At 39.3% G+C, this 72,089-nt stretch overlaps 1 protein-coding gene and 1 long non-coding RNA gene across 5 annotated transcripts in view; both read left to right on the top strand.

The window, feature by feature from the left end:
- The window catches only part of LOC121385283, a 3,904-nt gene extending 3,304 nt beyond the window's left edge, over positions 1-600 (top strand). Inside the window, exons 2-3 of the long non-coding RNA XR_005959519.1 lie at positions 259-398; positions 541-600. This is a non-coding gene — a long non-coding RNA (uncharacterized LOC121385283). The remainder of the gene's footprint in view (positions 1-258; positions 399-540) is intronic.
- Positions 601-33,355: 32,755 nt separating this feature from the next.
- On the top strand, positions 33,356-63,819 carry LOC121385640 (microtubule-associated protein tau-like). 4 transcript variants are annotated; one of them, XM_041516396.1, is made up of 12 exons: positions 33,363-33,446; positions 39,100-39,169; positions 41,945-42,007; positions 47,091-47,180; positions 47,465-47,554; positions 48,807-48,896; positions 54,355-54,444; positions 54,734-54,823; positions 55,105-55,194; positions 56,926-57,015; positions 58,354-58,433; positions 62,156-63,819. In XM_041516396.1, the coding sequence occupies exons 2-11, from the start codon at positions 39,155-39,157 to the stop codon at positions 58,381-58,383; spliced, it is 738 nt and encodes a 245-aa protein (XP_041372330.1). In that variant the 5' UTR covers positions 33,363-33,446; positions 39,100-39,154; the 3' UTR covers positions 58,384-58,433; positions 62,156-63,819. The 4 variants fall into 4 exon arrangements, with proteins under 4 accessions (XP_041372333.1, XP_041372332.1, XP_041372330.1 ...); XM_041516399.1 differs by lacking the exon at positions 54,734-54,823 and having other exon boundaries at positions 33,356-33,446; XM_041516398.1 differs by lacking the exon at positions 55,105-55,194 and having other exon boundaries at positions 33,356-33,446.
- Positions 63,820-72,089: the final 8,270 nt, after the last annotated feature.

Here is a 72,089-nt window from a genome sequence, read left to right as displayed (position 1 = left end):
CCTATATTATATGTATCACTTGAAAGTTTGTGACAAAAATTACTTTGAATAACTGGTCACAGGAGTTGTCTGCTCTTTGACTGTCAATATCTAATAATCCTTTCTTGTAGTCAGCTTGTTGATCTCTGTGCAAATGTTTATATTGTAAGTGATCTCTAATTTTACTTCCTTGCTGGACTAACTTAAGTGCCTTTTAACCACCTGTGGATTGTTTTGATATCTTTTTTGATAATCCGACTCTTTGTCCATCTGACGCAGTGAACGCCTCACCCGAGCTGACAGTTCGATGCCACAGTACTTGCACTTTTCTATCATCGATGTTCCCGGGGTGTTGTTCAGCCTGTGGATGGTGGATGCAGCTCTCCCAGTCATCGTTCGTGAATAGTTCACATTCTTAGGTAAGGAAACACTGAGAGAACGGTTCGCAGCCTCACATTTCTGTGTGTCTGTATACAGTTTCATTTGCTCTACAGCTGAAATACTTAGTTTAATCTTCAGAAGTTCCAGTACTAACATTTTGTCATTTTCATTCATATTCAGCTCTGTGATTCTGTGTGTACCCAGGAACATGGATCGGTGCCACCAGTTGTTCGTTATTCCTCCACTGCAGACGACCGAGTACCGCGAACACTTTGAACAGTCACCACCGTAGCACGAAAGTGTCGATTGCAGGACCTTTGGTAAGTTTCGTTTTAGTACACCGATATTACCAGTGTGTAGTTTCATCAGTTCCTTAAGAATTAAACTGCACCTTGCTTTCATATCCTGGCTGAATACCTTCTGTGCTTCACGCTTTTGTTCACGGGTGGACCCAGTAAACATGTCGTGACTGAAGTTAGCTTTATAACACTTACGAAACTGACTCTGACCTAAGTGGGTTGGATCAGCTAGCCGCTGCACTTTGCACATTTGATCTAGAAGTTTCAAAGCACTATCAACTCCAGCAGATGATCTGGAATCTCCATCTGTTGTGACGTATTTTATGAGAATACCTTGTAGAGCCAAGTCTGTTCCGATATCTTTTCCCATTCGTATTCCGACAGCGGAGCAAATGGCGGCAACTTTGCTGTGCAGTCAGGATGACCACCGGGACACGTCACATGAATACCTTTGTTTCTTAACCAGGCTCCGGTCCAACAAAGTTTATTCTGGAAACAGGCACTTACAATGAATTTTCTTTCAGTCATTGTTTCACACGCAAGTCCTATAGCTTGTGATGCATTCTGGCCCGGTTTCTTCCGACTTGTTATTGTCGTGGAGTTGTATCTCCCATCCATGGCTATGTTAATTTCATCACGTTCATTTCCACGTTTCATGTTAATGTCTTTCAGTAGCTCCACTTTTTGTGCCATATCTTTTTCATTTAGATCTGTTACAGCCGTTGATACCTTGTATGGTGTTCTCTGCATGCTGCTCCGACACGGTGGTGGAATGTCCATGCCTGCCAATAGCACTCTTGCTCGTGTATTGCCGACGGGAGTATCTTGGAGACCGATAGCAAGACCCACATTAGTTTTTGCTGCATTTGGGCCAGGTTTATTTGTCTTCACCTCATTGTACAATTTGCTTTCAGGAGCAGTGAAGTCACATTTCACACAGTGTAGTGTGACTTTCCAACAAAGACCCCACTTAACCTCTTTTAATATTTGCATTTCAGGCTCGTCGCACTCAGCGGAAGCTGTTGAGTGGTATCTGAAAGCTGCATTCCATGCATCTGCCATTCTGTCATTGTCCATTATTCTCATGCCTTCTTTGTCGTTACACTGTTGTTCTTCTTTCATTTCAGACGCAGTACATGTACTCGTAATGGGACGTAGCAGGCGGACTGGCTGTGATGCACCTTCGCAATCTGGAGTGGATATGGTGGCTGAAGTGGAACTCGACTTCGTGACCAAGGCAAACTCGTCTATATTCATCCGGACTACTGGTCGCAACTTCTCAGTGTGAGATTCTGGACTTGCATGTTCATGCAGCAAAGTTTCACCCTTATTCCAAGGTGCATGTCCCTTCTTGAACTGTGTCTTTCGTCTTGTATTGCCTTCCATGGATGTGACTCGTAGTGTATAAAACAGTGAAATACTTATTGTGGTATGCATGTCGACCCTTATATATATCAGTTCATGTGTGATGTCACTTTCAGTTCTGATACATTAAAACATTTCAATGCAGTGGCAAATGACAGCTTTTTTTGTTCACTGTATATTCTGTACTGCATCTTTGCAGGCTGGTTCCATTTCCTCTGCATTCAGGTGTGACCTGTTACGGTGTGCAGACACCTGCTAATTACCCTCACCAGAATGACACTCGAGCAGTCCTAATTTGTAATTGGCATATGTTGACTGTGTGCAGTATCCAAAATGTTACAGTTTTAAAGTTTAAATTTTTCTTAAAAAGAGAACTTTGTGGGATTTTGTTTTTTGAAAATGTATCAATTTAAATTAAATTGAAAAGAAATTTGAAAAAAATCATATTCCTGCCAACTGCTATATTTCAATTGCAGAGAACACAATAAGGAGCAAGTTTCTTTTTGTTGTTCAGAAAAATGTCTGTAACTTTTAAAGTTATCGCATAATTACTAGTCCACTATTTGGAATAATTTGACGCATATTGCCGCCTTTTGCGGCACAGGCAGTCCCCCACTTCACAGGCTCCAATATTAATCATCGGATATTGGATGTCAAACATTTGTTAATTTTGACATATAGTCTTAGAAAGGAAACCCGCTACATTTATTCATAGAAGTAATAGAAGAGGGTGCACTGGTCTTACACCTACCCACTGAGTCGTTAAAACTCGCTCTGGGTGGGAGCCGGTGTCGGGCTTTGAACCAAGTACCTACCAGCATTATGTCTGATGGCTTAACCACGACACCACCGAGGCCGGTGTATATAATATATGAACACAGACACTATAGCGTAGTGCATGAGTGTTCCATCGACTGGTGCCAATCATACACCTAGAAACTGTAACCAATATCCGAACGCCTATGATGCTAACCAAATGCCAGAAATAATAACCAAAGAAAATTCTTTGACCTTTCCTTCTTTAAAACTTGAAATGGAAAAAATAAATGGCTAACTAATCAAAGCTAACAGAACAGGAAAATGCATATGCTGATGCCATGAATGATAATTAAAAAATCAATAATAAAATATATATATATATATATATATATATATCTTTCCCTAAAAACTCAAATGGAAAAAAAGGCTGACTAATGAGCTATAAAACAAGAATTTATAGCCTGCATACGTAGGCAAACAGTCAAATTAATAACCAATGAGAAGCAAAGTAACTGTACTGGGTCGCAATGTTAACCAATCGGAAACAAGCTTTTAGAGAAGACGGAAGTAATGTATAACTCCCCCTCAATGGCACAGTGATTAATTTCTTTTTCTTGGACAGAACTTTATGGCTTGTTTTTGTTTGATAGAAACGTGGCGAAATCATGTCCATAGTAGTTTTGGGGTTTTTTTTAAAGGATCTTCGGGGCGGGGTAGGATAATGTCCAAGTTCTCCATATAACATGTACAATGGTATAGATTTCCTCACAGGTAATAACAATTGTAAAAAACTGATTACATAGTTTTTCTATTAATGACAGAGTTTTGAAACCCTAAATTGCATATAATAGGTCCCTTGCTGCTAAAGAAAAACTGTAACTGGTCAAAGGCCGTGGTACGTGCTGTTCTGTCTGTGGGAAAGTGCATATAAAAGATTCTTTACTGCTAATGGAAAACTGTAACTGGTCAAAGGCCGTGGTACGTGCTGTTCTGTCTGTGGGAAAGTGCATATAAATGATTCTTTACTGCTACTTCTAACTTAAAAGGACATTCCCGTGTGTGCTGCAAGTTTGAAGATGTTATCAACTAACAGAGACTTTTTAAAGATTGTTCCATAATTTACATATCAAATATATTTTTCTCAATAACATATTAGTGGCTGTATATTAAACGTGTTTCTGATCGTTTTAATATTTGTAGATGGTTAAATTTCATTTCCTTTCCTAAAAAAAAAAATTGGTAGGTACGAATTATTTGAAGACAAAATCCAGTTTGGGCTTCTTAAAAATATTAAGACGACCAGAAACACATCGAATATATAGACACTGATATTCTAAACAAGAAAATATATTTAATATATAAGTTTAATCGTAGAAATATTGTATTAGACGAAAACATCTTACAATGCAGCAAAATCAGGTGTCATGGGGATCCTATAATACCCGTAACTGAATAAAACACGATTATCCAAGTATCTCTCCTAACTGTATATCTATTAGATCTCTCTGTATCGGGCAGTCCAATACCCGAGTGGCTCGGCTCTAGGTAATATCAGAGATAAGATCTTATATAACTATGTATAGTATAGCATGTTAGTTCACTAAAAAACACAACAAAACACAATACACTTTGGAATCTGTATTAACCTTAAGCTGACAAATATACTTGCCGCAGTAGTTAATTAACAACAACAAAATAATAACAACCCAGAACTAATCACTTAATTAGTTAATCTCTAGGTGTCTAGTTTACACCATATACTAATCACTTCACCATGGTACAACACCCACACGTGTTATAATTGAGAAATGCTGCCAGGGGAACTTAATTAATAAAGGAATTACAACTCTATTCCTAACTGGTTAATTTTGAATTAACCTTAAACTACTCATTCAGTAACCTTGTAATACAGAAATAATACTGGTACATATCACCATAAAGACAATAACCTAGTTTACCTAGGTCCTCTAGGATCACTGGGTAAGCTTTAATAATTTTAGAACAGTGAAGCCTACAATTTACTTCATCAGATTACCGGAAACAATGTCTAAATAATATTGGTATAATACAGTATTAAAATATTTAAAGTCACATCAATCACATCAAGGTTATACAACAGAGCAGAAATAATATATTTACCAGTCCGGACGGACAACGTTCCCCTAGAGCCTTCCTTTTGTTTCTCCCGATATATCTTTTTTCTTTCTTTTTTTAAAGAGATTTACGTGCACATTCAGAGCAAGCTGTTGTAGCACACGCCTATCCTGGCCACAGGGACCGGCCTTGGCCGGTTCCCTCTGTCCAGGACTGGAAAGGGTTGGGGGAGGGTTGTAGAGAGGGAACGCCTGCACTGGCAAGTGCAAGGGAGCACTGGTCAGCAGTCCAATGTTGGTGGCAGGCGGGGGGTATTTGGTGCTATGGAATTTTGAAAGTCCCGTAGGATTATGTCAAAGAGGAAGAGGTGCACGTTTTACATGAAGGAAATTTGGCGCAATTTTGATGGTCGTTCTAATTGAAATAGTGAAGAAAGCCAATAGGTTTTGCTTTTAGTATTCCGAAAGTGGCTCTTTATTACGACCGTCTTGGTGCTGTAGGGTGTCTCCCTAGGTTGCCCATAGGGCCCTTAGAAAGGGCCTGATCTCTTCTGATCGTGGCATGACAACCCAGGGGAGACCCGATATATCTAAAATCCTATCTATTTATTACAAAAAATCCGAATATCGCCTGGGGGCACATCGTGTGAATTTCCACCACTCCCAGAGTCGATATATTTTCTTAGATGACCAGACATACTGTCGCCAGTTCGCCAGAAATACCCCGGTCATAAACCGTTCTACCGGAGTTATTTCGTAACTACTGGCCACATGGCCTCCACATCTGGTCTGGGTGTGTACTAGCGGGGTACGGTCGCGCGGAGGTATTACGTAACCAAGTGCCCACCTGGTCTTAAGTGCATATTGGAAACAGCTCGACCACCATCGCGCGGGGGTATTACGTAACCAAGCCGCACACGGCCCTCTGAAACAATTAACATCGCCACAGGCGAAAAAGATAAGAGCATGTTCCGTCACATCAGGAATGTCCCTTTAATAACAGTAACACCCAACGGAACCATCAGCAAAGTCCACCAACCGCCCAAACTAATAGCGCAATAGCTACAGATATAAATACAGGGCCGTAGGAACGATATCTGGAGTGGAGGGGGGGGGGGGGGGTGTGTGTGTCACAAACTCTAGTCGAGAGGCCAAAGTGTCGGGGGTGGGTGGGGTCGGGTCGGGTCGGGTCACAAGCCTCATTTTTATCTTTATTTATATAAAGTAGGACAAAACCGTTCATCCTCAATTGGGGCCTCCAGTCTTCTTCCCCCATCCCCTCCATCCTCCCCATCCTGTCGGTTCCTACAAGCCTGAAATAGCTGTAGCAACAACAACATCCAACAAACGTAAGCAGACAACAACAAAAGACAAACTATATATAAAAAAAAGAACAAGCAGACGAAAAAATTAAATCTGATATCGAAAAATGAGAATCGTGACGTTATTTTAAGAACGACACTTTGAAGAAGAAAAAAAATACACCTACATTTACTTTATTTTTACGAAATATTTGTAACTTTCTACATTATCTAGCTTCGTATTTCCAAGATAAAATACTTTTTTTTTACAATCTTTCTTATTGCCATTAAAAACATAGCTTTTGTATTTTTACAATTTACTGTTAGTGATTTGTGCATATCTTGGTAATAAGCTGCAAGGAGTACCGTGTCATCTGCATAGAGTTAAACAGAACAATTGACGTACATTATTAAGGAATCACTGAACATTTCATTCATACCGATGCCATGAGAGACATTCATTTTAAATGTATCTTCAATGTCGTTAAGAAGCAAGGAGAATAGCAGGGGAGATAAATGTCCACCTTGTCTTACACCAAAACCGCAGGAAAAATAATCTGTTAGTGAATTATGTGCGCTGACAAAAGACTTAATGTTCTGATACATATTATAGATTACTTGAAAACAATTCCCATTTATACCATTTTGAATTAATTTACCCCAGTCCAGTCCTTCAAACTGAATTAAATGCTTTGCTAAAATCTATAAATGTACAAAAACAGTTTCTCTTTCGTGCTTTCACTAGTTCGATCAGTCCACAGAGTGTGAAGATATGGTCATTTGTAGAATAGTCTTTCCTGAATCCTGCTTGAATTTCAGATAATATAGTATTTGTTTCAATTAGTGAGCTCCGTGGTCTGGTGGATAATCAGCTGGACAATCAAGCTGACGGCAGTGGCTCAAATCCAGTCAAAGCTGACTCACAGTTTCATTCATCTTTCTCATCTATCACCCTCTGCCTATCATTCTCTTTATCTTAATATATAAAAAGAAACCTTTCCAATTTCTCCCACGATTTCAATCTGTTTCGACCCTTTTTGTCAGTTTCCTCCGACTCTGTCTTCTTATCTGTCCACATCATCGCCTACCTGTCTTAACGTCCTCCACGGGTGCAGTCTCTGTGTATTTCCCTGCACCCACCTGGCATCCTTGTCCTGCGCCGCTAATAAAGTTGGTCTGACCCACGGCACTAACGACGGCCGTGTATAGTAGGTGGTTACAAGTGACTCTTAACAATGCCAGAAGTAACTACTGAACACTCCCCGAAGTGGTCAGACTAAGCCCACAGCTAAAAGCTGATTGGGAATGGCAGGTGAGTGGCACGGATAGCCACAAGAAACAAACACATGTCGCGCTTGGAGAGACAAGGACTGGGATGTGGAGGTGGACAGCGAAAGAAGTTGAAAGACGGGAGGAGTTACCAGATCGGGAAGGAAATGAGACGGAATTCAAAGGAGAGAAAGGAAAGGGGACAGTGATATATATATTTGTTTCAATATACAATATACTACACAGGGTGCACGTGCATCTTGGAGAGTTTTCGTTGACGTCACACCGTGGTCGGAAAGTTTGAAGGGGATGTGGGATACCATGATGATATATAATGTGTTGCAGTATATATGTGGCTATCCTACATTAATCATAGGCGGGGCGTAGCTCAGTGGTACAGCGCTCTCTCGTGCGCGATCAATCTAGGATCGATTCCCGTCGGTGGTCCTATTTGGCTATTTCTCGTTCCAGCCAGTGCTCCACAACTGGTGTAACAAAGACCATGGTGTATAATATTCTGTCTGTGGGATGATGCATATAAAAGACCTCTTGCTGCTCATCCAAAAAGAGTAGCCCATGAACGGGCGACAGCGGGTTTCCTTTCTCAATATGTGGGTGGTCCATAACCATATGTCCGACGCCATATAACCGCAAATTAAATGTGTTGAGTGCGTCGTTAAATAAAACATTTCCTTCCTTCATACATTATTGCATGTCATATGCTATATTAATGCATATCAAATTATCCTACATTAAAGCATTTAGTTCGTTCTTATTCCGTTATATTCCTTTCCACTGTCTTCGCTCTTTTCCGTTCATTTTGTCTCTGTCCGTTTTCTTCGTTCTTTTCCGCTGCTTCATTTTCAGTCGTCTTCGCTCTTTTCCGTTTATTTCGCCTCGTTCCGTTTTCTTCGTTGTTTTCAGCTCTCTTCATTTTCTATTGTCCTCATTCCCAGTCTGGAGCTCCACGCGGTAAGACTTCCAAGCCAACTCTCGATGAAGCTGCACGCTGTCGCCTGTGCTCTCGACTTGCCACACCACCTGGGGGGATTGACTGCAAGCTTTGGATCACTGCTGGAGTTTCGCGTCGCGTACACCGGGTCACGGGCAACCGTGACTTTGGTTTACGGCGACTCGGACTCTCAACGCGCCGATGTGCGAGACGCCCGCAGACGGACCTCCATCTCCCTCTACGCCACCGCCTACACGTAACTGGCCACTGTCACCAGTCTTGCCAGTTCGGAAGGCGGCGGTCCGGGCAGGAGCCGTTGCGAAGAGGAAGGCCGTCGCTCAGCCGAGCGACCAGCCTGACAAGGCAAGACCTCCACCTTCACAGGCACCGTCCCCCTCCGACTCGGAAGCCGTCTGGAAAGTTCAGATCGGGAAAATCAGGTCCGGCTTCCTGAAGTTCGTGCAGGGGGACACCTCGGATCCGGCATCACTGATGGGCGGACTAGTGGAACCAGAGCTGAAAAAACTGCCTGATGGAAGCGCTTACGAGCTACACACCATCAAGTCTACAGCCGGCAAGACGGGGTTGGTACTAACTCAGTGCCGAGAAGGAGTCTACCGACAAGCGGTCCTAGTTAGAGAGATGGATAGCCACACCATCCACAGGATCGTCAAGGCCCTTTTCGGCAACGACTACCGGAGTGTTATAACCATCCTCGCCGACCAGAGATGGAAGCACTTCATCCCCGCCTTTGCCGGTTCTCCGCTCATCAGTTCGCCGTAGGCCAACCTCCACACCCTAACGGCCTTAACGAGGCCACTCACGTGGACATATAGATTGGACTTTAAACATTTAGACCTTCGTTCAAAATTTTATGTCGAAATTACTTTTTTTTTAAATATTATTAAATAGTCCGATCCTCTCTTCTTTCTCTTATTTATTTTTGGACTGTCCTTCTAAAATGCTCCAAATTATATAAATATTCGGCCGAGCAGTCAATTATTTTTATTTTTGGCTTGTAATTTTTTTTTATTGTTATTATTTAAAAAAAAAGTATTCTATTAACCTTTTTACTAATTGCTATTTTCAAAATTCTGCCCATTTTCAACACTAACCCCCCCCCCCCCCCCCCCCCCCACATCCCGAGTCAGGCCACCGATCTTATCGGAGGTCGGACTCGGGATGGGCGTGTTCGAAACCCTACTGGTATATGGGCACGTTAAACTAGTTATCATCATCATCACGCGGTAAGACGTGTTTGTTTCGCTTGTGCACACTGCACGTGCTTTTGTGTGCTCGACTTGGGGGTCCTTCATTTCGTTGTTTTTGTCAGCGAAATGAAGTTTTCTACTGGGATGTATGCGGCCATTGGAACTGATTGAACGCTGGAACGCTTCTCGTTTCGACAGCCTGCACCACCAGGTTGGATTCTTTTTTAGCGAGATTTCTTGCCTCCAAGTCATTTCTCCGTCTGACTGTCGACTTGTTTTTTTCGTGACTTGTATGAGAACGCCACGGTTGTTCGCGTTTAGTCTCTACATGTCCGAGCCTGTCCTAGTAGCACTGGAAGATTGACCGCCCCACTCTATAGGAAGCGGGGTCGACCTCTACTACTCTTTTTCTAGACTTTACCTTGCCTTATAGTGATACCATCTCGTATCCTCCGGAGTCGGGCCCGTCCGCACCACTATACCAACCCATGACGACTGGACTATACCCTAGTCTGATACTCTCTCTCTCGTTCAGACGGATCCGGCTTCTCAAGATCTGTATTTCAGCACAGCACTGCACCTTCAACGTCTATCGACTGTCAATCTAGGGGTTTTCTTGACGGGATGCAACCCATCTCGTCCCTTTAAGCTGTGCACGCAAACGGCCTTAACGAGGCCACTCGCGTGGACATATCGATCGGACTTTAAACTTTTAGATCTGCGTTCAAAATTTTATGTCGAAATTATTTTTTTAAATATTATTAAATAGTACGATCCTCTCTTCTTTCTCTTATTTAATTTTGGACTGTCCTTCTAAAATGCTCCAAATTATATCAATATTCGGCCGAGACGTCAATTCTTCTTTTTTTTGGCTTGTAACCTTTTTTTTTTTTTTTTTTTTTATTCTATTAATTTTTTTTTACTAATTGCTATTTTAAAAATTCTGGCCATTTTCACCCCCCCCCCCCCCCCCCCCCCCCCTCGATCCCGAGTCAGGCCACCGATCTTATCGGAGGTCGGACTCGGGATGGGCGTGTTCGAAACCCTGGTGGTATATGGGCATGTTAAACTAGTTATCATCATCATCATCTATTGTCTTCGCTCTTTTTCGTTCATTTCGTCTCGTTCCGTTTTCTTCGTTCTTTTCCGTTCTCTTCATTTTCTATTGTCTTCGCTCAGTCAGATCCTTTCATTTTGTCCTGTTCCTTAGGGACTTCTTAAAACATCTTAGCAGAGACGTGTCCAGACTACAAACATCCATGCTCCTGACAATCGATCGGGCTTGAGACGTCCTGCCAGACAAAAAAAAAAAAAAACGAAAACGAAAGAAGCCTAAACGTTAATTGAGGAAATTGCAAAAAGAGATTGCAGCAGAAATGTGTTTTTAGGGTCAAATTGTCTATCAGTCTCTTATCATTGGCAGCTGTCTTGGAAGGGATCTTAGTCGTGCATAAAGTGGACCTCATCGCGGGTTTCTTGTTATTGTGGGATAGCTAACGAGTCCAATACTAATGCCAGACAGAGCTGGCTGCAATGCACGAAAGAGAATCAGTTGGTTAAAAGGTTGACATGTATTTTAAAAGACGAAGTATAATGGAGAGAGAGAGAGGGGGAGAGAGGGGGGGAGAGAGAGAGAGCGAGAGACAGAGAGAGAGAGAGAGAGAGAGGGGGAAGAGAGAGAGGGGGGAAGATAGAGAGAGGTAGGGAGGGAGGGAGGGAGGGAGAGAGGGAGGGAGAGAGAGAGAGAGAGAGAGAGAGAGAGAGAGAGAGAGAGAGAGAGAGAAACACAACAATGCTATGTTCCAAAAAGTTAAAAGTTTAAACGTGTTTGTTTAACAACACCACTAGAGCTGGAACGAAAAATAGCCCAATGGGTCCACAGACGAGGATCGATCCCAAATCGGCCGCGCATCAAGTGAGCGCTTTACTACCGGGCTAACAAGATGAATTCAAAGTATAATGGAGGGAAAAAAAGAAACATATCTTTGTTCCCAAAGGTTAAAAGTTAAAGTATGTTTGTTTAACGACACACCTAGAACACATTGATTTTATTAATCATTAGCTATTGGATGTAAAACACGTAGTAATTCTGACCTGTAGTCATCAGAGGAAACCCGCTACATGTTTCCATTAACACCAAGGGATGTTTTATATGCACTTTTCCACAGACAGAAGATGACATGCTGCGGCGTTTGATGTCAGTCGTGGTACTCTGGCTAGAACGAGAAATATCCCAATTGGCCCACCGTCGGGGATTGATCCTAGACCGACCGCGCACCAGGCGAGCAACCTGTTTCCAAATATTTTACATCTAATATATATCTTCTGGGATATCAGTAAACAGTGCCACACTCACAATAGTGTTATCATCCACTACTTTGACAAAGTAAAGTTGTTGTTTTTTTAACCACACCACTAGAACGATTTATAGATCTGTTTATTAATCATCGACTATTGGATGTCAGATAGTTGGTAATTTGGAAACCCGCTATATTTTTTCCATTAGTAAAATTAGCCGAGACAAATACCGATTAACTAAACGAGGTTGATATTTTACATATTAAAAAACGCGAATAGCGAATTCAATTTATCCTATAACACTTCTAAAATAACATTTTTTTTTTTTTTTTTTAGTAAATCACAGTACTAAAGTCGTCGCCATCACGATTAGCACACATTAATTTGACATCACGCATTTTAACTTTGAAAACGTTGCGCTCAGGTACACAGGTCTTGTTGGCTTATAAGCAAATGACACATCCAAAATTTGCATACCATTATTAACCGGGTTAATACACTAAAATTATCACATGGGTTTATGTCATGAATACCATGGGTAAGTTATAGGATATATATATATACTCTTCAAAAAAAGAAACGCAAAAGGATACAAATGGGTTATAACTCCGATTTTATGTTTCCTACCGGTTCATGCTTTGTGAATATAAGGTCACTGCATGTCCCAAACACATTCCCACGGTTACATTCGATAAAACGCAGCTACTGTACAATAAAGTTCCAAAATGTGAATATTCGCAAAAACGCAGCCACGTGCAAACCATGTCACCACTGCACGTGCGTTGTCTGCACGTGCAACATGAACACCGACAGTATAAAAGTGCAGGGTGTTCGCTTGCCTGGCCTCTGTATCTGGCCGACAGTTGACAATCCAGGACATGCTACGTCTCAGTGAACCGCAGAGAAACAATGCCATCGGCCGACTAGACGCAGGCGAATCCAGAACGGCCGTTGCCAGGGCATTCCATGTGTCCCCAAGCACCATCTCCAGACTGTGGGACCGTTACCAGCAACATGGATCAACACGTGACCTCCCTAGATCCGGTCGACCACGGGTCACTACCCCCGGGCAGGACCGCTACATCCGGGTACGCCACCTTCGGGAACGATTGACTACTGCCACCTCCACAGCCGCAGCAATACCAGGTTTGCGCAGGATATCCGACCAGACCGTACGGAACCGCCTACGTGAGGTAGGAATTCGTGCCAGACGTCCAGTTCGAGGTGTCATCTTAACACCACAACACCGTCGACTCCGACTGCAGTGGTGCCAGATTCATCGACAATGGCCTCAACTGCGATGGAGACAGGTGTGGTTCAGTGACGAGTCCCGATTTCTGCTCCGACGTCATGATGGAAGATGTCGCGTGTATAGGCGTCGTGGTGAACGTTATGCGGCAAACTGCGTGCAGGAAGTGGACAGATTCGGCGGGGGTAGTGTCATGGTGTGGGCAGCCATCTCACACACTGGCAGAACTGACCTGGTCCACGTGCAGGGCAACCTGAATGCACAGGGCTACATTGACCAGATCCTCCGGCCACACATCGTTCCAGTTATGGCCAACGCCAACGCAGTGTTCCAAAATGACAACGCCAGGCTTTCCTACAGAACAACAACATTAATGTCCTTCCTTGGCCATCGATATCACCGGATTTGAACCCAATTGAGCATCTATTGGACGAGTTGGACCGACGCCTCCGACAGCGACAACCACAGCCCCAGACCCTGCCCGAGCTGGCAGCAGCCTTGCAGGCCGAGTGGGCCACCATCCCCCGGGACGTCATCCGTACTCTGGTTGCTTCAATGGGCAGGCGGTGCCAGGCAGTTGTCAACACACGCGGAGGCCACACCCGGTATTGACTCCAGATGACCTTGACCTTGGTGGTGTGTCCTATCACTTACTCACAATGGACTAGAGTGAATTGTGAACAATCCTGCAACATTTGGTAATTATCGGACTCACCATTCAATAATTAAATCAATTCTCCAAATGTTACGACAATGTGGTTTTGCGTTTCTTCTTTTGAAGAGTACTCAACACATTTTTATGTTACGGTTATATGGCGTCGGACATATTGTTAAGGACCACACATATATTGAGATTGGAAACCCGCTGTCGCCACTTCATGGGCTACTCTTCTCGTTTAGCAGCAAGCGATCTTTTGTATGCACCATCCCACAGACAGGATAGTACATACCACGAACTTTTTTACACCGGGTGTGGAGCACTGGTTAGAACGAGCTTTTAGTTTGAAGCCTCTGGACTGTTCTTCCACTTGCGATACTCGATCCTATCAACCATCACACCTCAGGTATACTTCTCGCACTACTAAGCCACACCACGACCCTGTTGTGAAAAGGGGGCGGGATGTAACCCAATGGAAAAGCGTTCACCTGATGCTCAGTCGGATTGGGATCGATCCCCGTCGGTTTAGCTATTTTTCATTCCAGCTAACGTTCCATGACTGATATATCAAAGACCGTGGTATGTGCTATCCTGTCTGGGATTGAGCATATAAAAGATCCCTTGCTACTAATGGAAACATGTAACGGGTTTCCTCTCTAAGACTATGTCAAAGTGACCAAATGATTAATAAATAAATGTGCTGTAGTGGCGTTGTAAAACAAAACAAACTAACTGATGGGAAAGGACTGCTCCTGAAAAAGACCACCAACCCAATAAACTCAAAACAACAATAACAAGAAACAAAAAGAAACAAAAAGAAACAAAAAACCACCATCAAACCAAACAAACAAACAAAAAAGAAATATATGAGAAAAAAAACCCGGCAACAAATATTAAAAACAAAATCAGCAACAGCAACATGAAAATAAATAAATAAATAAATGATACTAGTAAATAGCATAGCTAACTAATATAGTACATAGGCGTTGGAGGCGGGTGGTTGGGAGCAGGGATATTCCCCTCCCCCCCCCCCTCCCCTCCACACACACACACACCATCAACTTTGAATAAAATATATTGCGTAACACCCACCACCCCCACCCCCACCCGCAGGTATGGTTCCCGTAGTTTTTAACTTACTTTAAATCGTGTTTTGGTATTTGATTCGATTTTATTGATTAGACATATGATCATAAGCCATCAGAATTTTCTATTTTTGATAGATATGGTATCTACAAATAGTACTGATAAAATCTTTCTCTCTTTTTTTCCTCCTCAACACAATTTTGAAGGATTATCTAAAAATAGCATTGATAGAATATTTCAGTTTATTTACCCTCTTTTCTTACGCTCCAACACAATATGGAAGAATACATGCATCTAAAAATAACAGTGATAGAATATTTCACTCCCCCCTGAGAGAGAAGAGAGAAGCAAGTAGCTTCCATTGCCTCGTGTGTTCCGGAATGTCGGTAATGGAATGTTTGATTACGCTCGACTTGTCGAGATTTTAGACACGCGCTAATCCGGTTCCAGCCATGTCGAGCATGATTCTCGTTTTACTCCAAGTCTCGTTTGCGTTTCCGAGATCTCGTTAAAAGGAAGCCGGATTCTAATTGGTCGTTAGGCGTCATTTTTACGTTCGTGCCTATCTTCTCCTAAGGTTCAAGCACGCTGTTCATGACACATATCTGAACTATATGCGAAGTCCCCTTTAGGTTTCTGAGATCTTGTTAAAGAGGAATCCGGATTCAAATTGGTCGTCAGGTGTCATTTTTACGTTCGTGCTTATCTTTTCCGAAGGTTCAAACCCGTTGTCCATGGCACATATCTGAGCTATATGCGAAGTCTCCTTTAGGTTTCCGAGATCTTGTTAAAGAGGAAGCCGGATTCTAATTGGTCGTCAGGCGTAATTTTTACGTTCGTCCTTATCTTCTCCTAAGGTTCAAACACGCTGTCCATGGCACATATCTTAGCTATATGCGATGTCCCTATTAGGTTTTCAAGATCTCGTTAAAAGGAAGCCGGATTATAATTGGTCGTCAGGCGTCACTTTTACGTTAGTGCTTATCTTCTCTTTCTAAGGTTCAAACACGCTGTACATGGCACATATCTAAGCTATATGCGAAGTCCCTTTTAGGTTTACAATATCTCGTTAAAGTGAAGCCGGATTCTATTTGGTCGTCAGGCGTAATTTTTACGTTCGTGCTTATCTTTTGCTATGGTTCAAACACGCTGTACATGGCACATATCTGAGCTATATGCGATGTCCCTTTTAGGTTTCTGAGATCTTGTTTAGAGGAAGCCGGATTTTTTATGTTTGTGATTATATTCTTCTAGGGTTCAAACACGCTGGGCATGGCACATACCTTAGCTATATTTTACACAAAGTCCCGTTTACGTTTGCGAGATCTCGTTAAAGGAAACCGGATTTTAAAATTACCTTTAACCGGCTTCGCCATTGTACCATTTACAGCACTTAATCAGAAGCTTTAAAGGTGTTCGGGTTCGGGTATACTGTTTACATGCTCATATGACACTAGAGCTACGAGCATGTCTGTCCCGGGGCCGAACTCTGGATAGCCAGAAGTCTGCTCCGGGGAGCTGGTAGGTAGCAAGATCGAATCCCATTTCAAGTATGTATGATTCTCCACTTATGCAAAGTCTCGTTTGTGTTTCCGAGATCTCGTTAATTGAAACTGAATTTATAACTGGTGTCACACGGTGCATTTTATTTTTATGTCCTGGGTAACGAATTAAGTAGATGTGGGATTCCTAGCAAAACGGTAGCATGTTAGACATGTACGCGCCCCATACTAAAGGTGACTCCACACGATACGAGTGTCTGGTACGATAATAGCTGTTTGTATAGCAAAAAGTAAAGTTTGTTTTATTTAAGGACAAGAGCACATTGATATTTTTTTATCTTATCATCGGCTATTGGACGTCAAACATATAGTCATTCTGACACTGTTTTTTAGAGGAAACCCGCTGTCGCCACATATGCTACTCTTTTTACGACAGGCAGCAAGGGATATTTTATTTGCGCTTCCCACAGGCAGGATAGCACAAACCATGGCCTTTGCTGAACCAGTTATGGATCACTGGTCGGTGCAAGTGGTATAGCAACCAATAAAATCATAATGTTGTCTTGTCGTAATCGACTATTCTCGTACGAGGTACTCCTTTGTCATCGCCTTAACATAGAATACTGGTCAATTCGTCCCTAAACCAACTCGCCCCCAACCAACTCGCCCCATCGGGTGGTCGCTCCAAACTGTTTAGTCAGTATCACAACACAAACAAGTTACCAGATCGCCACAAGTGGTTGGTCATCTCGCCTCAAAACCATTTTTCTGTTGATAATTCAGACAATTCATTAAAACGGATGGCTACTACTTTGGTGTGTTATATTTATTAATATTACAGTAGAACTTCGCTATTGCGACCACTTGTGGATCTTTTTAAAAAATGGTTTGATATCGCAGACGTATAATTTATGCAGAAGGGTTTCGAGGGTTGGGTCCACACCTACTTCAAGCGATATTTAGTTTGTTTTAAAATATATTTTCCGGAGGGAGCACAGTCTAGACCAGAAGCGGATGCAAAAAATCCATTTGGGGGTGGGGGTGGGGGGGAGGGGGGCAGTGACATGAGGTGGAATGCCAAGAAAACTTTTGGGGAGGTTTGGAGGGAGATCGTAAAAATGAAAATTAATATATCATAAAATTATAACTTTCGCAAAATTTAGGGCGGGGGGGGGGGGGTCCCGGGCCCCTTCCCACCCTCCTCCACAGATCCGTCGCTGTAGACCCCAACACATAAGTTCCTGCACATGAGCCTGCAACTGGAGTGGTCCTAATATTGGATGGCCAATATAATATATTAATAATGATCATTGTTTGATAGTTTGGTCGCGAATTTTATGTTTTCAGTTTGTCTTGACTCATAAATATATAGAGGCTATTTCATGGGGGTTTTCCAATACGATTTTTATGTCAACGAGTGATTGTGAAAACCATATTTTCTCGAGTTGACATAAAAATCGTATTCGGAAAAAACACCATGAAATGGTCTATTTATTATATACATATTTCCTAATTATTGACAATATATTTGGTTTTTGTTAATATCTTTCGCTTATCCTATCGAAAATACGTAACGTAACCTAAATATTAATATCACTAGTAATAAGGCTTAAATTACATATGTATTTGTTGATTCAGATGTTTGTTCATGTAATTAATGTATATTTATGTTACTGTTACTGCAGATAAATGTATATTATATTGTTATTTTTGCTCTGCCCATATTCGGGTGTTATGCAAATAATTTATTCTTATTCTATTCTTATTCTGATATAGTTCTTCCTATGGAACTTTGCTAGAACATTTACTTGACCATAGACTTTTAAAAAGAAATTTGAATAAAAATTATCTTTGTTAATATTTATTTAATAATACTGCGGTGCAAACATACCTGACAAAGCGATTCTCCAAAAACTCCCAGAAAAACAAAACGAATTGAACGCCGTTAAATTCTTACACTTACACTCGATGACACTACATTGTGTAATCATTATTTAGCTTCGTATTCAATTCATTTTAAATATGTTATCATAATTGCACTTCGTATTCCTTTTTTTTTTTATAGGTACAGTTGTTTAAATTACATTTTTTAATTTTTCAAATACTATCAGATGCATTGGTAATCATCAAATTTAAATACGAAAAAAAGAGACAAAGGGAGATAATTTAATCATGCACAAAAAAGTAAATACGACTTCTATATTTTCATTGTAGGTAAAATACAGTGAAAATATGACTTTTCACCGGATACGACTCTTGTGGTTTCCGTAGATCTATATATTTCATTGCTATATATCATGGGCGGATCCGGGGGGGGGGGGGGGGACCAGGGGGACGCGTCCCCCCCAAAAATTGTTCAAGTGCCCTCAAAATGTCCAAGTGCCCTTTTTGTTTGTAGAATTTTTTTTTTTTTAAGTAAACAATAATTATATTGTAGATAAATGAAATCAAGATGTTCGTGTACATGCGCAAGCTTGCAGATATGTGTCTGTGTTATTGAGTCTCAATGGGGCCCCATTGAGGTTCTAACGCGAGTGACGCCAATTTACTTCATTATTGCTAGTATATTATGACGTAGAACTGTAGGAATTCATATTAATTGTAAATATCAAAAGTTGTAGTAAGGTGCCCTTTTGACGAGTCAATGTGCCCTTCTTTTTTGGTCCCCTCCTAAAAATATTTCCTGGATCCGCCCATGTATATACAATAAATTTTATCATCTACATAGTTCAGTGAAATATAACCAGTATGGCCTAGTCCAGGCCCTTGGGGAGCTACGGTACGGGGGGGGGGGGGGGGGGGGGGGGGGGGGGGGGGTGTGCAGATTTGTCTACAAGCATGAAATTTAGCACAGATGTAGATCAAGACATGCTGAATTCATTTTTTGAGGGCGCCAAGGCCGGCGCTCGTTGTGGCAGCCATATTGGCGAAATCCAAAATGGCCGCCGTTCGTTACTTGATTTGGTCATAACTTCAAAGCTATAAGTTACAGGATCATAAATAATGACTGTTTGTATAGGTTTTCGACCACAAGGAATCCAAATATGAACTCTGTTTTGAGATATAAAAAGTCATATGGCCAGTTTAGCTACTGAAGCTTTCAATTTATGCCAAATTATTCATTATTGTTCACACATCCACTTTCACATTTACAAAGAGATGTGCAGTGGACTCCAGCTTTACTGCATTTACAGTTCCCAGTACATGATTTTTCACAACCACAATGCAAAAGGATGGAGCAGGCTTTATTAGCATCTTCAAGAGTTGTCCAATGTGGCATCCAGACACCGCGGTCATCCTTGTACCACCCCCATTCACTGAAGTCTGGAATTTCCTGCTGAACTGATGTTGCCTGATTCCAGTAAAACCCTGCCTGCAACAATGCCCTCTTGATATGCTCAAACAAAGCAGCCTGTGTGGGTGGTATATTCTCCAGAGTCCTTTTGCCACTTGTAAAAAGATGATGCCTCGCTTCATTCACTTTGGCCAATCCACATGTCTTGCTGTACATGACAACGACAAATCGTTCCAGGTTCTCCATGTGCTGAGACTCTAGGCTGAAGATGTTTGGGTCAGTGGTCAGTGCCACAAGTGTTTCAGTAAGACCAGGTGTGTTGTGCCAAGATGCCCAGGCAGTCTTCTTACCACATCCAAGGAATTGAGATGTCGTGTCACATCCTGTAATCGCGTGGAAAAGTGGCAATGCAGAGACTTAGTAGGCCCAAAACTGGAGGAGATGTCATGGATGGGAATATCACGGATTTTTTTCCCAGTACCGAAGTTCACCCACAGCTCCGAGAGACCAAGTGTGGAGAAGAAGCATATCGCAAGGACAACCACATCACTATCAACTGTACAAATACAGGCTCTTTGGTGTCCATGTGCAACAGCATGCTTCAGGTGCAGAAATATCCTTGTGTCTGCCTCGCTGTGGTTACAGGGTTGCAGACCGGATACATCATATGGCCTATTACAGACAACGCTCTCGTATTTGGTACTGAGAAGGAGTTTTCCACCAAGATCATTCTTGACAATCTCTTCACTGAGGAAAGGGAATAACTCTTTTTTGTTATCCTCATTTTTGAGGAATCCATTGTTCCAGTCATGCTTTGGTATGCACGTGCGGCCATCCCCAATCCTTGTACATGCACCCATGCCACGTCGCTGATGTGTCAGAGACTTCAGGCTGACATCTGTGTAGTTGTCCCATACAGCATCTAAACGTTCAAGGTTTGGGGTTATCTGAGACTTCAAGAATGGTATCATGTGTTTCGTTGCATACTCAGCAAAGGTTTTTGTTGATGTAGGACGCACCATATGCACAACGGCTGCCATATCCAGCACAACAACTGTGGCTGTTTTCGCTCCAACGTGTTGTCTGGTTGGTGCTTTGATGCACTCCACAATGTCAGATTTGCAGCCTGACCGTAGAGATCCATGATCTGCCAAACTTGGTGGTTCTCGTTGATTTTCAAAGTGAAAGAACTCTGCCATGTCTGCATCTGGACGAGACTGTAGTGACAAGAAGAGTTGTGTCATCAAAGTCATATTTCTCTTCTGTACATTGCTGGTTTTGTTTCCTTTCTTAGTGAGATCAGGACGATTGGCAAATGTCAGAATGTTATTCCGTTGGAGAGTGTTTGACACTGGCACTGTTCTTTTGTCAAGTGTTTGTGAAACATATTGCTTATGAATGTCCTCGCCAACTTCATGGACCCGACAGAGGGATCTGACAACTTCTTGTTCCATAACGTCTAGTGTGTCAAGAGCAACAGGTTCCTGACTTGCAGTGAATGGATTGCCCCACTGCTCTACCGTCTAAACAAATGCCAGAACATCCTTTCTAAACTTAACCTGCAAACTGTGTGCTTCTTCTTGATGAGCAGTGTTCGAAGATTTGGTGTCTAGGATGGCTTCAAACTCTTCAACACACCGCGAGCAGTCAGGACCTGCCAGCATGAAAAGTGTGAGTGCTTCAGGATTCTCATATAGCCCAGCTGCCCCGCCGTGTGCCTGCATACTCTTATTGGACTGTTCGTGAGATTGATCCTTTCCAATCAGACTGAACTTGTGTTGTGATTTTTGAACGACGAAGTTTCCTCTGAGAAATTCAGCATATACATCAGGGTGTTTATCTGGCAGCTGGACCATATCCCGCACATGCACTGGCAACCATCGTGCATAATTTGTGTGATCCATCACATGAAATCATGGACAGAGCTCATCACAAACTTGGACATAGAGATTGAAATCTCCTTCACGTAGAGACCGGATAAATCGACACATCAAAAGTTCAAGATCCATGATTGTAGACCAGTACTCGAACTGTGGATTTTCTATTCTGGACACTCGGTGCCATATCTCCTGTGGCTCGGGTGGCCCCTGGATATTAGAACAGTAAGTAGTGTATGCCTTCTGTTTTAGGATGTAAAGAGACATCAGGGACACTTGATGTGCATACCGTGTGCGCTTGATATGATGCTCATTGAGTGCTGACTGTGCCCGACCAGATGTTAGAACCTGTGCCTGAGAAAGTACTGTAGTCCACCCTGAATCACGTAGCAACTTTCCGATCATTAGATGAACTTTGTCTTCAATATGCAAAGCTCCCATCAATAGAACCAACTTATCTTCTCCTATAATATCTGGAAATATCCACTGTAGTTGCTTTGCTATAGCATATATTGGTTGATCAGCTCCAAGGACACCAACCTGCCCAGGATTCAGAAACTCTGTGCCTTGCACAGTGAGTTGCATTGCATGGTTTATCATTGCAAGCGAGGCCGCTTTTTCAGGAAAGAGAGGGAGAACTCCAATAACTGTTTTTGGTTTCAGAGAGTCATCATTCATTTGACGAGAGTTGTACCCTGACCATGTGATGATTTCATCTTCTGGAAGTGTGTCCTGCTGCAAAACTGTAGCGACATGTGCCATCCAGGATTCGTCTTTGATCTTTGCTGTTTGTACCATATTGTGAGAGGGCCGAAGCTGATTGTTGATGGCTGCAGGTGCGAACAAGGCCGTGTTGTTTAGTGGAACTGGGTGTATGATTGTATATGAGTCAGGAAGGTGAGGCACAGATGTATCAGAGAAATCCAGCTGTATCGGATCTCGTAGTACTCCATGGTTATCTGCTGAGAGGTGGTTAGTTGCACTCAACGCAGTGCCATGAAACTCATCCTGTGAAAAATTCCCCTTATTGTCACTGTCCAAGTTGTCTATATCATAGGTGACAAAGACATTGCGTCGCAGATTGGTTGGCACAACAACTCCATCCTCAGCATGGCGCTTACACACTGCTTGTGCAATAGCTCGTTTCACCTCCATAACACGGCCATAGGACACTGATAGTCCAAAATCATGGGCATTTTCGAGCTGTTTCTTCTGTCGTCCATCTCCATATATCTTTAGGCCTTGGTATAGTGGGAATGGTGTTTCACGATCTTTCGTGTGTCGTATGGTACTCGTCTTAGTGGCATGGTGTGTACCACTGAATGTGTTATAAATGAGCAGTTGAGAGATGGCACATGCTATTTTTGTCCGGCCATGTACCTGTTCATACATTTCAATATTGCCTTGTTCTCGTAAAATTGATGAACCTTGGAGAATGATATTGATGAAGCTACAGAGCTCTACTGGTACTGGAGATGTTAAGCAGTTTGGTGCGAAAGAGCCATTGAAGGGTTCTTGCTTCTGGAGACAACGCTTGCGCAAAATCACTGCTGCCCGCAAGTAAATCAGCGACCTTTGCACTATTTGTTAAGTAGACATCCTTCCCCTGTGAAAATTCAACCCATTCAGGAAGAAGACTGAGAAGTTGTTCTTTGAACCGTGTTGAATGAGGATCCCTAGGATCAGGGCACGGACTTCCCTGTTCTTTCATCAATGTTCGATACATCTGCCGAAGTGCTGATAGCTTAAATACTGATTCAGAATCCTCAACTAGAGCAACTATTTGCGCTGTGACAAGTGGATCAAACTGAGGTGGAGCAGAGCCTGTGGCTTCTCGACGGCTGCTGGCACGTGCTGTATCTCGCAGATGCAGGTAACATTGGACATGATAGTAAGTATCACCAGCATGGGCATCAGCAGCTTGTGTTATCAGTTTACCCAATAAGGTAAAATTGTTATTGGACTTTACCCAACATTTTAGGTTTGCATCTACGTTGGCAATTGCGACCTTACGTAAATTGCTTTGGTCATATCCTTCACAGAGAATGCAGCAGTTAATATGACGATCTTTTCCAGCTGATGTCGTAGCTGACCTGAGTTTCTTGGGGGAACTGTTGGCACCGGACTCCTGCTTTTGACGCAGCCTTTTCACACGTGAACTGCTGCAGTAACTCGCAAATGTTTCACATTCAATAGCCGATGATTAACAAATCAATGTGCTTCAGTGGTGTCGTTAACCAAAACAAATATCTTCTCAAGTGCGATATTTTGCCATTTTTACAAGTATTTGTGATAAATAATTACAGATTGATTGTTCCCACATATTTCTAATCTTTGATAATTAAGAATATTAATACTGTAATGTGCTGACACATTAAGTAAACAGTGGCTTAGGAGCGAGACGTAGTCCAGTGGTACAGCGCTCGTCTGATGCGTGATCCATGTAGGACTATATCTCGTTTCAGCCAGTGCTCCACAACTGGTGTAACAAAGGCTGTGGTTTGTGCCATCCTGTCTGTGGAATGGTGCATATAAAAGATCCCTTGCTGCTAATCGAAAAGCGTATGTGACAGCGGATTTCCTCTCTCAATATCTGTGTGGACCTTAACCATATGTTCGACGCCATATAACCGTAAATAGAATGTGTTGAGTGCGTCGTTAAATAAAACATTTCCTCCCTTCCTAAACAGTGACTTCTTTAACATTCCTCTACCGACAATTTAAAGTTGATAGAAAATATAATTCGCGTATCTATTAAAATAACAGCCAGTTTCTTGTCAATTTACAGATGCAATTAAAATTCAGACCGTGTGGCTAGTGGCGGATTTAAAGGGGTGGGTTATTTTAATTTAATTTTTTCATTTCTTTTCTTCTTTTTATTTTAATTTTTAGGTGTTTTTTTTCACATTGGAGAATCAGGGCAAACTGTTCGGGAACGTTTGTAGCATTAAGCCACAGGCCATCCCCCCCCCCCCCCCCCCCCCCCCACGCCCCAATGGATTTGCTGTATCCGCCACTAGTCGCGTGTTCATGTGTCAGTTAGCCTGAGTCCATCAAAGCAAAATTTGTGCCCAGACATTTCGAAGGATTAGCAAATGGTTCAAGTTTCACACTGTTCTCGTGAACGGATTATGATTCATAAAAAAACGGCAATCTAGATAGTGTTATTCTTTGTTGCTGGATACCTAAAACTGGGCCAGTGTCTACAGGGTAAAAAAAACCCCTCAGACACACACTTTCTCCACATTGATTATTTTGTCGGCAGGTTTATATTTTTATAACAATTGGCGATTGTGGCTACTGACAGGCCGAACACTATTCTCGTAACCGGCTTGACGTCACACAGCGCCCAATTACTGTAAGGGGGGAAGCAAGGGGGCATGTAACCACACACACTTTTGTTGATCCACTAGCAGCAGCGATGGTTTACACATACACATACACATACACATGCATTATTATTATTATTATTATTATTAAATAGTCCGATCCTCTTTTCTTTCTCTCATTTACCTTTGGACTGTCATAAATTGCTCCAAATTATATAAATAAGTCGGCCGAGCAGTCAATTCCCTTTTTTATTTTTGGCTAGTAAACTTTTTAATTAAAAACAAAAAGTATAATATCTTCTGCACTAATTGCTATTCCAAAATTCACCCCCCCCCCCCCCCCCCCCACACACACACACACACCCTATTCTATCCCGGACCTAGTCAATGGCGGTGTCAGAGATTGTGCCCGGGAGAGACGTGGTTTGACCTTAATTGGATGCATTGTGCCGGTGTAAAAGGAACGCAGGTCCGTAGGAACAGTAGTCCTATCGGACCTCCATAGCTTAGTAATCCGGACTTTCATACCTGATTTATTTTTAAATTGTTTTTATCCTAGGACTTGTAATCCTACGGACTTGCATTCCGTTTACACCGGCAGTTGGTCAAAACGTATCCTGTTTTTCGTCAAAACGTACCCATATTTTGGTCAAAACATAGTTCATTTTCAACAGGTTTTGAAAAATAAAAACGTATCTAAATCAAAACGTACCCAAACCAAAACTTACCTAAAACAAAATGTACCCTTACCAAAACGTACCCATTTGTGGTGAAAAGGAAAGAAAAGTTTTATTTAACGACACACTCAGCACATTTTATTTACAGTTATATGGCGTCAGACATATGGTTAAGGACCACACAGATATTGAGAGAGGAAACCCGTTGTCGCCACTTCATGGGCTACTCTTTTTGATTAGCAGCAAGGGATCTTTTATATGCACTATCCCACAGACAGGATAGTACATAACACGGCCTTTGTCACACCAGTTGTGGAGCACTGGCTGGAACGAGAAATAGCCCAATGGGCCCACCGACGGGGATCGATCCTAGACCGATCGCGCATCAAGCGAATGCTTTACCACCGGGCTACGTGCCGCCGCTTACAGCCAGAGTACGCAGGCTACGTTGGAGAAAGAGCAGTACAACAGGAGTTGTCCTTTTCAGGGTGTGTTGCTTCCAGGCTGGCAAATGTGCATAAACAAATCCATGAGCCTACTCAGTCTACTGATATTAATAAAAATGCTATAGCCACTAAAACTATATAGAAACATATAGCGTAAATAATTGTGTTCAATGGCCATCTGGCTGAATTCGGTCCAGAATTACGGACTCGGTCTATGAAGATTTATTGAGCTGGTATTGTACTGGATTTCATTTCATTGCCAATTATTTTCGTGCTCATATCCAATTAAGGTTCAAGCATGCTGTCCTGAGCACACACACACATCAGCTAACTGGGCTGTCTGTCCAGGACAATGGTTTAGTTGGTTAGTGGTTAGTGACAATCTAATTAAAATTAGGTCCACTGGTTAAGTAGACCAGTAGAGCTAATTTTAATCAACTTGTGATTAATGTGAGAGAAGAGCAGAGGGTGCAGTGGGCTTACACCTACCCATTGAGCTCTTAAGAAATTACTCTGGGTTGGAGCCAGTATCGGGCTGCGAACCCTGTACCTACCAGCCAGCAGATCGATGGCTTAACCAGTGTGTCGCCGATGCCAGTATATTACTGAATCATAGACTCGGTCTATGAAGATTTGTTGAAATGGTGTTGTACTGGGTCGTGGACTCGGTCTATAATGAGTTGGTAGAAACTGTCGAGTTTTACCAAGGGTTACAGTGCATAAGCGTACAGGCTCCCATGTTTGCATGTGTGTGCGGGGGGAGTGGGGGCTAGTTTTTGCCCGAATGAAATTAAAATGCACGAATCTGTAGTAGTGTTGGTATAAAGTGCTCCTACTGGCAGTAGCTAGTGGGAATTTCCCTATTAGCTCAGTTGGTAGAGCGCTGGACTCTCGTACTGAGAGTCTGTGGTTCGAATCCCCTCAGTGGAGGGTGATTTTTCTGTTACAAATCTGGGCCCATATTTTCGAAGCTATCTTAGCCTACGAAATCGTGAAATCATCGTAAGCTATGACGTCACTATGGCGTGCGCTGTAGTGACGTCACGACCTACGACGGTTTTACGATTTTGTAGCGCTAAGATGGCTTCGAAAATAGGGCCCCTGGATAACAACATTTATTTATATTAGCATTACTGTCAAACATTTACATGAATCATTTCGGACTTACCGTGCTGGGTGTGGGCGAGACGTAGTCCAGTGGTAAAGCGCTCGCTTGATGCGCGGTCGGTGTGGGATCGATCCCCGTCGGTGGGCCCATCGGGCTATTTCTCGTTCCAGCCAATGCACCACGACTGGTATATCAAAGGCCGTGGTATGTGCTATCCTGTCTATGGGAAAGTTTCCTCTAATGATTACGTGTCGGAATTACCAAATATTTGACATCCAATAGACGATGATTAATTAATCAATGTACTCCAGTAGTGTCGTTAACTAAAACAAACTTCTAACACTAAGAGTTACTGAGAGTCCGTGGTTCGAATCCCCGCAGTGGCGGTTGATCTTTCTGTTACAAATCTGGATAACAACATTTATTTATATTAGCATTACTGTCAAACATTTATATAGAGTTACACATGAATCGTTTATCGTGCTGGGGTGTCGTTAAACATCTATTCTAACGACGCACTTAACACATTTTATTTACAGTTATATGGCGTTGGACATATAGTTAAGGACCACACAGATATTGAGGGAGGAAACCCGCTGTCAGCACTTCATGGGCTACTCTTTTTGATTAGCAGCAAGGGATCTTTTATATGCACCATCCCATAGACAGGATAGCACATACCACGGCCTTTGATGCACCAGTCGTGGTGCTCTGGCTGGAGCGAGAAATATCCCAATGGGCCCACTGACGGGGATCGCTCCCAAACCGACCGCGCATCAAGCGAACGCTTTACCACTAGGCTACGTCTCGCCTCCCAAATTTACATGGATTACAACTATTATTGTGGGTAGAAAGATGATAATTGTTTGCCCGAATCTGAGGAGTTTCTCCAACACCTTCGGAGCGGGGAGTCCCCCCCCCCCCCCCCCAATCTAATTAAAATACTCCACTATTATATGTGGATTTAACAGCAGCCAGTTGGAGCTCATGTCCACCAATCAAAACCTTACTTGCAGAATTATGCCAGTGATTTAAAAATAATTTGAAAATATTCCGAATTATCCTGAGGGTATACGACATGTTTCATGTGAATTACGAATGCCTTATTTAGACCAGTAGAACTAATTTTAATCAGATTGCTAACAATACGCGCGTAGTCTCCAATGTCCAGGTAACACTTCGTCTGTAAATAATAATTTAAATATTGACCAATCACACTTTGCCTTTTATAACGTTATTTGGGAGCATACAAATTCTAAAAATATCGGGTGAGTCTATTTTAGTGGCCGCAGTACAGCGAACCATATCAATACGTACGGGGTGGGTTATCAGTCTTCAGTTTTACATTACAAATTATTTATTTTATAAAATAAAACATGTCGTATATCCTCAGAATAATTCGGAATATTTTCAAATTATTTTTAAATCACTGGCATGATTCTGCAAGTAAGGTTTTGATTGGTGGACATGAGCTCCAACTGGCTGATGTTAGATCCACATGTAATAGTGGAGCTAATTTTAATTAGATTGGAGTTCCCCCACGCTTATAAATGCATATGAGGCAGATATTTAATGTAGCAGTTTCCACACATGAAATAAATAGGAATATAAATTTCAAAAATCATTTCATTTGGAACATAAAACAAGAACAAGAAAACCCGAAGTTTGTTTTGTTTTACAACACCACTAGAGCACACAGATTACAAACATTTGGTAATTTGGATATATGATCTTAGAGTGAAAACACGCTACATTTTTCAGTCTGTATGTATCCTCTATCTTCGGCTATTGGATGTCAAACATTTGGTAATTTGGATATATGATCTTAGAGTGAAAACACGCTACATTTTTCAGTCTGTATCTATCCTCTATCATCGGCTATTGGATGTCAAACATTTGGTAATTTGGATATATGATCTTAGAGTGAAAACACACTACTTTTTTCAGTCTGTATGTATCCTCTATCTTCTGCTATTGGATGTCAAACATTTGGTAATTTGGATATATGATCTTAGAGTGAAACACGCTACATTTTTCAGTCTGTATCTATCCTCTATCATCGGCTATTGGATGTCAAACATTTGGTAATTTGGATATATCATCTTAGAGTGAAAACACGCTACATTTTTCAGTCTGTATCTATCCTCTATCTTCTGCTTTTGGATGTCAAACATTTGGTAATTTGGATATATGATCTTAGAGTGAAAACACGCTACATTTTTCAGTCTGTATCTATCCTCTATCATCGGCTATTGGATGTCAAACATTTGGTAATTTGGATATATGATCTTAGAGTGAAAACGCGCTACATTTTCCAGTCTGTATCTATCCTCTATCTTCTGCTATTGGATGTCAAACATTTGGTAATTTGGATATATGATCTTAGAGTGAAAACACGCTACATTTTTCAGTCTGTATCTATCCTCTATCATCGGCTATTGGATGTCAAACATTTGGTAATTTGGATATATGATCTTAGAGTGAAAACGCGCTACATTTTCCAGTCTGTATCTATTCTCTATCTTCGGCTATTGGATGTCAAACATTTGGTAATTTGGATATATGATCTTAGAGTGAAAACACGCTACATTTTTCGGTCTGTATCTATCCTTTATCTTCTGCTATTGGATGTCAAACATTTGGTAATTTGGATATATGATCTTAGTGTGAAAACACGCTACATTTTCCAGTCTGTATCTATCCTCTATCTTCGGCTATTGGATGTCAAACATTTGGTAATTTGGATATATGATCTTAGAGTGAAAACACGCTACTTTTTTCAGTCTGTATGTATCCTCTATCTTCTGCTATTGGATGTCAAACATTTGGTAATTTGGATATATGATCTTAGAGTGAAAACACGCTACATTTTTCAGTCTGTATCTATCCTCTATCATCGGCTATTGGATGTCAAACATTTGGTAATTTGGATATATGATCTTAGAGTGAAAACACGCTACATTTTTCAGTCAGTATCTATCCTCTATCTTCTGCTATTGGATGTCAAACATTTGGTAATTTGGATATATGATCTTAGAGTGAAAACACGCTACATTTTTCAGTCAGTATCTATCCTCTATCATCGGCTATTGGATGTCAAACATTTGGTAATTTGGATATATGATCTTAGAGTGAAAACACGCTACATTTTTCGGTCTGTATCTATCCTCTATCATCGGCTATTGGATGTCAAACATTTGGTAATTTGGATATATGATCTTAGAGTGAAAACACGCTACATTTTCCAGTCTGTATCTATCCTCTATCTTCTGCTATTGGATGTCAAACATTTGGTAATTTGGATATATGGTCTTAGAGTGAAAACACGCTACATTTTTCAGTCTGTATCTATCCTCTATCATCGGCTATTGGATGTCAAACATTTGGTAATTTGGATATATGATCTTAGAGTGAAAACACGCTACATTTTTCAGTCTGTATCTATCCTCTATCATCGGCTATTGGATGTCAAACATTTGGTAATTTGGATATATGATCTTAGAGTGAAAACGCGCTACATTTTCCAGTCTGTATCTATCCTCTATCTTCTGCTATTGGATGTCAAACATTTGGTAATTTGGATATACGTTCTTAGAGTGAAAACACGCTAATTTTTTCGGTCTGTATCTATCCTCTATCTTCGGCTATTGGATGTCAAACATTTGGTAATTTGGATATATGATCTTAGAGTGAAAACACACTACTTTTTTCAGTCTGTATGTATCCTCTATCTTCTGCTATTGGATGTCAAACATTTGGTAATTTGGATATATGATCTTAGAGTGAAAACACGCTACATTTTTCAGTCTGTATCTATCCTCTATCATCGGCTATTGGATGTCAAACATTTGGTAATTTGGATATATGATCTTAGAGTGAAAACACGCTACATTTTTCAGTCTGTATCTATCCTCTATCTTCTGCTATTGGATGTCAAACATTTGGTAATTTGGATATATGATCTTAGAGTGAAAACACGCTACATTTTTCAGTCAGTATCTATCCTCTATCATCGGCTATTGGATGTCAAACATTTGGTAATTTGGATATATGATCTTAGAGTGAAAACACGCTACATTTTTCGGTCTGTATCTATCCTCTATCATCGGCTATTGGATGTCAAACATTTGGTAATTTGGATATATGATCTTAGAGTGAAAACACGCTACATTTTCCAGTCTGTATCTATCCTCTATCTTCTGCTATTGGATGTCAAACATTTGGTAATTTGGATATATGGTCTTAGAGTGAAAACACGCTACATTTTTCAGTCTGTATCTATCCTCTATCATCGGCTATTGGATGTCAAACATTTGGTAATTCAGACATATAGTCTTAGACATGAAACCCGCTACATTTTTCCATTATCTTTTATATGCACCATTCCACAGACAGCATTGCACATACCATTGCCTTTGATATATCAGTCGTAGTGCACTGGTTGGAACGAGAAGTAGCCCATGGGCCCACTGACGGGAGTCGATCCTAGACCGATCGCGCATTAGGCGAGCGCTTTATGACTGAACTACGTCCCGCCCCGCAGTGGTGACACAGTCTCAGTGTTGTCGTCGTCGTACCCGTCGTCCCAGTTTGACTCGGCAACACCGACAGAACCGTTTACAGAGATAGGTGTACGGACTCTCAATTTTGTAGGGGGTGGGGGTGGGGGTGGGGGGTGCAGACTGGCTTTTGCCCGAATTAAACGAAAATCCCCGAATCTGCATAACAACATTTAATCATATCAGCATTACTACCAAACAGCTATATAGGGGTGCAAACGAATCACTAAACATTTTTACATAGATTACAACTAATTTTGAGGGTAGAATGATGGAAATACATGGTAAAAAGGTCTCATGTTAGCATATTTTGCCTGTATAATTTTTTCCCGAATTTGAGGTTTTGCTCCAAGACATGGGGGGGGGGGGGGGGGGGGGGGGGGGGCAGTTGCTTATGTTTGCAGTGGATCATCGGAACAGGCGTTGTCAGCAGTGGAGACATGTGATCTTTACAGATGAAAGCCGGTTTTGCATTTCCCATGCTGATGGAAGAGTTCGAATATGGCGCAGATGTGGACGTCGTTATGATGGTCATTGTGTAATGGGGTGGTCCAAGGGCGAGAATATGGGCTGTAGTTGGCCTGAATCAAAGACTTGGCCCAGTTGTCTTCCGGAATATTGGTCCTGGAAGGGGTACCCCCCCCCCCCCCCGTAATGGTGCGGGCGGGATGTAGCCCAGCTTGATGCGCGGTCGGTCTGGGATCGATCCCCGTCGGTGGGCCTATTGGACTATTTCTCTTTCCAGCCAGTGCACCACGACTGGTGTATCAAAGGATGTGGTATGTGCTACCCTGTCTGTGAGATGATGCATATGAAAGATCCATTGCTACTAATGATATCCCTGTCCCGAGTCAGACCCCCGATCCTATCGGAGGCCGGACTCGGGATAGACGTGTTCGAAACCCTAGTGGTATGTGGACACGTTAAACCAGTTACTAGGCTAAGCTAAGCTACTAATGGAAAAATGTAGCGGGTTTGACATCCAATAACCAATGATTAGTAAATCAATGTGCTATAGTGGCTAGTTAAACAAAACAAGCAAAGGGTAATGGTGGTACAGCTCAGCGTTACATTGAGCAGGCGCTCAGACCCCATATAGTGCTTCTTCTTTGTTTTTGGAGTCATCCGCAATACACAACCAGCATAATAATGCCAGACCACATACAGCTCGGACTACAGTTCATTTCTTGTCAGTCGAGTAGCGTGGGTTAGAAACATAAGGTATATTTAGTCTCAAGGAAATTACAAAAAGGGTTATAATTATAAAGAGGACTTATGTTAAATATTTTGAGTAAAATTGTTACATTCCAAAATGTGTCCCAAAACTGCATGCTTTTGGGTGCGTATCTGACAATGTTCATACCCAAACAAACCACACTCAAGCGGGAGTTGGCGGATAGTACGTATATAATTTTATGGAAACTTTGCTCATTAAACCTTACAAAAATACTCATTTGAAAAAAGGTTCAGCTATTAAATTTTTCACAAAATCAGCTTGTTTGAAAACTAGCCAAAATGATCGCGCCCCACTTTTAAAATTTGTCACAAGTGAAACCCGAGCCTGATTACATCCAAACAGTTTGCACTCCTTGGCTATCACTAAGCTTAAGAATGGATCTATGGAATATAGCCTAACAACATTCCAATTCTTTTCGTATACCCAAGAGGATGACACCGGCAGCGCTTGATGACGTCACATCTTTGTCCGGTAGCCGTTTATTACGTAGAACACAGAGGTGAAACTGTATGATAGGTAAGTTTTGTTTTGTTTATTTAAAGTAAGGGGGAGGGGGAGGGGGGAGTATGTAGTAGTGGTGGTATAAAGTTCTCCTATTAGCAGTAGCTAATGGGAATTTCCCTATTAGCTCAGTTGGTACAGCGCTGGACTCTGATGCTGAGAGTCCGTGGTTCGAATCCTCTCAGTGGATGTAGAATTTTCTGTTACATAAATATGATATGCTATTTTTAAGAGATGAGTAAATATGATATGGATTTTTTAAAAGATGAGTAAATATGATATGCTATTTTTAAGAGATGAGTAAATATGATATGCTATTTTTAAGAGATGAGTAAATATGATATGATATTTTTAAGAGCTAAGTAAATATGATATGATATTTTTAAGAGATGAGTAAATATGATATGCTATTTTTAAGAGATAAGTAAATATGATATGGATTTTTTAAGAGATGAGTAAATATGATATGTGCTAGATGAATGGTGACAGGACCGTGGACGGACCCTTCATCTTGTCTTCGTATTAAACCATCTCTCCGCAGGTGCACCAAGGACTGCGTCACCAGTTTCAGAGAAATATCAATGAATGTTTGAATATATTTTCTATCTGAAATGAGATTTAGATTTATAGTCTGTCCCATCCTACAAAAATGTCAGGTTTTTTTTTTTTTTTTTTTTTTTTTTTTTTGGTGTTTTTGGTTTAACGTAAGAACAAATGTAAAAGTGTTTTGGAAATAACAATTTTTGTCTACTATTTTGGACAAGAATTTAGAAAACAATCGGTTCAGAAATAAATAATTTGTAGTACATTCCATAGCATGAAAAAAGGCTTTGCCTGTAGACTGGAGACTCCTTTTAGGTTTTACCTAGTTAATATTAGGAGATTGGCTGTCACCTGTTGCAACATATGAAAAACATGTTTTAAAATGAAATCGAGTTTACACACTGCATAAATATAAACTAAAACATATACTATATGTGACAGTTACTACCAATATATATATAAAAGCAAAATATAATGGATTTTGGCAGCCATATTTGTAAATGGCGGACATCTTAAAAAAGAATGCATATCCATATTGCCGCTAGCTGAACAACAATATAAAGGCTTACTTGACTGACATTTTATTGACAACAATTCCTGAAAGATGCTGCTTGTAGAAGAAAAGAAATACAAATCAAATAGTTGAGATTTGCACTACGCAAACCCAATCCTCTATTAGACAATAGGCGGTCACCTATTGTTGCTGCAACATTTCAACTCTACACCAGGGCTGGGAATGTTCTAGAGACATCCCCCAAGCAGCCTGAAGTGACAAACCAACTGTGTAGTGAGTGGTGTGCTCAACCATTTCCTCGGCCGCTTTTATAATATATATAAAAGTGTAAAATAAAATGACATTTGTCAGCCATATTGGTAAATTGCGGCCATTTAAAAACAAAATCATATCCTATCGTTTGCTAACTGAAAAACATTATAAAGACTTGCATCACTGACATACTATTAATAACAATAACTGAAGGATATCTGTTGCAGAAGCCGAGAAAATCAAATCAAATCAAATTGTAGATTTTTGCACCTAAGCAGCCACACCCCCTATTAAAAAATAGGCTGTCCTCTATTGTTGCTGCCACAATTCAACTCTACATCAGGGCTAGGCAGGTTCCAGAGACATCCTCCAAGCAGCCTGAAGTAACAAACCAACTGTGTAGTGGGTGTTGTGCTCAACAATTTTCTAAGCCTCTTTTCAAACTTGGTTCTCGGACTATTATCATACCGCTTGAAAATCCCCATTTTAATAAAACGTTAAATTTGTTGTTAGATTTTTGTTTAGAAAATTGGTTCACATAAATATTATCCAAAATGGTCGCACCCTAACAATCTAGTCAGACTTTGGAAGAAGCAAACAACGGAGGGTGGGGTGGGGGGGGGGGGGGGGGTGCAGTTATCTTTTTAGCGTTTCACCCGAGGATGAATGCATAATCTTAAGAGTTAGGGGAAGACAGCAGTGGCGTAGCGTGGGTTGCCAGCGCCCGGGGCAAGACGCCCGGGTCGAGGCAAGTATTGCGCCCCCTGACCAGTGGACCGTTATCACTCCCCGAATCCCTTCCACCCAACCCCGATGGCCCCGGTCACGCTACGCCACTGGAAGACAGTGCCTACATAAAGGCTAGTGCATTACATGTATGAATCTTAAAAACATAAAACTAACATCAACGAATCAATAACGTGGTAGTGAAAAATGTCTGTGATTGCACGCTATTCATGGTACAGTGTGAACTGCAGGACATACAATATTAAAAAGGCCATATCACTTATTGAACATCAATTTCTCTGACATGCTATTTTGGCTTTCAGTGTAGGATCTAGACATGGGTGAGTCTTTCGTTCTCTGTTTCATTTGTTTCCTTTTATGTGCATTGTTTTTCTTTCGCTACTCATTTTAAATGAGTCGATGGTAAAAAAAAAAAAAACCCAGATTTTCTTAGAATAATATCAATTGTCAATTACATATAAGCTGTATTGGGATTGGCAAAGACATAATTAAGACATATTTTGTAGAAGTGTGGAAGGAAGGAAATGGTTTATTTAACGACGCACTCAGCACATTAGGAGATAACCATATGGAGTTTTTAGATTTGCGGGTATTATTGTCTATTTGATACCGCAAATGTCATTTTTGACCGAAGGCGTTAGCCTGAGGTCAAAAATGAAACATTTGCGGGCATCAAATAGACAATAACACCCGCAAATCTAAAAACTCCATCATCCCACAGACAGAATACTACATACCACGGTCTTTTTTACACCAGTTGTGGAGCCCTGGCTGGAACGAGAAATAGCCCAATGTATTTTGTTGTATTTTTAGGTTTTTAGGTGTTTTCTTTCTTCTTTTTTTTTTTTTTTTTTTTGTTTCTAAATCAGTCTACAAACAGGACGTAAAACTAGATAGATTGAACTATATTGTATTGCATATAACATATAAAAAAAAATTGGGCTCAAGTTACCCAACTTGCGGGCATCAAATAGACAATAACACTCGCAAATCTAAAAACTCCATATGGTTATGTCCATTGTAAACTGAATCGTTTTTCTACAGAACTAACTGTATATTTGGCATTTCTTGAAAAAAAATACTGGCTACAATCTAACTGTAGACCCTTGAATCGTCAACTTCGCCTGTTCCAATTGCTAATGACGTCACTTTCTAATGACGTCATTAGCTTTCCTGGCGTTATTGTCTATTTGATCCCGGAAAAAGATTGTAATTAACCAATCACAATACAGAACACACGACAGTCCGTTTACAATTTTATTTACGGTTATATGGCGTCGGACATATGGTTAAGAACTACACCAATCTAATTAAAATTAGCTCCACTATTACATGTGGATCTAACACCAGCCAGTTGGAGTTCATGTCCACCAATCAAAACCTTACTTGCAGAATCATGCCAGTGATTTGAAAATAATTTTAAAACATTCCGAATTATCCTGAGGGTATACGATATGTTTCATGTGAATTACGAGTGCCTTATTTAGAACAGTAGAACTAATTTTAATCGGATTGCTAACAACACTGCGTAGTCTCCAATGTCCAGGTAACATTTCGTCTGTAAATAATAATTTAAATATTGACCAATCACACTTCGCCTTTTATAACGTTATTTGGGAGCATACAAATTCTAAAAATATCGGGCGAGTCTATTTTAGGCAGCTGTACAGCGAACCATACCAATACGAACGGGATAGGTTATCAGTCTTCAATTTTACATTAAAAATTATTTATTTTATAAAATAAAACATGTTTTAAAGCATTCGTAATTCACACGAAACATGTCGTATACCCTCAGGATAATTCGGAATGTTTTCAAATTATTTTTAAATCACTGGCATGATTCTGCAAGTAAGGTTTTGATTGGTGGACATGAGCTCCAACTGGCTGGTGTTAGATCCACATGTAATAGTGGAGCTAATTTTAATTAGATTGGAACTACACAGATATTGAGTGAGGAAACCCACTATCGCTACGCGGTCTCGTTTCATAATACACATGTATTTTAGCGCACTATAAACTCGTGCAATAAATGAAAGTTAAAAGTTTGTTTTGTTTAACGACACCACTAAAGCGCATCCATTTATTAATCATCGGCTATTGGATGTTAAACATTTGGTAATTTTAACATATAGTCTTAGAGAGGAAACCCGCTACATTTTTCCGTTAGTAGCAAGGGATCTTTTATATGCACCATCCCACAGACAAGATACGTGCAATAAATAAAATGACAAAATAATTGATATGTAGTTCTGTCTGTTTATATATTGCTAATTTGTAGTAATGAGCGTTATCGTTCCTGAACCAAAAAATAAAATGCAATCAGCAGATATGTTTTAAAAGGCCCCAAAATATACTCAAAGGTCGACAAATCAACTAGCCCGGCGCCCGGGGCTAGTGCTTTATAACGCAGGGCTGGTGACAAATGCAAACCCAGTAGCCCGGTGGGCTAGTGGGTTTAAACGAACAAAAACTATAAAAAAAAAAAATTAAAAAAAAAAAAAATATATAAACTGAAGAAATACTAAGCCACCGCTAGCTCAAGATATGTTTTTTTCATGTACTGACGTTTGTTTGATAAACATTATCCTGACATATATACTCAACAAACTTAATTATATTTTCAAAATTGTCTTTAAATATGGTGAAAACAAATACGTGTACACATTTTTCCATTGTATGGCATCGACATTGTGGCATAATGAAAAACTTAAAGGGACAGTCCTGAGTTTAAAACCATTGTAAAATGTTTCCGATCAATAGAGCCTTTTCGATGATGTAGCATACACATTAAATACAGTTTCTTATTTAAAATATCAGTGTCTGTATTTACAAGATGTTTGTTGTGGTCCTAATGCTTGTAGCAGCCCAAACCGGATTTTACCTCCCAATAATTTCGTACATACGAAAAAATATATATCATGAATTAAAGTAAAAACTGAGTGCTACAAACATTAGTATACGACCGCAAACATATTCGATATAAACTCGGGACAGTCACTTAAACAATTAAAACGACAGTTTAGAGTGAATAAAATGACAAGTGGCGTTACGAACCAACACATAACACATCCTGGCCGAATTCGCATTTCGGTAGTTTTCGGTAAAGTGGTAAAGCGCTCGCTTGATACGCGGTCGGTTTAGGATCGATCTCCGACGGTGGCCCCATTAGGCTATTTCTCCACAACTGGTGTAACAAAGGCCGTGGTATGCACTATCCTGTCTGTGGGATGGTGCATATAAAAGATCCCTTGCTGCTAATTGAAAAGAGTCCTCTCTATATATCTCTATGGTTCTTAACCATATGTCTGACGCCTTATAACCGTAAATAAAATGTATTGAGTGCGTCGTTAAATAAAACATTTCCTTCCTTCCTTTGGTAGTTTTCGTAAATGCACGAACAACCCACCTTGTGCAAGATTATTGCATGTATCATGGGTCAGATTTTACTGTTTACTGGAACTTAATTATTTTCGTTGAGTATATCAGCTTGTATATACCGTACACACTCAAAATATGGTGAGCAAATGTGGGTCAAGTACATGCATTTTCATCAAGTTTAATTCTTCTAATTTTACTGTATTTAATGGATAATTGTCATTTCTTTTTCAGATTCATGGACAAAAGGTTGGATTTATAAATAGAACAGAGAAATATAGCTTTAACCATGCCGAAACACAAGGTATGTTTATAGACAATATCATATGTATTTAGCGTAAAACATTTAAAACATTTGCATATGTTTATATTCTCGGTCCAGTGTAGGTTTTAGGGGTTGTTTTATCATTTTGGCAGAAGTGACGGAAATTTGACAGGCCCAGATTTCAAAATAAGAACACAATACAGTGACTGTATGGTACCGACTTGTAAAATGATGTTCTTATCTGAATGTGTGGTTAAATTGAAGGGCCTCCACACAATATTAGACTCGGGTACTCGAGGCCCAAACTCGACACGGACTCGAGTACCCGACACTTACACTAGATGATTACGAGACTAAGGAATAAAGGAAAATAGCATTATTCATAATAATTCCAGCGCTGAACATGGATGCCAAATCATGCCATTGTATTGCATTTACAAACCGGTTGATACGTTCAGTATTTTGACGGACGGACGGTCACTGTCAGATTAAAAAAAAACGAAACTAGCGCATGATCATATAATTGTTGTGATTAGTTACTTCTCAAGTTATTGTTCTACATTATCTCACTTGTACGGGTGGTACTCGAGTCCTGTGAACAGACTGGATACTTGCTAGACTCGGCCCGTACTCGAGTACTCGAGTACACGGAGAGACGTTATTAAATGTACAGTTATTAAATGCATATTTATATAAGATCATCTAATGCTTATTTCAGTATATTATATCGTCAATACAAGCTAAAGACCCTGCTACACGATACGAGTGACTCGTACGAGTGACTCGGATTACAACGCCAACAAGCATATGGGGGCATACTTTTAGTACTTACGCATTTTGGGGGTGGGGGGGGGGGGGTGTTATTAGGGTAAAATTAAAAAAAAATATATATAGTTAATTTGATTATTTACTGACGTTGAATTTTTTTGTAATTAAAACAGAGCAGACGTTCCGATTTATAATACATTTAGAAAATTGTTGTTTAATACATTTGTACAATGAGCTGTATTCATTAATTATAGTATACCATGATGACATCGACGGTGGCATTGTCTACATTTACTGGTACTGACTGACGATCTTTTGCGTATGTACGCAGGGGGGGGGGGGGGGGGGGGTATGGGCACTGGCGTACGCATGCGTACGGTGGGGGGGGGGGGGGGGGGGGTGCAAAAAATCGGAAAATTGTGCGTACGTACTAAATGGATGACCCCTATCGTAACGTGTGGCATGTCATACGATTGAATCGGCCCGAGTCACTCGTACGAGTCGAAGTTTAGAACTTGTTCTGTTTTCATACGATTGAATCGGACGTTTGGGGACGTTGACCAATCAGATCGTGGCGCAGATAACGTTGACGTTCTGAGTGTAATGACGGAAAACGTTGTTCGCTTGTCGTCGATACAGACCCAACAGCTCATAGAGTTGTATCAGTGGCACAACTTTTTGTTGGGTGTCAGGCGCGGATCCAGGATTTTTAAATAGGGGAAGGGGGCGAGGGCGCAAAGCGCCCGGGATTTCTAGGGGGGTCCGGGGGCATGCTCCCCCGCGAAATTTTGAAATTTAAGTGGCCTGAAACGCGATTTCCTCGCATCTGAGTAACAAAATAGCTATATTAACGTGTTTTTGGTATTGTCATACTGTTTTTGTTATCTTCAAAATTGGGAAATAAGTGCATTTTTTGTGTAATTCCACTCTAGTGTATGCTTAGTTAAAAAAAAAAAATAACTTGACCCCAAAAATAGGGGGGGGGGGGCCGGGCCCCTTTGGGCCCCCCACTAAATCCGCGCCTGGGTGTGTCCAGTCATTTATATAAATACAGAGACGTTACGACACCGCCTTCTTATCATTACACAACATTGTTTATCATGGTTACAGGAAGGATATTTTTTCAATGACGTCACGTTTCATTCGATTGACAAGTACCGTGTGGCAACACGTCCGATTCAATCGGTCCGATTGACTCGTGCCAGTGACTCAGATTTTCTATGCTATCTTAGCGCCAGGATATCGTAAAACAGACGTTTTTACGATATCGTAGCGCTATAAAATAACTCCAAAAATCAGTAGACTGTCATTTTATCTGCAAGTGCATAACTTCATCATAATACCTTTACTCTGAATGCAACAGCATTTTCACGGTTGTGACATCGAACACATGTTTAAGGGAGTCTTTGATCATACCACTACGAGCCCAGGAACTTTCTGAACCCTTTTCGTCTTGCCTCCAGTGCGACGCCTGGTCTGTTCCTGGGCTAGGTTCTGCCATTCTCTGTGCAGTGCTTCTTTCAGTTACTGTAGATTGGCTGCAGATGGATCCAGCTTCTGTATCGTAAACCCTAGAATGTCCCAAATGTCTTTCAGTGGGTTCACATTCCAACTCACTGCAAGCCAATTGATGGTCGTGATGGCATTCAGCTGGTATATCAAAGTCCGTAGTATGTACTATCCTGTCTGTGGAATGATGCATATAAAAAATCCTTTGCTACTAATGGAAAAAATGTAGCGAATTTCCTTTCTAAGATTTTACGTCAAAATTACCAAATCTTTGACATCCATTAGCTGATGATTAAGAAATCAATGTGCTCTAGTGGTGTCTTTAAGAAAAAAAACTTTAACCGTCCAGGATTTTGTAAGTGAGAACCACTAACATTCCAATCTTAGCCATGGGTATCTGTTCAGTGTTCATGTCTTTACCAAACTGATTTTAATTTACCAATTATATTCGCAGTCGTGCGACAGTGATTAGCTTCTTCTTAGGGTGCTTATATTTTTATATCTGTATATCAATAGTTCCTGGGTTTTTCTTTACAGATTGAATCCAAAGTTGGATCGCTAGACAATGCAAAGCACGTTGCAGGTGGAGGTCAAACGAAGGTAACTCTGCAGCTTTACTTCACTGGACATATAGATCGGACATATAGATCGGACTTTAAAACCTTTTGAGCTTTGTTCAAAAGTTTATGTCGAAATTACTTTCTTTTTTTTAATATTATTAAATAGTCCGATCCTCTCTTCTTTCTCTTATTTATTTTTTGGGCTGTCCTTCTAATATGCTCCAAATTATATAAATATTCGACCGAGCAGTCAATTCTTTTTATTTCTGGCTTGTAACTTCTTCTTTTTTTTTTCTTCTTTTTTTTTAAATTCTATTAACTTTTTTACTAATTGCTAATCTAGCGACCAAATTTAATAGTTGAATTTTCTTTATTAATTATATTAGAGATGCGCATCAAAATTTTAAAGGCCCACAATTTAATTTTTGGATGTGAATTTCAAAATTGTCCGCTAATTTTTCTTCTGTCTCGGGACAAGCCTCTGGCTATCCAGAGACAGGCCCCGGGACGGACATGCTCGAAACTCTAGTGGTATATGAGCATGTAAAAATTATTCGCGCTCGCACTTTACTTTTCATCCACACCTTTTATCACAACTGTTCTCACTGTGTACTAGTCTGGTAATGTTATGGCTGTGGTGCACCCAGTAGAGACAGTATTTCAAAGTCTGCGGTATGTGCTATCCTGTCTGTGGGGCGGTGCATATGAAAACAACAACCTGAGGGTGAAAATCCAAAACATATTTTCTAATTGTGGTTTAGGGGCGGGACGTAGCCCAGTGGTAAAGCGCTCGCTTGATGCGCGGTCGGTTTGGGATCGATCCCCGTCGGTAGGCCCATCGGGCTATTTCTCGCTCTAGCCAGTGCACCACGACTGGTACATCAAAGGTATGTGCTATCCTGTCTATGGGATGGTGCATATAAAAGATTCCTTGCTGCTAATCGAAAAGAGTAGCGCATCAAGTGGCGACAGCGGGTTTCCTCCCTCAATATCTGTGTGGTCTTTAACCATATGTCTGACACCATATACCATAAATAAAATGTGTTGAATGCATCGTTAAATAAAACACCGGCCTCGGTGGCGTCGTGGTTAGGCCATCGGTCTACAGGCTGGTAGGTACTGGGTTCGGATCCCAGTCGAGGCATGGGATTTTTTATCCAGATACCGACTCCAAATCCTGAGTGAGTGCTCCGCAAGGCTCAATGGGTAGGAGTAAACCACTTGCACCGACCAGTGATCCATAACTGGTTCAACAAAGGCCATGGTTTGTGCTGTCCTGCCTGTGGGAAGCGCAAATAAAAGATCCCTTGCTGCTAATCGAAAAGAGTAGCCCATGTAGTGGCGACAGCGGGTTTCCTCTCAAAATATGTGTGGTCCTTAACCATATGTCTGACGCCATATAACCGTAAATAAAATGTGTTGAGTGCGTGCGTGCGAAATACAACATTTCCTCTTTTTTTAAATTGTGGTTTATTGTTATTTTGCAAGGCCAAAGGCCCCAGATAACTAAACCGTACTGCATAATTCATATATGTAACCTGTTACCCACTATTTCAGCTACTTAACATTAGCTTGAGTGGTCGGAGAAAATGCTACACTGCAACAACTATAGCTCTATCAACATACATAATAAGAACTATATATTAGCAGTTAAACCAAATTAGTAATGTTAAACAATATACTAAATATCTTCAAAACTGTATCAACAGCTTTTCTTTTCTTCTCTTCTCTTTTTTTTATAATACAGCCATATTGTGCATTTTTCAGGAATGGTGGTACATACATGTATGTCACGTGTGTTACTTTTACAACAAAAAGGGTTTTTAAATGCACAAAGCTGATACAATTTGCTGCCAAGCTGGATTCTCTGTTAGCATCTAGTGGTCTTCTTGCACACAAGATGAATTAAAAAAGTGATTAACCCATTTCCCACAAACGATGGTAACATACGTGACATCCACGGTAACACATGTGACATAATTGGTAACACACGTAACATCCTGGACAAAATGTATTTGTCTTGTTTAGATTGGTCGCATTCACTCGCCTGGGGCAACCGAGCGACCGTAAAATGCACACCCTGGTAACATGGCTAGTTCCTCTTATTGTAGCTATATGTCTGGGGCCCATTTCACTAAACATCTTAAGTTTACGTCTGCTACTAGCAGTTGTATCGGTCGTGCGTTTACACGTGTTTGGCATCTATTTAATAGTAATAAGAATTGTGGTTAAGTCGTAGATTTACATTTACGTGCAAAACTAGGCTTACGATGCTTTGTGAAATTGGGTCCTGGGGCCCTATTTTCGAAGCCATCTTAGCGCTACGAAATCGTAAAACCGTCGCAGGTTGTGACGTCACTACGGCGCACGCCATAGTGACGTCATAGCTTACGATGATTTCACGATTTCGTAGGCTAAGATAGCTTCGAAAATATGGGCCCAGGACTGTTTAGAATAGATTTTGTTTAATTAATGTCACATAAATGGAAGTTAGAATAAACACTAATGTCAAAAAATAAAACAATAATCCTGTTCATTTTGACACTTTATGAAACTATCGGTAAATAATGAAGATCTTCTTTTTTTTTTTCTTTTTTTTGGTACTACAATAATTATTAAAGTTATAAAACTATGGCTGATTTCTGCAATGATGCCACCACCAGAACAGCTTCTAACTCAGAGATGATGTTAAGATACCTCTTGTTAGTTCTACCGATTGTAGTCCTAGCAGCAGAAATCCAAGGGCAGAGGAAATTGCTCTAATCCCGAACACTTCTGCACAAGAAGTAAAACATTCTCAATGGCTGCGAGTGCGAATATTTTTTACATGCTCATATACCACTAGAGTTTTGAGCATGTCTGTCCCGGGGCCTGTCTCTGGATAGCCAGAGGCTTGTCCCGGGACAGAAAAAAATTAAGCCGACAATTTTGAAATTTACATCCAAAAATTAAATAGTGGGCCTTTAAAATTTTGATGCGCATCTCCAATATAATTAATGAAGAAAATTCTACTCATTAAATTTGGTCGCTAAATTAGATCGGGTGGTCAAAAAGAAATTAGATAAGATGGGGGGGGGGGGGGGGGGGGGGGGGTAGGGTAGAGTTGAAAATGGGCAGAATTTTGAAAATAGCAATTAGTAAAAAAAGTTAATAGAATTTAAAAAAAAAAAAAAAAAGTTACAAGCCAAAAATAAAAAGAATTGACTGCTCGGTCGAATATTTATATAATTTGGAGCATTTTAGAAGGACAGTCCAAAAATAAATAAGAGAAAGAAGAGAGGATCGGACTATTTAATAATATTAAAAAAAAAAAAAAGTAATTTCGACATAAACTTTTGAACGAAGGTCTAAAAGTTTAAAGTCCGATCTATATGTCCACGTGAGTGGCCTCGTTAAGGCCGTTAGGGTGCACAGCTTGTAGGGACGAGATGGGTTGCATCCCGTCAAGAAAACCCCTAGATTGACAGTCAATAGACGTTGAAGGTGTAGTGCTGTGCTGAAATACAGCTCTTGAGAAGCCGGATCCGTCTGAACGAGAGAGATAATCAGACTAGGGTATAGTCCAGTCATCATAGGTTGGTATAGTGGTGCGGACGGGCCCGTCTCCGAAGGATACGAGATGGTATCACAATAAAACAAAGTAAAGTCTAGAAAAGAGTAAGAGGGGCCGATCCCGCTTCCTATTTCTTCTTAGAGTGGGGCGGTCAATCTTCCAGTGCTGCTAGGATAGGCTCGGACATGTAGAGACTAAACGCGAACAACCGTGGCGTTCTGCAGAATGGCCGTCATACGAGTCACGAAAAAAGAAAGTCAACATAGTCAGACGGAGAAACGACGTGGAGGCAAGGAATCTCGCTAAAAAAGAATCCAACCTGGTGGTGCAGACTGTCGAAACGAGAAGCGTTCCAGCGTTCAATCAGTTCCAATGGCCGCATACATCCCAGTAGAAAATTTCACTTCGCTGATAAAAACAACAAAAGTGAAGGATCCCTAAGTCGAGCCGCGAAAGAACGTGCAGTGTGCACAAACACGTCTTACCGCGATGAGCTCCAGACTGGGAATGTCAATGGCTGCAGTTAATTTCCCTTGATGAATTCTTGCTGGTAAGGTTTTTAGAAAAAACCAAATCTAAAAGGAAATTTGTTGGCAGAAGTCACCACACTTATATGGTTGAATATGTTGAAGTTCAAAATACAGCCGATATGTTGAAGTTCAAAATACAGCCAATATGATGAAGTTCAAAATACAGCCGATATGATGAAGTTCAAAATACAGCCGATATGATGAAGTTCAAAATAAAGCCGATATGTTGAAGTTCAAAATAGAGCCGATGTGTTGAAGTTCAAAATAGAGCCGATGTGTTGAAGTTCAAAATACAGCCGATATGTTTAAGTTCAAAATACAGCCAATATGTTGAAGTTTAAAATACAGCCAATATTTTGAAGTTCAAAATACATCCGATATGTTGAAGTTCAAAATACAGCCGATATGTTGAAGTTCAAAATACAGCCGATATGATGAAGTTCAAAATACAGCCGATCTGATGAAGTTCAAAATACAGCCGATATGTTGAAGTTCAAAATACAGCAAATATGTTGAAGTTCAAAATACAGCAAATATTTTGAAGTTCAAAATACAGCCGATATGTTGAAGTTCAAAATACAGCCGATATGATGAAGTTCAAAATACAGCCGATATGATGAAGTTCAAAATACAGCCGATCTGATGAAGTTCAAAATACAGCCGATGTGTTGAAGTTCAAAATACAGCCGATATGTTGAAGTTTAAAATACAGCCAATATGTTGAAGTTTAAAATACAGCCGATATGTTCAAGTTCAAAATACAGCCATATGTTGAAGTTCAAAATACAGCCGATAAGTTTAACTACAGTGGTTCTGTATACAGTTTAAAATTATTGGATGTCGAACATTTGATAATTTTGAGATCGTGTTAAGAGAGGAAACCTGCTATATTTTTCATTAGTAGCATATATAGTAGTGACATGTGAAAAACTTTAAGCTTTCTATCATGGGCATTGAGAAACACTGTTCTCTCAGCCCATCCCCTTGAAACAATCTTTGAACCATTTCTGAAAAAGATGTTTTAAAATGTTCTATTTTAGATTCCAACTCAGAAAGTTGAGTGGCATGCAGATTCGAAGATTGGATCTAAAGACAATGCCGACCATCATCCTGGTGGAGGGACAACAAAGGTCAGTTAGTGTGTTTCTTTTGTTTAACGACACCACTAGAGCACATTGATTTATTAATCATCAGCTATTGGGTGTCGAACATTTGATTATTTTGACATAGAATCTTAAAGAGAAAACCTGCTAAAAAAAAATCTTAAGTAGCACATATATATAGTAGCCATATGTGAAAAACACTTTTAAGCTTTCTATTATGGGCTTTCAGGAACACTCTTCTCTGAGCCCATCTCCTTGAAACAATCTTTGGACCATCTCTGAAAAGGATTTTTTTAAATGTTCTATTTTAGATTCAAACTCAGAAAGTTGAGTGGCATGCAGAGTCAAAGATTGGGTCTAAAGACAATGCTGACCACAAGGCTGGCGGAGGCACATCAAAGGTCAGTTAGTTTGTTTGTTTTGTTTAACCACACCACTAGAGAGGAAACCCGCTACATGTTTTCATTAGTAACAAGAGATATTTTATACACAGCATCCCACAGACACGATAACACATACCACAGCCTTTGATATACCAGCTGTGGTGCACTGGCTGGAACGAGGAATAGCCCAATGGACCCATCGACGGGATTCAATCCTAGACTGACGATGCGTCAAGCAAGCGCTTTACCACTGGGCTACGTCACACACACCCTGGTTGTGTATACGTTTGTGGAGACATTTAAAGATACAGCCACTGTGACCTATTTTTACTGTTAGAGCCGTTTTACATCATTCAAATAAGACACTACTTAGGTTTTAGTGTTTAGATTAGGCCTATCCATGTTTATGCACCCAAAGTGCTTCTGCATGGTCATCCTGGTGTTTAGAGTATCCACGTCTGTACACCCAAAGTGCTTCTGCATGGTCATTCTGGTGTTTAGATTATCCATGTCTGTACACCCAAAGTGCTTCTGCATGGTCATCTTGGTGTTTCCCAGATTCTTGTTTCACTCTATTGTAACTTTATCGAAATGTGTTTGTAGACCATGCAACCACACTTACAAAATGTAGGCCTAGTGTACTTCGTTTTCAAGGCTGAATACTACAGAGTCTGCGACTTTAATTCAAAATCGTATATTTTAGTAGACCTTGCATGCATGCAGTTAATAATAATAATAGTTATCATCATACAACATCATCCATTATTTTATTTTTTGTTGTTATTAATGCTTTTATTATTATTAATATGTGTATTATTATTATTATTATTATTATTATTATTATTATCAGGGCTTCTAGAATATTTATAAAATCCACTAGTCATGGGATCAGTGATTTTAAAAATTTACTAGCAACGATTCACTATAGCTCTACTTTACTTTAAGTTAATACAATGTTACTAAATAATAGTAATAATCAGATATGTCACTTACAGAGGGAGATAGAGCTTAAAAATACTAACATTTGGGGATTGGGACAGGATATTCATATTTACAAACTAGACTTAACTGCAACATTTGACCATTTTTATTTCACTAGCCGTCAGGTATGGCAATAGTAGTTATTTACTAGCTAGCCCAACATTGAATATCACTAGCCATGAGAGTGGGGCTACCATTATCTAGAAGCTCTGTTATTATTATTATTATTATTATTATTATATTATGTATTATTATTATTATTATTATTTGTTGTTGTTGTTGTTGTTAGATTCCAACACAGCATTTGGATTGGCATGCAGAATCAAAGATTGGATCGACAGATAACATAACGCATGTCGCTGGAGGTGGAACTTCCAAGGTGAGTTAAGCTAGGTTCAGACTGTCAACTGTCATGATGAAGTTGGCTAACTCGACGGTTGCTTTGTAATTTCCACTCAGGTTAAAAACTAATCAGTCGTATACGACGAGAATTGAGTTGTAAGAGTGCTCTGAGTCGTGACAGCAGAAAGTTGGCCAGCTTTGTGTTGGCAGTTGGTAGTCTTAGACTAGCATTAGTCATGTTGGTGACTCCTTTGAACAATGGAAAAATGGCAGACATTGTAATATGTTGCTATATGTCACTTTACAGTCTTGTAGACTTCATTTCTTAGCGAGTATTAATTACCATGTAATTCAAGCACAATAACGATTTTTGCTAAGTAAAATAGTAATTTGTGTTGGACTTTGAACATATATCACCCAGTGCCAGATTTATAAGGGTGCAAAGGGGGCAATTGCACACACACCCCCCCCCCCCCCCCCCCCCCCCCCCCCCGCCAGAGGGGTCCCCAGGACTAAGGACTTCCTTTATTAAAAAAAATGTAATAATTACAAAATTAGTTAATGTTTTTATCTGTCATGTAATTTAATTTCTATGTTGAGGGGCCCCCGAACCTGAACTGCTCCGTGCCCCCCAAGGTCTAAATACGGCCCTCACGTCACCGTATATGATTTTCCAATAGAGTATATGTTATACCGGTTGTATGCAATGAAACATATTTATAATATAAATGGTGTCAATAAATAATTTTTCTTCATGTAGTCATCATCACCATCATCATCATCATCATCACAATAACAATCACAACCAACACCATCATCATCACCATTACCTCATTCACCATCATAATCACCATCATTGTTATCATCAACATAACCACCATGTTCGTGATCATAATTATCATCAACATAATCACCATCATTATAATTATCATTATCATGGATGATGATAAATAAAATTATGATGATAATGAAGATCATGGTTATTGATGCTGATAATTATAATCATGATGATAATGAAGACAATTAAAATAATATAACCGCAGGCCATGTTTTACTTCCTGTTCCCATCTCTGGATGTGACATCCCACCTGAATATGGTGACAAACTGCATCACGGGAAACACCCTTCCATCCCTCTGGGTTTTTTTTTTATTGTGTGTGTGGGGGGGGGGGGGGGGGGGGTCAGAAACAGAGTTTCGATGTGAATTTATGTTTCATACCTATTTAAAGGCATATTAATTTTCTGTCACAGATTTACATGTAAGGGTCTCTGAAAATGGATCATGTTGGTTGTCGTATTAAACATAGATGATTTGCTAGAGCACATTCCCTGTATATAATAGCATCCTGGCATCTCAGACACATGTGCAAGAATTTTAGCAGGGGTATAGGTCTAGACTGTGGCAACCAAAGTTTATGGGGTGGGGGAGTCAAGTCATGCTCCTCCAGAAAATATATTTAGAAAATTGAAAATGTGCTTGAGTAGGGAGGGGTTTTGACCCCTGAAACTTACCCCCTACACATGTGCCTGCCTAAACAGCTCAGGTGAAAATGTTAAAGGTCCTATGTCAAAGTTGAAACTACAATATCAACCCCTGCAATTAACAAAATGTCTACGGCAAATAATAACGGTGCAGTTACTGTTTCAATCTGATTAAAATTAGCTCTACTGGGTATACCAGTAGATCTAACAGCATTGCGTGGACTCCCATGTCCAGGCGACATTTCATCTATAAATAACAATTTAAATATCGACCAAGTACACTTCGCCTTTTATAGCGTTATTAGGGAGCATTCAAATTCTAAAAATATCGGGCGAGACTATTTATGCAATAGGCGAACTTGTTGGTCAGTTTCAACATAGATAAAACAGGGGGAAATGTGCAGTAATAAACTCTGGATTGTATACTAGTACAAACAAATTTTATGGCTATACCTTCACGGTTTTGTTTGGTTTTTTCGTCTTGAAACTAATTTTATATAAAATTTTATATTGCAATTAGTTTCCGGCATACTACGTAATTTACCCGAATCATTTCGAATACCCTCGGCATAATCCCGAATGTTTTGAAATTCTTTTCAAATCACTGGCATGATTTTGCAAGTAAGGTTTCGATTGGTCGATTGAAAGGTCAACTGGACATGAGTTTCAACAGGCTGCTGTTAGATCCACATGTAATAGTGGAGCTAATTTTAATTAGATTGTTACTGTTTTAATATTTCTCTTTTCAGTTCACAAAGTATATCTTATGTTTTACAATAAGAAAAAAATATATACTTTATCTCGAAAAATACAGTCCACAGCAAAAGAAAATTCCGCAGAGAACTAAAAACATCGCGGCAATCTCCACGGCATTGCCGACTGCCACGGGCAATTGCAGCCGTTGAATATTTTGTTATTTTTACATTTATTTGTAATAAATAACTACACATTAATTGATTCCATGCATAATCATTCATCATTAACTCAGGAATAATAATTTTTAAAAGTCTTGTGCTGGAAGACAAGAGGGATTTCTCAAGTGATTAGTGGCTAAATATAGCATGGTCGCCATCTTTGTTTCTTTGTCAGTTGTCTGCAAATAATTATGGAAAAAACTTAGTGTGTTGAATGTGTACGCATTAAACAGTGACGCCACTAGTTAATGCGTGTGACACACTCACAAGAGTCCCCCTAAAATACATGTTTTTCTACTATTATCCTGTTCAATTATTTAGACCCAAAGTATTTTGCAAATGTTACGTTTATTTCCTATTCAATATTTGTTTTCTTTGCATTTACATGAAAACAAACCCAAACCCCGACAGGTTTTATATACAAATCATCATATAAAATGCACGAAGTTGATTTAATTCCACTTTTTAAAAATCTCTGTGTCGTTTGAATGCACGTTATTTCGCCTATAAATAACTAAGGTCATTTGCATATCAAAACATTGGGATCTGAGGCTACGTGAAGGCCATTATAGCTTGTTTCACTAAATCAAGGTTATTATTGTTTTGCAGTGTGTAACAGCATTGTCTAATCTTTCCGTTAAACATAGATGTAAACAAACAGAACATGTAACCCTTTCTTGTAGGTGCATTATATTTAATAAATTTAGCTAATGTATTATGTATTTTTATTTTATTATATCAATTATATATTAGCATACCATACCTAACCTAACACAACTGAGGTGTAGCACAGTAATAAACACAAATCACCTCACACACCGCAGGAATGTGCTTTTCAAATTTATAAATAAATTTAATGCAGGGCCGGACCCAGAAGACCCGGGGGGGGGGGGGGGGGATAAAATGTCAAAGGCCACCAACATCAAATAATAATAAAAATGTTATTTAATTTGCCTCTAAATTGGGAACTCATACGTATATATATATATATATATATATATATATATATATAATTTATATATATATATATATATATATATATATATATATATATATATATATATAGTATTTAGGGTGGTGCTAGGGGCTGGGGTTTGGGGGTGGGGTGTTACATTTGTAATGCGAAAAAAACCAAAGGGCTATTGTTCGGACTCGTATGGGTTCAACCACTTTTTCATCCCGCAGACACAGCCCTGAATGTTCAAAATACGATAGCATTGCTTGGTCAATAACATCATTATTTCGATCTATGACTGCACGTGCTATTGTAGCAATGTATAAACCACGTAAAATACAAGTTAGGTAGGGTATATAAATTCATTGAAAATGTATTAGTCGACATTCTTGTTATTGTTATTTGAGGAAAAATATGGGTAAATTGAAAAACACTTCAGTTGATGTAAAATCGTGTATTAAGAACGTTTTCGATTATTTTGAAGATGAATATCAGCACGGTAGACCTAGGTATACTTCTTATCGAATTGTCGATCGAGTTGCCACTGCACTTAAAGTTTCGGTTTCAACAGTAAAAAGAACTGTGAAAAATCTAAGCTCTACGAATCCAAGCACAGAAATCACTGTTAAAAAACGCGACCGAAAACAGAAAGATGTTATTAGACGACGAGTATACAGATTTTATAGAGAGGGCGAATTACCTACATTACATAAGATTAACGTGGCTTTAAGGGAGGAATGTGGAATCAACATATCCATATCAACTTTACGAAGAACACTCCATGACTTCGATTTTAAATACCAACATATGTCTACAACCGGAAAAGTGATTTTTGAGGACGCCAATATATCAGACAGGAGACTGTCCTATCTCCATGAAATATCCAGTTTACGAGAACAGGGGTATTTAATAGTGTATCAAGATGAGACCTGGGTGAATGGTCAACCACACAACATCCCACCACTCGACAGATATCCACCCGGGCACAAGTACCGCCAATCACCTGCCGAAATCAGATGCTGCTGATCGAGTTCCTAAACTCTGTTCGGTGACTGGGAAGGGAAAAAGACTTATTATTTGTCATGCTGGCTGTGATAAATATGGATTGATAGATGGCTGTGAATTGATCTTTGAGGCTAAAAAAACAGACGGAGACTATCATGGTGAGATGAATCATGACAATTTCATCAAATGGTTTGAAGAAGAACTTATGCCTTCTCTACCAGAACCTTCTGTTATCGTCATGGATAACGCAAGCTACCACAACAAATTAACTGAGATTACACGATGTCCTGCACTAAACGCTAAAAAGGAAGAAATTCAGTCGTGGCTACGAAACAAAAATATACCTTTTGAGAGTAACATGACAAAGCCAGTTCTTTATGAACTTGTGAAAAGTAACAAATGTGCAAAGCAATTTGATACTGATATTGCTGAACGCCATGGGCACTTGTGTCTAAGACTGCCGCCAAGACATTCTGAACTCAATCCGATAGAACTGATCTGGAGTCAAGTCAAAGGGCACATAGCTCGTCATAATGATGGTAAAATTACCACGGTGCGGAGAGAACTTGCACATGCATTGAACTCTGTCACACCTACACACTTCTCTGACGCAGTTAAACATGTAATAAAGATCGAAGAAGATTTTAGAAAACAAAATAGTTTTATAAGAAATAAAATACCCCCTGTGATAGTCCCCCTTAACGAAGATAGTGATGAAGAATGAGTTCGTCGACTGATTAAGTTATTTCTCCATACCCATCAGGAGTATTACTTTAATGTATGCATGAACTCTTTAACACCAAAAACAATTTATTTCCATATCATTCACTATCAAACAACCTAACAACCTATAAACTAATCGACTAGAAATGCATATAGACTACACATACATACGAGAGAAATGTTTATTTAACGACACACTCAACGCATTTGATATACGTTTATGTGGCGTCAGACAGGAACCGCCATTATTGCAAGTTTGACATAGCACCTTTAAGGCACTTTTTTGTTGCCATGTGTGAAAAACACGTTTAAGCTTTCTATCGTGGGCTTTCAGGAACACTGTTCATTGAACCCATCTCCTTGAAACAATCTTTGGAACATTTCTGAAAAAGATGTTTTAAAATGTTCTATTTTAGATTCCAACTCAGAAAGTTGAGTGGCATGCAGAGTCAAAGATTGGGTCTAAAGACAACGCTGACCACAAGGCTGGTGGAGGCACAACAAAGGTCAGTTAGATTGTTTGTTTTGTTTAACGACACCACTAGAGCACATTGATTTATTATTCATCAGCTATTGGATGTCAAACTTTTGATAATTTTGACATAGAATCTTAGAGAGGAAACCTGCTACATTTTTTCATTAGTAGAATATATACATGTATGGTAGCCATATGTGAAAAACACGTTTAAGCTTTCTGTCATGGGCTTTCAGGAACACTCTTCTCTGAGCCCACCCCCTTGAAACAATCTTTGGACCATCTCTGAAAAAAAAATGTTTTAAAATGTTCTATTTTAGATTCAAACTCAGAAAGTTGAGTGGCATGCAGAGTCAAAGATTGGGTCTAAAGACAATGCCGACCATCAGGCTGGTGGAGGGACAACAAAGGTCAGTTAGACTGTTTGTTTTGTTTAACGACACGACTAGAGCACATTGATATATTAATCATCGGCTATTGGGTGTCGAACATTTGATAATTGTGACATAGAATCTTAGAGAGGAAACCTGCTACAATATTTCATTAGTAGAATATATATAGTAGCCATATGTGAAAAACACTTTTAAGCTTTCTATCATGGGCTTTCAGGAACACTCTTCTCTGAGCCCACCCCCTTGAAACAATCTTTGAACCATCTCTGAAAAAGATGTTTTAAAATGTTCTATTTTAGATTCAAACTCAGAAAGTTGAGTGGCATGCAGAGTCAAAGATTGGATCTAAGGACAATGCCGACCACAAGGCTGGCGGAGGGACAACAAAGGTCAGTTACTAATAGTAGTAGTGGTAGTAGTATTAATAGTAGTAGTAGTAGTGGTAGTAGTGGCAGTAGTAGTAGTTGTGGTAGTAGTGGTAGTAGTGGCAGTAGTAATAGTAGTGGTAGTAGCAATAGTAGTGGTAGTAGTAGTAATAGTAGTAGTAGTAGTGGTAGTAGTGGCAGTAGTAGTAGTTGTGGTAGTAGTAGTAGTGGTAGTAGTGGCAGTAGCAATAGTAGTGGTAGTAGTAGTAATAGTAGTAGTAGTGGTAGTAGTAGTAGTAGTGGCAGTAGTAGTAGTTGTAGTAGTAGTAGCGGTAGTAGTGGTAGCAGTAATAATAGTAGTGGTAGTACCGTAGTAATACTAGTAGTAGTGGTGGTAGTAGTAGTAGTAGTAGCAATTATAGTACATTGTAGAAGTAGTGGTGGTAATAGTAGTAATAGTAGTAGTAGTGGTAGTAGTGACAGTAGTAGTAGTTGTAGTAGTAGTAGCGGTAGTAGTAGTAGTTGTGGTAGTAGTAGTAGTTGTGGTACTAGTAGTAGTAGTAGTAGTGGCAGTAGCAATAGTAGTGGTAGTAGTAGTGGTAGTAGTGACAGTAGTAGTAGTTGTAGTAGTAGTACTAGTAGTAGTAGTAGTAGTGGTAGTAGTAGTAGTTGTGGTACTAGTAGTAGTAGTAGTAGTGGCAGTAGCAATAGTAGTGGTAGTAGTAGTGGTAGTAGTGACAGTAGTAGTAGTTGTAGTAGTAGTAGCGGTAGTAGTGGTAGCAGTAATAATAGTAGTGGTAGTAATAGTGGTGTTATTATTACTGTTACTGTTGTAACAAATTATTATTATTAATATTGTTATTTTGCTGTTGTTATGATGTAGTAGTAGTAGTAGTAGTGGCAGTAGTAGTAGTTGTAGTAGTAGTAGCGGTAGTAGTGGTAGCAGTAATAATAGTAGTAGTAGTAATAGTGGTGTTATTATTATTGTTACTGTTGTAACAAATTATTATTATTAATATTGTCATTTTGCTATTGTTATGATGTAGTAGTAGTAGTAGTAGTGGTAGTAGTGGCAGTAGCAATAGTAGTGGTAGTAATAGTGGTGTTATTATTACTGTTACTGTTGTAACAAATTATTATTATTAATATTGTCATTTTGCTGTTGTTGTTATTAGGGGGCGAGACGTAGCCCAGTGGTACAGCGCTCGCTCGATGCGCGGTCGGTGTGGGATCGATCCCCGTCGGTGGGCTCATTGGGCTATTTCTCGTTCCAGCCAGTGCGACACGACTGGTATATCAAAGGCCGTGGTATGTGCTATCCTGTCTGTGGGATGGCGCATATAAAAGATCCTTTGCTGCAAATCGAAAAGAGTAGCCCATGAAGTGGCGACAGCGGGTTTCCTCTCTCAGTATATCTGTGTGGTCCTTAACCATATGCCTGACGCCATATAACCGTAAATAAAATGTGTTGAGTGCGTCGTTAAATAAATGTTTTCTTTCTTTTTGTTGTTATGATGTAGATTCATTGTAGTAGTAGTGGTAGTAGTAGTAGTAGTAGCAGTTATAGTACATTGTAGTAGTAGTTGTAGTAATAGTAGTAGTAGTAGTAGTAGTGGCAGTAGTAGTAGTTGTGGTAGTAGTAGTAGTGGTAGTAGTAATAATAGTAGTGGTATTAATAGTGGTGTTATTATTATTGTTACTGTTATAACAAATTATTATTATTAATATTGTTATTTTGCTGTTGTTATGGTGTAGATTCCCACTCAGAAGTTGGACTGGCAGGCCGAGTCTAAGATTGGATCTACAGATAACATAACTCACGTGGCTGGCGGAGGGAAAACGAAGGTAATTTGAAAGCTAATGGAGACGTTACTGTTCACTCTCCATTTCTTGCCCTCTGCACTCAGTTAGCCAGGTTTTGAATGGGCTATATTATTTCATAAAGTCGGCTTTCTATCAGTACGATTTCACGCACCTTTTATCGTGTGCGTTTCCATGCATGAAACATGTGTTTTTCCATATCTGCATTTTCGCAAGCGGAATACTATACAAAATTGGATGCTGTCAAAGTGTACTTTTAGGTCAAAAGTAAATACTACCCCATGATTTCACATGTTATGTGTTTTCCTGTTTGTGGGAAAGTGCATATAAAAGATCCCTTGCTGCTTTAGAAAACAATGTAGCGGGTTTCCTCTGAAGAATACAAGTCACAATTACCAAAAGTTTGACATCCAATAGTCGATGATTAATAAATCAATGTGCTCTAGTGGTGTTGTTAAACAAAACAAACTTTTAATACCTTTTCCATATATGTGATTTCTGGCGCAGGCATTCAGTGAGCTGTGGTGAAAAAAAGGTCGATAGATGAGCCTATTTGGTTCCAGCACAGTGACGTTATAGGCTAACGTGTGGTGTTTACTTTTTTTTTTCTTTTTTTTTTAATCCCACTGCCCCCTTTTCTTTTACTCTTTTGAATTCCATCTCATTTCTTCCCGATTTGGTAATCCTCCTATCTTTCAACTTCTTTCGCTGTCCACCTCCACATCCCAGTCCTTGTCTCTCCAACCATGACATGTGCTTGTCTCTTGTGGCTATCCGTACCACACACACCTATAATTTCCAATCAGCTTTAGCTGTGGGCTTAGTCTGACCACTTCGGAGAGTGTTCAGTAGTTACTTCTGGCATTGTAATTAAGAGGCACTTGTAACCACCTGCTATGCTCCCCTACTAGTACTACCGGCAGATGAGGATGCCAGGTGGGTGCAAGGAAATACACTGAGACTGCACCTGTGGAGGAAGTTAAGATAGGCAGGCAATGGTGTGGACAGCTCAGAACACAGAATCGGAGAAAACTGATAGAAAGGGTCGAAACAGATTGAAATCGTAGGAGAAATTAGAAAGTTTCTTATATTAAAATAATGAGAATGATAGGCAGAGGGTGATAGATGAGAATGAGAAATGAAAGTGTGAGCCAGCTTTGACAGGATTTGAACAACTGTCGTCAGCTTGATTGTCCAGCAGCTAGACCACGGAGCTCATTTTTTCGTCGACGTCTGGCATAAATAACATAATCGCAGGGGCATGTATCAAACCAAAAATTATGATCTAGTGTCGTGATACACATATAATTAAAATATATATATATATATATTTTTTTTTTTTTTTTTTTTTTTTTTCCCCAGATTGAATCTCACAAGCTTGATGATTGGTAATTGTTGATTTACTGAAAACGATGGAAGAACAAAGGCAAAAATTCCAATTTGTTAGTATAATTTTAACATTCTTATTATATACAGTGGGACTTGCCTGAACCAGATCGTGTTATAACCAGATCGTGTTATAACCAGATTGTGTTATAACCAGATCGCGTTATAACCAGATTGTCTTATAACCAGATAGTCTTATAACCAGATCGTGTTATAACCAGATCGCGTTATAACCAGATTGTCTTATAATCAGATAGTCTTATAACCAGATCGTGTTATAACCAGATCGCGTTATAACCAGATCGTGTTACAACCAGATAGTGTTACAACCAGATCGTGTTATAAACAGATTGTGTTATAACCAGATCGCGTTATAACCAGATTGTCTTATAACCAGATTCCGGGTAAACTCAGCCAATGTGTTCCTATGTAGTCTGTGTATGGAAACTGAAACTTGTCCATTCCAAACCCTGACAGATTTTTAAAACTAAAACCTTAGGGTTACAGTCTCTGGTTACCATGTTATAATGTTGTTTACTAATACAAACTCATGTGCACTTTAATGGGACATTCCTGAGTTTGCTGCATTGTAAGATGTTTCCGACTAATACAATGTTTCTACGATTAAAGGGACATTCCCGAGTTTTCTGCATTGTAAGATGTTTCCTACTAATAAAATATTTCTACGATTAAATTACATATTATATATATTTTCTTGTTTAGAATATCAGTGTCTGTATAGTCAATGTGTTTCTAGTCGTCTTAATATTTGTTAGAAGCCCAAACTGGATTTTGTCTTCAAATAATTTCGTATGTACGAAAAAATACTTTTAGGAAATAAAATGAAAATTAACCTAGTTCAAATACTAGAACGATCGGAAACACGTTTAATATACAGCCACTAATATTCTAAAGAAGAAAATATATTTAATATGTAAGTTTAATCGAAGAAATATTTTATTAGTCGATAACATCTTAAAACATTGCAGCAAACTCAGGAATGTCCCTTTAAACTTACATATTAAATATATTTTCTTGTTTAGAATATCAGTGTCTGTATATTGAATGTGTTTCTGGTCGTCTTAATGTTTGTAAGAAGCCCAAACTGGATTTTATCTTCAAATAATTTTGTACGTACGAAAAAATAATATTTTAGGAAATAAACTGAAATTTAACCTATTACAAATATTAGAACTATCAGAAACATGTTTAATATACAGCCACTAATATTTTATGCAGAAAAATATATTTGATATGTAATTACAATCGTTAAAAAGTCTCTGTTGGTCGATAACATCTTAAAAATGGCAGCAAACTCAGGAATGTCCCTTTAACAAGTATTCTGAGAGCCTACCGAGCTCCTCATTTCAAGGGCCACAACTCTGTCAAACACGGATAAATTCCAGTTTTGACAGTTATGGCCCTTGAATAAATTCCTATGAAAGTGAAACTTGATCTAACCATAACTGTCAGAAATGGGTAAATCGACACGAAAGTCAAACTTGGTCTGTAACACTACATGATAAAGCTACCTGCAAAGGTTCAGCCCAATATCTTTGGACATTAAAACTGTGAGAGAAAAAAGTGCGGAAAACTACACATATATGTGGGACAGACAGACAGACAGACAGAGAGAGACATTTGAGTATTTGGCGCCCCTAGGCAACTAATGTGTGGGATCGATCCCTGTCGGTGGGCCCATTGGGCTATCTCTTGTTCCAGCCAGTGCACCACGACTGGTATATCAAAGGCTGTGGTATGTGCTAACCTGTCTGTGGGATGGTGCATATAAAAGATCCCTTGCTGCTTATCGAAAAGAGTAGCCATGAAGTGGCGACAGTGGGTTTCCTCTCCCAATATTTGTGTGGTCCGTAACCATATTTCTGACGCCATATAACCGTAAATAAAATGTGTTGAGTGCGTCGTTAAATAAAACATTTCCTTCCTGGTCAGCCATATGCAGGCATAGCGAAAGTAAGGGAGGTGTCTGAGTGATTGAGATCAGGGATATGCTTCTGGAAAACTGAAAACTAGATATTCTAAAATACATTTACCTGCATTAATCTACAAGTAAAATTCAACATTACAAATACTGACAAATCAAACACTTTTTAAAAACATTTTTCAAAATGTATACATGAATGTGTCTTTGCTGTCAGTGGAGATTATCGGAAGTCAATACTCAATTCACAATATGAACAACAGGCTGTTGTGACAGTCACAGAATGAGAGACACAGTCATACAGAGAATGAGATAGACAGATGGAGGGAGGGATAGAGAGTCATAGTGAAAATGAGATAGAGACAATCATAGTGAAAATGAGAGAAAAAGGAGAGAGAGAGAGAGAGAGAGAGAGAGAGAGAGAGAGAGAGAGAGAGAGAGAGAGAGAGAGAGAGATTGAAAGAGAGAAAGAGGGAGGAATAGAGAGTCATATAGAGAATGAGAGAGAGAGAGCGAGAGAGAGAGTCATAGTGAAAATGAGACAATCATAGTGAGAATGAGAGAGAGAGAGCGAGAGAAAGAGGGAGGTATAGAGTCATAGAATGAGAGAAAGAGATAGTCATAGAGAATGAGAGAGAGAGAGAGAGAGAGAGAGAGAGAGAGAGAGAGGAGAGAGAGAGAGAGTAGAGACAAAGAGAGGGGGATAGAGAGAGAGAGAAAGAGTTATAGTCAAAATGAGATAGAGACAATCATAGTCAAAATGAGAGAGAGAGAGAGAGAGATTAAGAGAGAAAGAGGGGAGGGATAGAGAGTCATAGAATGAAAGAGTCATATAGAGAATGAGAGAGAGAGAGAGAGAGAGAGAGAGAGAGAGAGAGAGAGAGAGAGAGAGAGAGAGAGAGCGAGAGAGAGAGAATGAGAATGAGAAAGCGAGAGAATAAGACCAAGTTTTTCTGACAAGGTAAAAGCTGCATGTATTTATAAAATGATGACAACAATGTACACGTGGACGTTCAGAGTCCTCTCTAACCTGGATAAACACTGAGATCATCAGGCGATCCGGTCTACCTAGGCAGAATCCACTGTAGTTTTCAAGTCATCATCATGTATAATGAAGTTTTCAAAATTTGGAGCATACCCCCAAATCCCTGAGAAACTTTTGTTTGAGCCCTCTATCTCATTCAGCCCCCAATTGTCCACTTGCTTTCACAGTGCCTGTTAAGTGGAGGTTATATAACATATTGTAGTTAGCTGTGTGTTTCTGGGGGAATATATGTTGCCCCTAACTGCATGCTAAATAGTCTGCCTTGACTTGAATTAGATTAATTTTTGGCTCATCACTTTTAAAGAGTAAAAGTAAAATAGCCATCAATTAATTGTAAAATAGTCATTACCCATGATATCCATGTCATAAACCCATGTGATAATGTTCAAGTGTATTAACCCGGTTAATAATGGTATGCAAATTTGCAAGGTCTCTAGGTAATGTGTTGCTGTCGATGGGTCATTTGCTTACATGTAAGCCAACAAGACCTGTGTACCTGAGCGTAACGTTTTCAAAGAATTAGTATAAAAATGTTTGATGTCAAACTAATCTGTGCTAATCGTGATGACGTCATATTATCAATGGCGGCGACTTTAGTACTGTGATTTATTATAAATTTAATTAAAATGTTATTTTAGAAGTGTTATAGGATAAATAGAATTCGCTACTCGTGTTTTTTAATATGTAAAATATCAACCTCGTCTAGTTAATCGGTATTTTTCTCGACCTGGTTGATACATGTATTTTCCACATTAAAAAATACTCATGACTAATCCTTTATTTATTTTCAGGTGATGATCGAACGATATCTCAAATGTGAAAATGTAGGTCCATTTCAGTCAGAAGAAGACAAGTTTGAAACATTTTTATTTTGTTCCTCAATTTTAGAAAGTTGTGTGTAAATAAGAACAATTCTTGATCATGCTATAAATGGGAACCATTTTTCATAATTTAACTGGGAACTAAAAAATTAAATTCTAGTACCCATTACCTAAAATCATGTTATTAAAATGTTTTATAAATATTGAGTGTTTTGACATACGCCTCTGTGAGTATGCTGTTACATGCACGTATAATATGCAAATGAAAGTGATGCATTTTAATTATATGTACAGATTTAGAATTGTTTTGTTTTTTGTTTTGTTTTTGTTGGGGTTTTTTTCTTGTATTTGAAATTTACAAACATTTTTCTTGAATTAATTTTGGATTAATAAAGCATCATAAATGTAACTATATATTGATGAACATTAATTTATAATATTTACTTTGTTTGCAGTGCAATAAGTCATATATTTACTTTGTTTGTGGTGCGATAAGACATATATTTACTTTGTTTGTGGTGCAATAAGTCATATATTTACTTTGTGGTGCAATAAGTCATATATTTACTTTGTGGTGCAATAAGTCATATATTTACTTTGTGGTGCAATAAGTCATATATTTACTTTGTGGTGCAATAAGTCATACATTTACTTTGTGGTGCAATAAGTCATACATTTACTTTGTTTGTGGTGCAATAAGTCATATATTTACTTTGTTTGCAGTGCAATAAGTCATATATTTACTTTGTTTGTGGTGCAATAAGTCATATATTTACTTTGTGGTGCAATAAGTCATATATTTACTTTGTGGTGCAATAAGTCATATATTTACTTTGTTTGTGGTGCAATAAGTCATATATTTACTTTGTGGTGCAATAAGTAATATATTTACTTTGTTTGCAGTGCAATAAGTCATTTCTTGACTTGACTCACTTAACTGTGGTAGTAAAATGTTTTCTTATCTGGAACATTGTTTTGTTGATCTGTTTTTATAAGTCACAGAACTTTGTACCTTAGTATTTTACACGTATTTACAGACTTGAATATTGTTCTAATGATAACTATTGTACTGTATATTTGTTATTAGTGTGGCAGGGCCGTACCCTGATAAAACCCAGAGGGGAGGAGGGGGCACTACTTTTTATAAACAAATGAAACACTATACAAATTAAACCCTGAGATGTGTATGCTATTTTATGGAGTAAAAACAAAAAGTGAGATTCCAAGGGGCCAACTGCCCTTCCCCCACCCCTGCCCCCCGGAGAGTACGGCCCTGTGGGGTTGAGAACTATTTCAATTCTTATTATATCCTGTAGTCCAGATTGATGCATGCATTATGACCAAGAACAACTGGTCAAAGGCCGTGGTACGTGCTTTCCTGTCTGTGGGAAAATGTCTATAAAAGATCCCTTGCTGCGTTAGGAAAAAAAATGTAGCAGGTTTCCTCTGATGACTACGTGTCACAATTACCAAATGTTTGACATCCAATAGCCGATGATTAATTAATTAATGTGTTTTAGTCGTGTTGATAAGCAAACCAATTTTTTATGACCAAGAACACAACATATTTGTTTGTTCTTATTTTACATAGAAGATATTTTCTACGATATAGTAAATATCGATTTTTTGAACAATTTGTTGTACTGTTGTTATTGGGGTGTGGTGTGTGTCCTGTATACTGTGTTATTGATTAAGAACATAAAAACCCCACCTGCACTTGGATTACACAGCTAGCTATGTGGCCCAGCCTATTCATTTGGTTTAGATCACTAAAACTACTTTTATATATTATGAATTGTTATTTAATGTACAAAATGTTTGACATTCTTTATACATGATAGTTCATTTGTGTCCTGGCGAGACGTAGCTCAGTGGTAAAGCGCTCGCTTGGGATCGATCCCCCATCGCTCCAACTAGTGCATCTCAAAGAACGTAGTATGTGCTATCCTGTCTATGGGACGGTGCATACAAAAGATTTCTTACTATAAATGTTATTAATGTTGGTACATATAATTATATGTTTAAAACTTAATTTTGTGTGAATTTTATCTTTATTCATTGAAGTTACATGCCGATTCATCGGTTCCCTTTTGATACAAATGGAGGGGGAAATGGTTTATTTAACGACGCACTCAACGCATTGTATTTACAGTTATATGGCGTCGTACATACGGTTAAGGACCACACAGATATTGAGAGTGAAAACCCGCTGTCGCCACTTCATGGGCTACTCTTTTCGATTAGCAGCAAAGAATCTTTTATATGTTTCTTGTTTATGCATATGTTTTGCATCCAGTTCCGTATGTGGAATGTTTATATGCAATAAAGTTTTATCTTTTATCTTTATCTTTATGAACCAACCCACAGACAGAATAACACATACCACGACCTTTCATATACCAGTCGTGGTGCACTGGGTTGACGCTATTTTTGTCAAAATTAGCCCCCCCCCCCCCCCCCCCTTGTAACGCCTCGTAATGCTAGACCATACACCCCCCAAAAAAAAAAATATTACGTAACACTCGGAGATACCACCCACCCACCCACCCACCCAACACAAACAAAGCAACGTGCAAGGTGGCTTGTTAAATTTAGTTCTGCCAAAACTAAAACACTCACTTTCACGCGGAAGTCGTCTCCTCTGACTAAACCCACTTTGTATCTTAATAATGAGGAAATTATAGAAGTCAGTTTTCATAAACATTTGGGACTGGTTTTCCAACAGTCTGGTGAATGGCGACTTCACGTGCAAACTGTTATTGATAAAACATCTAAAATGACCAGTTGCCTTCGGTCGTTTATAAATATAGGTTATCTAGGAAATCGTTGGAAAAAATATACAATACATTTATCCTTCCTCTTTTTGACTATGCTGATGCAACTTGGGGACAACTGTACATTGCATTTATCTCAGCAGCTTGAAAATATCCAATTAGATGCTCTACGCACCATTTGTGGTGCTGTTTGTGGAACATCTCATCAGTCATTATACAAGGAAACTGGTTTTGTGCCTTTATCAGAGAGAAGAAAATGCCACAAATTATGTATGATGTATCGACTTTGTAAAAGTATGACTCCGGCTTACCTATCCCAAAAATTGCCCAAAACAGTATCAGAACATTCTCGCTACCCATTGCATGATGCTGATCACTTGCAGGGATTTAGAAACCGAACAAAACTATTTTCTGATTCGTTCTTCCCTTCAGGAGTTAAATTATGGAACAAACTACCAATTAATACTAGAAATTCTTTATCCATAAGTTGCTTTAAAAAACATTTATATGCAAACACAACTAAAATGGAGAAGACCAGAGATATTGCACTGTCGTCTTCGTCTAAATATTAGCGACCTAAATGGACACAAATTTACACGTTTTATATACACGTTTTTTTTACTCCATTGCCCAAACTATGACAGACAACGTGCTCAATTTCTATTTGCTTACTCAAATTTAAATTACAAAGTGCTTTTACTTGGAAATCCAAATTTTGATGACGAAGAAAACGTTGATATGTTTAAAACGGTTCAACAATTTATTGTTGCAAGCAAACGCTTTGACATTATCTGACAATTCTCATTCATTCATTCTCTCTCTCTCTCTCTCTCTCTCTCTCTCTCTCTCTCTCTCTCTCTCTCTCTCTCTCTCTCTCTCTCTCTTCTCTTTCACTCTCTCTCTCTCTTCTGTCACTCTCTCTCTCTCTCTCTCTCTCCTTCTTTCACTCTCTCTCTCTTTCTGTCACTCTCTCTCTCTCTCTCTCTCTCTCTCTCTCTCTCTCTCTCTCTCTCTCTCTCTCTCTCTCTCTCTCTCTCTCTCTCATTCTGTCTGTCTGTCCTCCTGTTTCTGTTCATTTCTCGTGCGTTGTGTGTGATTGTTTTTCTCACAACTATTGTTTTGTCTGCTATGTTTTGTAAAAATTGTATTTGTAAAATATAGGGAGAGACCTTAATATAGGCATCGCTTGTTGGTCAATTCCAAACGTTAAACGTTAATAAATATTGTTTTAAAAAAAAGAAGCAACGTGGCAATGTTTATTTATACCCATGTGTACTACGATGACGTCAGTAAAATGACGTATTGCTCTACGATGGGGAAAAAAACACGGGTTTTCACTTGCGCTATTTTAATTGAATACCATCATGGTTGGCAAAGAAAATGTTTGTGTTTACATTTACCTCTAAAAACCTACATTATATATTGTTGTCATGGCATGGCACGTTTAAGAGAAAACAAAATTGTGTTACGTAACGCTGTTCAATACACACACCCCACCCCTTGTAACACACATAACGCTTGGACTTACACCTCCCCACCCCCTAAGCATTACGTAATATTAGAATGGCCCCTTAGAAGAAAACCATATGGAGTTTTCATATTTGCGGGTGTTATTGTCTATTTGATCCTGCAAATGTCACTTTTGACCGAAGGCGTTAACCTGAGGTCAAACATGAAACATTTGTGGGCATCAAATACACAATAACATCCGTAAATATGAAAACTCAATATGGTTATGTCCATTGTAAACTGAATAATTTTTCTAACTGTAGACCCTTGAACTGTCAACTTTGCCTGTTCCAATTGCAAATGACGTCACTTTCTAATGACGTCATTAGCTTTCCGGGTGTTATTTTTCATTTGATCCCGGAAAAAGAATGTAATTAACCAATCACAATACCGAACACACTTGCCATCACTTTACAATACATGATAAAGCTATACACAACATTTCTGGCAGACAGACAGACAGACGGGACAGAGATGAAACCTGTAGTTGGATCGGTAGGGGACTAAAAAACAAAAGCTGATGTACTATACCGTATTCTGTGGGGTGCATTCCCTGGACAAACAAACATACTTTCCTAAATCTGTTGTTACGGCGGAAATGCTTTTATTTAACGACACACTCAACACATTTTATTTACGGTTATATGGCGTCAGACATATGGTTAAGGACACACATATATAGAGAAACGAAGCCCGCTACCACTACTTCATGGGCTACTCTTTTCGATTAGCAGCAACGGATCTTTTATATGCACCATCCCACAGACAGGATAGTGCCTACCATGGCCTTTGTTACACGGGGATCAATTCTAAACTGACTGCACATCAAGCGAGCGCTTTTACCACTGGGCTCCCCCATCACACCCCCCCCCCCCCCCCCCTCCGTTGTTACAGACCTTTAGTTTGATCCTGTTCAAATTCACTCATAACATTAAAATTGCATGTGATATCAATAATTAGTACAAATGACAGAGAAAGTGTATAGTTTCGTCTGTAGTGTTTCTACTAGTTGGGAACACTTAGGGACCGTAGCAAAAGTATAAAAGATAAAAAGATAAAAACTTTATTGCATATACACATTCCACATACGGAACTGGATGCATAAACAAGAAACAAACAAAATGACTAAATAAGGACTAATTATGGGCAATACATGTATAATCGTGAACAAATTTGCATACCGCACCAGCACAGGCTGGATTTTGGTTTTGCATAATATATATAAATTTTTCTTGCATACTCATACTTTTAAATAGGTAATTATGGAAAGTTAAATATGCATATAATTTGACACGTGGACTATTATATTTCTTACATATTATGATATGATGGTATTCATCTTCAACTACATTGCAGTGGTCACATAAACGTTCTTCCACTGGAGTGAAGGGTTTTGTATGGCGCCCAGTCTCTATTTTTAATTTGTGGTCACTGAGACGTAATTTAGTAAAAGCTTTACGGTGTTCTGGATGTATACAGTGTAATAAATATGGTTCTAGTTGAATATTGTGTTTATATAATTTGTACGTTCGCATCTTACTACTGGATCCATCTGTTTTGGCTGGAGCTATAAGGTTTTCTTTTAAAATATTGTGATACTTAGTTTTAATTATATTTATAAGATGAATGGGATAATTGACAGTGCTTCGTTTTTGATTCAACTCACCAATGTAATAATATAATTTGTGAAGCCAACCAATATTTTTCTTTTCAAGGCTTGTGCATTCAGAGAAAGCATGTTGTAAAATAATGTTGTCCGTAGTTTGCATATGGGAGTAAAAATGTAACATTCTTTTTACCACAGACAACAGGAGTGGGTACAAACATAGCTCAGCTCTAGAAGCCCAATTATATGCAGACCCCCCCCCCCCCCCCCCCACAAGAGACTAAAATAAGAGCAACTTTGGCTTCTCATTGGTGGACGTGCCCAAATTGCTATGTGAACCAGTTTGTTCTTGTTGAAAAAGAGAGGGAGAGCTTTGCCCCCTGTTTACATTCAACAAAAACAAAATAAAGAATATCTAGATATAAATTTTGTTTTTAAATGTTCTGGGATTTTTTTAATTCTCTTTAATAAAATGAAAGTTTTGTTAAAACCAACCATGAGTTTAGATTAAATCAGGATCTTAAAGGGACATTCCCGAGTTTGCTACAATTTTTAAGATGTTATCGATTAAGAGAGACTTTTTAACGATTGTAATTACATATCAAATATATTTTTCTGTATACAATATTAGTGACTGTATATTAAACGTGTTTCTGATCGTTCTAATGTTTGTAGTAGGTTAAATTTCAGTTTATTTCCTAAAATATATTTTTTTCGTACGTACGAAACTATTTCAAGATAAAATCCAGTTTGGACTTCTTACAAACATTAAGACGACCAGAAACACATTGAATATACAGACACTGATATTCTAAACAAGAAAATATATTTAATATGTAAGTTTAATCGTAGATATATTTCATTAGTCTGAAACATCTTACAATGCAGCAAACTCAGGAATGTCCCTTTAAAAAGTTTTGATATTAAACAGGGCTCAATGCAGAAGCTTTTTTTTTTCCACTTGCCGCTGGCTAGTAAATGAAATATATTCAGTAGCCAAATTTCTTCATCCACTCGCCACAGATACTGTATTTAACCGGAATAAGCCCGCAAGGGGGGGGGGGGGGGAATATAAAGCAATTCATTAATAGGCAAGTGTGTGCGTGTGTGTGTGTGTGGGGGGGGGGGGGGGGTACTCACGGCCAGGGCCCTCCATTCAAAAGGACCCAGGAAGGAAAGGAAAAACGTGACCATGTTTCATGGCTGGTTGTTATGGTACTTTGCGTTTGCTCGGGGGCGGGACGTAGCCCAGTGGTACAGCGCTCGTTCGATGCGCGGTCGATGTGGGATGGATCCCCGTCGGTGGGCCCATTGGGCTATTTCTCGTTCCAGCCAGTGCACCACGACTGGTATATCAAAGGCCATCGTATATACTACCCTGTCTGTGGGATGGTGCATATAAAAGATCCCTCGCTGCTAATCGAAAAGAGTAGCCCATGAAGTGGCGACAGCGAGTTTCCTCTCTTTATATATATATATCTGTGTGGTCCTCAACTATATGTCTGACGCCATATAACCGTAAATAAAATGAGTTGAGTGCGTCGTTAAATAAAACATTTCCTTCCTTGTCCTTGCTCAGTCTATATAATAACCAGAGGAGTCTTAAAAATGAATGGTGTATAACGAGTTCATACGATCCAAGCCGGATTTTAGGCTACCGAAGTAAAGACAGGACATAAACAACTCTTTTAGAGGGTGAAGTCTTTTTTTTTTTTTTTTAAATGAAGACGAAATGACCCTAGTGGATTCTTTGACCCCCTTCCCCCTTAGACGAAATATGTCTCTTTTGGCTTCAAAATACTTTTGCTACGGTCCCTTAGCTCAGCTAGTTGAGTGCTCGCCTTTGTGTCGCACGATCGAACCACCTATGTGAATCCATTCAACTGACTGGGCTTTTTCTCGTTCCAACCAGGGCCGTGGTATGTGCTTTCCTGTCCGTGGGAAGGTCAAAGGCTGTGGTATGTGCTTTCCTGTCGGGGGGGGGGGGGGGGGTGAATATAAAAGATCCCTTGCTTCATTAGGCAAAATGTAGCAGGTTTCCTCTGATGACTACGTGTCAGAATTACCATATGTTTGACATCCTAAAGCTCCGATGATTAATGAATTACTCAATGTGCTCTAGTGGTGTCATTAAACAAAACAAAAACCTTTAACTTAAGAACTATAACATGCAGCATAAAGCCATTTCAACCAATGGCCATTATTAATAACTGAATTTGAATTCCAGAAATATCATTTCACAGTGCAAATCTGAACAAAACGTTGACTTAAAGGGACATTCCTGAGTTTACTGTATTGTAAGATGTTTCCGACTAATAAAATATTTCTACGATTAAACTTTAATATTAAATATATTTTCTTGATTAGAATATCAGTGTCTGAATATTCAATGTGTTTCTAGTCGTCTTAATATTTGTAAGAAGCCCAAACTGGATTTTGTTTTCAAATTATTTCGTACGTACGAATTTTTTAAAAAATTTTAGGAAATAAAATGAAATTAACCTAGTACAAATATTAAAACGATCATAAACACGTTTAATATACAGCTACTAATATTGTATGCAGAAAAATATATTTGATATTTAATTACAATCGTTGAAAACTCTCTGTTCGTCCATAGCATCTTAAAAATTGCAGCAAACTCAGGGATGTCCCTTTAAAAAGAGTTTTACATATTAGTAATATCTTCATTAAGTGTTATGTATGACCAGTAGGCCTACACTATTTTCCTCATTATCTGGATAGAGCGGGGCGTCGCCCAGTGGTACAGCGCTCGCTTGATGCGGTCGGTTTGGTATCGATCCCCATTGGTGGGCCTATTGGGCTATTGCACTGTGACCAGTATATCAAAGGCCGTGGTATGTGCTATCCTGTCTGTGGAATGGTGCATATAAAAGATCCCTTGCTATTAATGGAAAAATGTAACGAGTTTCCTCTCTAAGACTATATGTCAAAATTACTAAATGTTTGACATCCATGAACCGGTGATTGATAAATCAATGTACTCTAGTGGTGTTGTTAAACAAAACAAAGAGTAATTATCTCGATACTTAAGCCTAGCTAGGAAATAAATAGTGCAGTAAGGGAAACAGTGAGGTACAGTACGCGAACCAACCAAAGTGGCAATATCGGCGGTCGGCTCGGCGGTTTCGGAAAAAAAAAAGTTTCCAAAAAAAATCGCCGATCGGCAATTTTTAAAACTTTTATTTCAACAGTGATTACGTTTGCACTTCACCCAACGCGTGAAACTGTTCATTATTATTATATTGACCATGCTTATACTTTGTTATCAACAGTTTCAAGTCATAAAACTGAAACATAACATTCTTTTGTGAAACCGACACACGATATGTAGAAGAATTCATTATATATGATGGGGATCGTTTTTATGCGAGTGACTGTTTTCTATGTGCCGCAGATTAAAAAATAAAATAATAATAATTAAAAAGCAAAACAAATTGGTTAGGGGTGGGGGTGGGTAGTTGTTTGAGGGACGACTTTGTTCCACATCAGTAACAACTTGCTTTGATTCTGCAATGTGTGTACCTGTCATTTGCTGTGAGCCTGTGACCTCTTTATTTGTCGGTTGTTGTCAACTGCTGATATCATGTTTACGGAAGCCAGTTAGTGCCACTTGAAAGTCTCTTTTTTTTTATCTCGTAATTACGAGATACTATTTAGTAATTACAAAATAACTAACTCGTAGTTACGAGATACTATCTAGTTAGTTATCTCGTAATTACTAGACAGTATCTCGTAATTACGAATTAGTTATCTCGTAATTATGAGTTAGTTATCTTGTAATTACTAGATAGTATGTCGTAATTACTAGATAGCATCTTGACTTTCAAGTGGTACTAACTTGCTTCCGTAATTTTGGGACACCGTCCTAACGAAATCCTGGATCCGCCCCTGGGTTTTATGACCACCAAAGATCTTGAAGGACGATTGGGGTCAGAAGTAAAATTAGAAAGTTGACTCTTTTTTTATCAGTTGCATACGCCGCATCGCAAAT

This window comes from Gigantopelta aegis, chromosome 11 (genome assembly GCF_016097555.1).
Source record: "Gigantopelta aegis isolate Gae_Host chromosome 11, Gae_host_genome, whole genome shotgun sequence".
Taxonomy (NCBI): Eukaryota; Metazoa; Mollusca; class Gastropoda; order Neomphalida; family Peltospiridae; genus Gigantopelta; species Gigantopelta aegis.
The sequence above is the reverse complement of the archived record's forward strand: the minus strand, read 5'-3'. Positions and strand labels throughout refer to the sequence as shown.

Bases quoted from the DNA above. Each gene is read 5' to 3' on its own strand.
- LOC121385640 (XM_041516396.1), top strand. The intron at 42,008-47,090 runs GTAACTCTGCAG...GTTCTATTTTAG, and splicing joins CAGGTGGAGGTCAAACGAAG to ATTCCAACTCAGAAAGTTGA. The intron at 47,555-48,806 runs GTCAGTTAGTTT...TGTTGTTGTTAG, and splicing joins CTGGCGGAGGCACATCAAAG to ATTCCAACACAGCATTTGGA.